The sequence below is a fragment of the Miscanthus floridulus genome, unplaced genomic scaffold, assembly GCF_019320115.1.
Source record: "Miscanthus floridulus cultivar M001 unplaced genomic scaffold, ASM1932011v1 os_1718_1_2, whole genome shotgun sequence".
Lineage (NCBI taxonomy): Eukaryota > Viridiplantae > Streptophyta > Magnoliopsida > Poales > Poaceae > Miscanthus > Miscanthus floridulus.
In genome coordinates this window covers 263-72,351 of record NW_027097880.1, presented here as the reverse complement: position 1 = coordinate 72,351, position 72,089 = coordinate 263, and the positions used below count along the sequence as shown (strand labels likewise).

The following is a 72,089-nucleotide window of genomic DNA, read 5'->3' as shown; positions in this document are numbered from 1 at the left end:
ATGAAATTTTATTTTTATCATAAGTGATGGTTCTCTATAAAAATCTTAATCCAAAAGCCAGTCATGGTGTTCTTTTCAGAAAGATGAAAACATAAATTATCTTTCTATTTCAGAAGAAAAGTAAAGGAAATGAAATCCTTTTGTTTTTATGACATCTGGTTGTGTTGCGCATGATGGTAGAGGACTTTATCACAGTACTTATAAAGAGTTTATCTAAGAAAAGTTCACTCATGCGGCGCTGCTTTTAAACTGCAGACTACTTTCCGCTTCAATTTTTTAGTCAATCTGCAGAAAGGGTTAGCAAAAGGGGAAGCATGTTCGAATGGCTCTACTTTCTTAATCATTTCATGAAATAATCTTTTATCGTAAAATCCGCAGAGTACTGATGAGTCCCCACACTAGCACATTTTGAAATAACAGCGCCACAAAGATAAATATTTCCCCATGCATTATTCTGACTGTGACAGTAATGCAACAATGAATACAGGAAAAGTTGTGGTGTATTACTGGAAAATAATGAAAAGATATTAGTCCCCATATACTTGATGCTTGGTTAATCTGCCTGCAATTTAATGTCTCCCGAGATTAAGACAAAAAGTTACCTTGAATATTTGAATACTAATATTTTTCACTTTCTTCCAAACGGAATGTTATGCTTGGACTTATTGTCCTTCTGATTCAGGTTGCAGCTTCTATGCAAAAGGACATTGATGCACATGTGCCAAGCTACCCAAATCTTCCCTCAAAGTTGATATGTCTTCTTCACAGTGTTACTTTGCATGTAATGTACACTTCCTATCCTGTACTTTTGACACGGAGCTTGCAATCACCAATTCTAAAACCATCTCTCTTTTGTCCTCAGGCGGACCCAGACACTGATGAGGTGTATGCACAGATGACTCTTCAGCCAGTGAACACAGTGAGCATCTAGAACTTGTGGTTCTCCAAAAGTCTCTTGCTTGTTCCAATGTCCTAAAACATTGGCTTTGACTTTGGTTTAGTATGGAAAAGAGGCTTTACAGCTATCCGAGCTTGCACTAAAACATGCAAGGCCACAGATGGAGTTCTTCTGTAAGACACTTACTGCAAGTGATACAAGTACACATGGAGGTTTCTCTGTGCCTCGCCGTGCTGCAGAGAAGATATTACCTCCACTGGTATCCAGGCATCAAATATCTAACATTGCCGCCGCAAAATGCTTGCTGTTTATCAACGTCATAGTGCCATTGTAATATTTTTACTCTCCTGGTCTGTTCTACAGGACTTCAGTATGCAGCCTCCGGCTCAAGAACTTCAAGCCAGAGACATACATGACAATGTGTGGACATTTCGCCATATATTTCGAGGTGGGGAAAATATAGCACTTTCATTGCTACAAAATGGCAGTAGCAGGACTCTTTTAGTTTTTATGCAAGTATTTCCCCATGAAGTTTCATGCATTTGAAGAACCTTGCACATGATTCTTTTATGTTCTGGGTGGTCTGCAAGGGAAAATTTACTGTTACTGTTGCCAACATTAGAGGTCCTTGACTGTAAATGCAAGTTTCAATACTATGAATAATTTTGTACTTTACTATGATCAGGTCAGCCGAAAAGACATTTACTTACCACTGGGTGGAGTCTTTTTGTGGGCGGCAAGAGACTATTTGTTGGTGATTCTGTCATTTTTGTTAGGTAAATTTCATGATCATTTTCCTCTTGCAAAAGCTTGTCTTGGTTCTTTCTAGAGTAAAGATTCTTACCAACTTACCTGTGAAATAATGAACAAAATTGGAGTATGAATATCATCTATGTTTTGGCTCATCATGATTTTAGGGATGAAAGGCAGCAACTTCTACTGGGAATCAGGCGGGCTAGCCGGCAGCCAACTAATATATCCTCTTCAGTACTTTCAAGTGACAGTATGCACATAGGGGTGCTTGCTGCAGCGGCCCATGCTGCTGCTAACAATAGCCCATTTACCATATTTTACAACCCTAGGCGAGTAATGTTCCTACACTATAATTTTCCCACCCTGATGGCTCTAAACAGCCTTTTTATGTAACTCAGTAACTATCAATGATTGATTTATCTGAAATGTGGACTTTCAGGGCTAGCCCTACTGAATTTGTTATCCCATTTGCCAAATACCAGAAGGCACTGTATAGTAACCAAATATCTTTAGGAATGCGATTCCGGATGATGTTTGAGACCGAGGAATTAGGGATGAGAAGGTACAGTGGCTCTTTTTACCTATTTTGATTTTGATTTGGCACATTATTGACAATCAATTTATATTTCTTTGTTTTAAATTCTAAATTATAGCCGTGGTTTTGTTGCCTATTCTATACTAATTAAATTATTTAATGTTCTTCAGGTACATGGGTACGATAACTGGGATATGTGACCTAGATCCTGTAAGATGGAAAAACTCCCAGTGGCGCAACTTACAGGTTAGATTGCTGAGCCACACCATTGATGGCAGATTTGGTTTGTACCTGATTCACAGATGTAGCGTAATTTTGTAGGTTGGTTGGGATGAGTCTGCTGCAGGTGAAAGGCGAAACAGAGTTTCAATGTGGGAGATTGAACCAATTGCTGCTCCTTTCTTCATATGCCCCCAGCCTTTCTTTGGTGTAAAGCGCCCTAGGCAAATAGGTAAATCAGCCTTAGGTTCATCTTTCTGTTTTAGATTGCAATGCAAATTGCATATCACGACAACTACTTCTGATGGTTTACATGGTTCGCTTTTATATTTGAATTAACAGATGACGAGTCATCAGAGATGGAAAACCTTTTCAAGAGGGCAATGCCTTGGCTTGGTGAGGAGATATGCATAAAGGATGCTCAGACCCAGAACACCACAATGCCTGGTCTGAGCTTGGTTCAATGGATGAACATGAACAGGCAGCAGAGCTCCACATTAGCTAATACAGGCATACAGTCGGAGTATCTGCGATCTCTAAGTAACCCTGCCATGCAAAACCTTGGTGCCGCTGAGCTTGCAAGGCAGTTATATGTTCAGAACCATCTCCTGCAACAAAACAGTGTACAGCTTAATGCTTCCAAGCTCCCTCAGCAAATGCAACCTATAAATGAGCTTGCCAAGGGATCGTTGTCTTGTAATCAACTTGATGCTATCACCAACCATCAAGAACTGAAGCAAGAAGTTGGCAACCAGCAGAGGCAACAACAGCCCGTTAACCAAGCAATTCCTCTAAGCCAGGCTCAAGCCAATCTTGTCCAGGCCCAGGTAATTATCCAGACTCAGATGCAGCAGCAGCAGTCGCAGCAACAACAACATCCGTTTCCAACTAGGTGCCAGCAGGGAACCAGTGAGCAACAGCTGCTTCTTTCACAGCAACATCAGGACCAGAATTTTCAACTGCAGCAACAACAGCAGCTTTTACTTCAGCAACTGCAGCGGCAGCAGCAGCAGAATCAGCAGCAGCTAAACAAGTCGCCAGGTCAACTTGTGAATCTGGCTGGTCAACAGGCTCAATTGTCTGACCAGGAACTTCAGTTGCAGCTATTACAGAAACTACAGCAGCAGTCACTTATATCACAGCCAGCAGTTCCACTCTCACGATTACCGCTAATACAGGAACAACAGAAGTTACTTTTGGATATGCAGCAGCTATCGAGTTCTCATTCACTTGCTCAGCAGCGGATCGTGCCTCAGCAAGATAGCAAAGTTTCACTGCAAGCATCACAGGCGCCACCACCAATGAAGCAAGAACAGCAGAAGCTTTCACAGAAACAAGTTGCACTTGCAGATGTGTCAGATGTTGCCTTCCCACCGATTTCATCAACCAACGTTCTGTCCAAAGCTGGAAGCCAACTGATGATTCCAGGTGCTACACAATCTGTACTAACTGAGGAAATCCCTTCTTGCTCAACATCACCTTCTACAGCCAACAACGGAAATCATTTGGCACACCCAACCATTGGCAGGAATGAGCATTGCAAGGTCAACATGGAGAAGGTGCCTCAATCGTCTGCTCTGATGTCAATTCCAACATCTGGTGAAGCTGTAACAACTCCAATAATGATGAAGGAATCGTCGAAGTTGAACCATGATCTGAAGGAGAATGTAATCACCTCAAAGTCACCCACTGTTGGGACTGGACATGACAATCTTTTGAACATTGTACCATCAACAGACAACCTGGAAACAACTTCATCAGCAACTTCATTATGGCCTACCCAAACAGATGGACTTTTGCATCAAGGATTCCTCACTTCTAACTTCAATCAGCAACAAATGTTCAAAGATGCACTTCCAGATGTGGAAATTCAAGAAGTGGATCCAACTAACAATGCCTTCTTTGGGATCAACAATGATGGTCCATTGGGCTTTCCTATGGAAACAGAAGGCTTGTTGGTAAGTGCACTTAATCCTGTGAAGTGTCAGCCTAATTTGTCAACTGATGTTGAGAACAATTACCAAATACAAAAGGATGCCCAACAAGAGATCTCAACCTCCATGGTTTCACAGTCATTCGGTCAGTCTGATATAGCTTTTAACTCAATTGATTCTGCAATCAACGATGGTGCCATGTTGAACAGAAATTCTTGGCCCCCTCCACCTCCACCACAGAGAATGCGGACATTCACAAAGGTTTGTGCTTCTTTAAATAACCCAACTTACTGATATTATAACATTCAATGGTATACTTTTGTTGTTGTATTTACTAATTCCTGAATATTGAATTGCGGGACTTTAATGGAAGAATGGAATACACTTCTGTACACCAAATATAAGATGAAATATTGGAGCAGATATGACAATATATGTGAAGTACATGTAAAAAGTTCACATGTAAAAAAGTTTAAGGAAAGGGTAGTCAAAATTCTGTCATATTCAGACTAGTAGAAAAGCAAATGTATAACTGTCTTTTCAAGAGCGCATTTATGGTTTTAGCTGTGCTAGTATATGGTGCCATGCTATTATGTCAATTGAGTAGTCAGCTACTGTCAAGCAGTTTAGAAATCACGATTCAAACGAGATAGGTGTATTAATGCTTGCTTGGATGTATGGTTTATGAGGTGGTCACATATTGCTTTAAAAGCTTGTCAAGGACTGGACACTTGGCAATTGGGACCTTCTATGACCATGCTCACTCTGGAGCCATAAACTCTTGAGCATGTGCTTTGTTTGCTATGGCCATTCATTCTTTTGAATGTAAACCTAACATTTTCATAAAAGTGACTGTAACATAAATCCTGTAGGTCTACAAGCGTGGAGCTGTAGGCCGGTCTATTGACATAGGTAGGTTCTCTGGATATGAAGAATTGAAGCATGCTTTGGCCCGCATGTTTGGTATAGAGGGCCAACTTGAGGACCGACAGAGAGTAGGCTGGAAGTTAGTCTACAAGGACCATGAGGATGACATCCTACTTCTCGGTGATGACCCATGGGAGTAAGTTTATGTTCCTACTTTTGCTTTATATTAAATTTTGTATTCACTATGAAAATTTGTCAAGAAAATAATATTGTAGAAGTGCCCAATGTAGATGTGTATACTGTCTAGGAATGTAATATAGTAAAAAAAAATGTACAAAAGTGAACAGCAATGTGCCTGTGTCTTCCTTTTTATTGATAAGCATATGCTGAAGCTTATAGGGTGTGTAAATTTTGTAAATGCACTGAATATAAATGATAGAAGAAGAATTTCGTTGGTTATTATCATAATAAAATGTGATGTGAATTATACAGGGAATTTGTGAATTGTGTGAAGTGCATTAGGATCCTATCCCCCCAAGAAGTGCAACAGATGAGCTTAGATGGTGATTTGGGGAACAATGTCCTCTCCAACCAGGCTTGCAGCAGTTCAGATGGTGGGAATGCCTGGAAGCCTCGCTGTGACCAGAACCCTGGTAACCCTTCGATCGGCTTCTACGACCAATTTGAATGACCGGATCACAGGTACGTACACACAGTTTGCTTACAGTATTTCCTTTTATCCCTGTGTTAGTTGTTGAACTGCATTTCACAATTATGAATTCAGAATGGGAGGTGAGAACTATGGTTGCAAAAAGCAACCAGTATCCAGCCATCTACAGAATTATCGCCAAGCAATGCAGGATGCTGTAGACGTCTAGGCTTTTATAGCTGGGAGAGCACTCCTCAGATTAGGGTATGTTTTAGATATATGTGTACTTTTCTTGGTTGAAACAATGTAGGCAAGAAGAATGAAACTTACCTAGAGCTGTGGCAAGTCGAAATGTCGGACAGAGGGTTAGGCAAAATCCAAACTTCAGGCAGAGTAGGCAGATCTGAAGATAAAGTATTTTGGTGGAGAGTATTTGTAATTCTGTATTTAACTGCTCCTGGGGTTGCTTGAAACCCATGTAGCACTATGAGTCTCAGTTCAGAAAATACTGAAGCAGATTAAAGAGGTTCTACTGATTAGTACTATTTGTCCAATGTGAATGGCCCATTTAAGTGAACTGGCATATGCTTGCTATTCTTACTTGTTTTTGCCCATTGCTATTCCTTATCTAGTTTCAGAAAATCTACAAATGGACAACCTGTCAGTGTCCATTTTGTAGGTGCACTTTGTTTGACTATAACCAGGTTTTATCAGTCACTACGAGGAAACTCTATACATCTCATTTTGGTAAAGTTTGACAGATTTCTGTATATACTTTTTACTGCCAACTAGTCAGATCCAGATCCTAATCGTTGGTGACCAATATATAGAGCAGTAAACTTCACTGCTAGTGGTAGGCATCTAGTAGGAAGCAGAAACCTTATCATTTCACAGGACAGCACAGCAAAAACAGGCAGAAGAGAAGAGTCGATTTGTTCACATCCAAATGGCTCAAGTAACATCTGTATGTTCCAAAAACACAGAAGAAATGCATCGTGGAGCAATCACTCGTCGACTCTATATGAGCACAAGAGGCTATACTATGACACAGATTATTCTATGGTAATTTGCAAGGATCCTGTTTAGTTACAAACCAGGGGAGAAGTGTTTAAAATTGCCCGAGTTCCTGCATGAATTCCTGAGTCATCTCGAGGTAGTCCTTCAAATGCACCTTCCTTCCACTCCTACAGACCAGAAACCGAGACATCAATACAAATCGAATCACCATACAATCACAGACACAAACACGAACATCATACGGTGACATTCAGTCAGACCTCAAAATCCCATTCCCCGTGGAGGTCAGGATCACGCTCGTTGCCCCATATGTACGCGTAGCCGAGTGATTTCTCCGGTGCATCCTGCAAAACCCCCAGACCATCTTTTTTTCATCGTTGAAAATGAAACCATTAACCATCTGAGCTACTAAGGATCAGAAGTTCAGAACAATGCGAAGGTAGTAAGCATGGGCAGTCGATCAGAATCAGATGGTGCAGATACGGTTGCAATGTACTCACAGCCAGTGAGACTTCGACGGTTGTCTTCACATACTCCTCGTCCTCGAACATGTCGAACACATGGAGTTCCCTGTCGGTGAGCTCCTTGAGAACCTGGACGGAGCAGAGGCAACGGATTCAGACGGGAGCTGTCTCGGTGGCCTTCGCCTCCATGTTTCTGCCGTATTTGCGACGGGTTACGGCTGGCGCGTAGAGAGTGAGAGGCGGACGCGGACCTTTCCGCTCACCGCGTGGCCACGGGCGGGGAGGATGGCCGGGTAGACGCGGCCCCTGATGCTGAACCTGCGGTGGTCGGGGAGGAGCGCGGGGGAGGAGGGTGGTGCTCGGCCCAGGAGGACCCGCACCACCTCCGCCGACATCAGAGTGCCGTACACGAAGACGCTGTGAGGCCCCGCGGCCGCCACGGGAGGAGGCGACGCCATGTGGGATCGCCCAGCCGGGGGGCAGGGCGGAGGACGACTGGACTATGGCGACAGGTGGAGGTGGAACGGAGAGCGCCGGACAGGCCGCCAGCGGCCAGGCCGATGGAATTGCGTTGGGCCGAGCCGCTGTTTGAATTGGGTTTCGTCCGCCAGAAAGATTGGGCTGTTTGTTTGTTTTTTTGCTAAAAAAAAGAAAATATTTTTCATAATTCTTTTTTTTTCAAAAATGTTTGTACCAAAAAAAAATTACAAAACTGTACTGCTTCCATTAATTAGGGACAAATTGGGTCGACCAGAATAGCCTCTTTCCTGTTTTCATTTTACATTTTGTTACCGCAACAAAATCAAAATTGGTAAGGCCAAGAATAGGAATGAAAACAAGGTTCATAGGAAATGAAAAAAAATGAACCAATTCGAACGAAAACACGTTGATAACAGTCAGGATATGGAAACGGTAACGTCAAGACGTAGAATCAAGAAACGTGACTTCACATGCTGACCTAGCTTAATAAAAATGTATGATATTACTACCAATACATAAGTAAATTTTAATTCATACCTATTGACACAAAAATATGACGATGTGATCAACACATAGCAAACCGGATGATCTTAACAGAATGAATTCGAAGATCTGCTTAGCTTCAACATAAGAACGGTCAGTTTTGAGATCAAAGGCGTGCCAATCAATTTGACCCTGTAATTGACAATGATATAATAATCAGTAGTTTAAGGTGGAACATATCGGTGTTGCACCAGACAGTTTCAATATGTGGCTAGATAGCCGATTCAATGGGGCTATCGACTAAATAGTCGATATCCAGCGTATTCATGGAATAAAGACCTTTGAATCAAGAATTATCGGCTAATATTAAACGATAATGATACGAATCGAAATAAACGATGCTCATGGAACATTAGAAAAAATCATCGGCTAAATATAACATGATCGATATAAAACGTTGAGCCAATAAATTTGATGAAAAAGGATACAACATGCGAACAAATTGACTATCTAGTACAAATGAATCTACAAATGCTCTAAATCTAATATGTTACCATCAATAGTGAGGTTCGATCGGATCGATACAGCTATGATAATGATAACAAACTAAAGCCAAAGAATCTATAAAACCATCTATATATTGACAGGTTCATGAAAAACATGCTATATGTGTGAAAGCGCAGGCGAATCGGCTAAAATAGCCAATGCATGCATAGCAAACAAACAGAGTACATATCTCGATCATGAATAAAGCCACTAATCGATAATCTCTAATCGAAAGTCTTACCAGTGAGGTTCCACCGGATCGATGCAGCTATGATAGTATCATTAGATTAGATCTCATTAACTAGTGAGTTTATTTGAGATTGAAACATGTATTTGAATGCATACTATGTTTGACTAGAATAGAGATAAAATAGCCGATCTAGCAGAATAAAGCCATCGATTATAAGATTTGAAGCATGACCAGATCAGAGAACGACCAATTAAGATGATATGATGCCGATCTATCTCTATCTTGATCGGGTGATTTGGGTATAATTAATAAAACATTAATTATAGCAAAATCAATAACTGGTGAATCAACCCAAAACAGCAAGGAAAGTCTTACTAATCTTAGCAGATTTGATAACTGGTGATATTATATTAAACAACAAGTTATTTAACACAAGATCGATAACTTTGATCTATATTATGATTCATAAGAGATCAATCAGCTAATGCAATCTTACAAACTACGATAGAGATCGATAACTAACTTATATTATGGCTCATAAAAGATCAATCAGCTGATGCAGCTTTATAAGCATAATACAAGTCGTGACGGTACTCACAAGCAAGCTGGAGGTCGATCAGTTGATGCAACCCTGTTTGCTGAAGAACTCGCCGAAAAGCTACATTACTCCTACTCCTAAGGGTTGGCATGAAGCCGAAAAAGTAAAGACTGAGTTTGATTGCTGTGTGTATGTCTGATTACAATAGCCGGGGTTTATATTTATACCCTGAGGCTTGAGACAATCCTAGTTGGTCACGTGGTGATCTAGTGCAAAACTTGCCTAACAAGATAAAACTAAAAGAAAAGGAAATTTTAAGATACATGGACTCCAGTTTCCCCTTTTGTAGAATCCACTAATAAAGCTTCCTTGACCGACGTGTCTTTTGTTCGTCTAGACAAGAAGGAGAGCCGATGGCTGATGCGCTTCACAGTTGACGTCTGTATGGCTTCCTTCTATAGACTCCATTGGCAATAAAATTACCAATTCTTCTAGCCTCTCTTGCTTCTTCCTTATCTTCACATGAGGAAACTTTGGACATCATGCTTCTCCCAAAATATAATATTTTCTAGCCGATGAAGAGCTCCTAGACGTCATACGTCTCCAAATATACTAAAGAATATTTCCTTTCCTTTCTGGTACATACGTGATGCACCTCGTGTCATTCCTTGCCAATGATATTTCCTGGCTGGCCAAATTTTGGTGTAAACACAGGCCCCCTAGTCCGAAGTATGAATTTTCATGCTTTGAACTATTTCAATCCGATGGTCTTCGTTCATGAGTCAGCGACATCTGATTGCAATACTTGGCTTTGATGACTTACTTGGGTTGACTGTTCATCTGCTTTAGCCAATTAAGAGCTAGCCCCCTGAGTTTATAACTATAATCGGCTTTCAAATCACTGGTAAGGAGCTTAAGAATTCACTGGTAGCAATATTACCTTATTCCAAACCTCACCTATACATGTGAACTTTGAAGTGTCTATCACACCATCTTGGGTGGTTGAAGAATGGAACGGATTAGAATCCAGTCATCCTCACTTCTCCTGCTCAGAAAACTTGGGTTTTTTTGAAAGATTTTTAAATTAAAACATAGCTTTGCTCCCCAAATGATTCTCTCAGATCGCTCAATGTGCATAGTTCCTCACCAAGACATTGTTTCACCTCTATTTACCCTACTTCTAAAATGCTTATGTGGAGTTCGGGTAGGAACAAAGTATGTAGCATACTTACCTTGCGTATCATAAAGTCAAACCCCGGATCCAAGAAGAGAAGTGTCATACTCTTAGATCAAGATGTGCATGTGTGTGGAATATTTAGTGGCTAACCTAATCCTACTATGCTCTCTGAAATATATTTTTCTCTTGTGGAATATTTTTGCGAGAACATGGGTTATCTTTATTCACATCTCTTTTTCTTTTTCCTTTTTTACTTTGGACCTCTTTTGTGTTCATCTTTTTATATTTTTGCATAACCCATGTCTCTTTTTACAACAACTTTTGAGAGAAATACTATTAGGAACTTAGAGCATTTATTCTGATAAAACCTAGCAAACATATTTTTTGTCTTCTCCTAGTGTAGGAGTAGAACATTTTGAGGTGGATGAAAAGCATGTTTTTGCGTACTTCTAGTGTAGAAGCAGCACACATATGTAGCGTGTATGTGATCTTGATCTTGGGAGCATGATAAATCTCTCAACAAGGGTCAACGAGTCTTGACAAAACTCAACACAAAACAAGCAGCTTATGTGGAAGGTTTTTAATAATAACATATGGCCTTGGTAGAAAATTCAACATCATCGAGGAGACAAGCTATTGATTTTGAATTTTTGTAATAAAATTTCCCAAGTACTTTGCAAAAGAAGCAAGGTTCCTTTCATCATACCATATCTCATTCATCAACTACTTAGATAGCATACTTTCCCTATGGTAGTTTGTTCACAAGTGATAGGAAAAGCAAGGAATAAAGAATATATACCTCACATCCGCATGTATATACCTCCATTCTGAGCCTGATCACCTCAGTGTACTTTGTGGCCTGCTCGGCGATCTCTGCCAGCTCCTGGCATCCCTGGTTGTCGCCGAAGAAGTCGGAAGTGGCGCTGGCCTGAACAAACAGAAAAATCTTAATGTATGGTGGCCTCGAGCAGTATCTAACCACTGTTGGTCAAACATGTTAGAATCATCCTTGAAATCATTGATCAAAATATTCAGCCGATGCGACTCTAGATTCCAATTTTCAATGATGTCTGGTCTTCATCAACTTTTAAGGAACAAATGTGTCGGGTTCATAAACCCGGGGTCCCTCGCGGATCGGCTTCCTAACAAAGGCTCGGCCCAAGAAGACAAAATGCGCAACTCGTGGGCCGGCCCAAGTATCTGAATGATAGGCTAGAAGGGCAATCCAATCACCGATCGGAAGGTCTGGCCGAGGAGGAACAGCACCCGCCTTCTGACTCCGGCCCACCTCTCCGACCGGAGCGCCCGTTTCGGTCTCTAGCCCGCTTCCAGACGGTCTCTCTGGCCGGAAGGCCTGGGAAAACACTACCTCCAACTTTGACCCGACATCTCCGATCGGGGTATGCAAAGACCCTGCTCACTGCTCTTCTCTGACTGGTGCAACCAGAGTCGACTAGAACAAACCGACCGAGGACGCCCGCTCGGAAAAGACCAGGGAACAGACGGAGAAAGAAAAACAAGGCGCACAAGTCAAACCACAATACCAGGGACTGTACCCTATACACCAGCAAAAATAGTATTCTGCAACCTCCCTGACACAAACAGTATTGTAGGCATCGACATTTTCCTCTACAGTATTGTGGGCGCCATTAACTCCCATACGGTAAGGCCCCTCACATGCCTCTGGGCATCAACAGTGTTATGGGCGCCGACATTTACCATACCGAGTGAACATGGTGAAACTCCTCACATGCCTCTGGGCATCAACAGTATAGTAGGTACCGACATCTGCCATACCCGGACAAAACGACGTAGCCTCCCACGTGCATCCGACATCCAACAGTGTTGTGGGCACCTGCCATCATCCTGCACCCGCCGGCATGGGCAACAAGACTTAGAAGCATTCGTACTCTCTCCCTCTCACTTGTAAGGCCATTCCCTTCGTCTATAAAATGGGATGCGCTCTCTCCCAAAAGACTCAGTTGATCTAGGTTGATCAAAGGCGAATCCAGATCGATCAAGTTCACTAGCTCACAACCACAGAACCGCCAGGTTCAGACCTCAAGCACTCGCTTGAACACTTAGCTCATAGCGGAGCCCCTGTCGCTCTCGGCCCTTCCGACCGGAGCCGACCGGACCTCTTGTACACCCCATCTTTCTCCTTCTCGTTTGTAACCCCACTGCAAACTTTGAGCACCTAGGCTTAGGAATAAAGTCACCGACCGACTCAAACTGGACATAGGGCATGTTGCCTGAGCCAGTATAAACCCTGTGTCATTGAGTGCTAGGCCACCTCCGATCACAACGTACGACAAAACTATAAATATTTACTTGTTGGTCACTTTCTGCACCGATAGTTGGCGCCGTCCGTGGGACAAACGCTATACGTTCAACACTTTTTGGGCATCAGATGGCCCACTTTTCCACCACCTTTACCATGGTGGGCTCTGGCGATACGATTCACTTTGGCTCGCTGGAGTTTCCCGCGCTCCCACCTATTGGGATGTGGGTTCCACCCGTCTTCGAGCCATCCCAGGCCTTCCTCCTTGGAAGCCTAGACTTCGTCGCCGACCGGCTCGGTGTACTACACCTCTATGAGGAGGCACTCGTTTTGGCACCCATCGGAGGGGCACCCTCCATCGACTCTGGGATGCACGACTTCGATGATGCGACATCTGCGCTTCATTCCGAGCAAACTCTTTGCTCAAACCCCACTATAAGTAATATGCGTACTGTTATTTACTCTTTATTTACTATCTCCCACCGATCATCTGGAGGGACCGTATTGCCCACACCACGAACACTGTACGATTGGTTCCCCTATGGCCTCACGTCCCCCGCAGATGTGTACGCTTGGGGGCTCCGAAGGATGCTGGCGCCATCCCCCATCACATCCAAATTCATGGGAATGGCGAGCTACGCTCCTGCCACTCTTCACGAACTCCCGAATGACGAGGGTGAGAGCGACGACTCTAGCATCGGCGATGTGGCACCTCGCCACCGTCCATCCCGGGAGTGCGCTATGGTGGACGCTCCGGAACAGCCACCGGTGGTTGTGGATTCTATGTAGACTCACACCCCTCTGGACCCGCATGTGGGGGCCCTTGCGTCTGCGCAAGCGCACGCCGAGGAATTACGACAACGGCGGTAGAACCAGCCGCTGCCTGCGCCAGCGCACTTGGTATAGCATGTTGCGCCCCATGTGCATAGCCCGACGGGTGGCGCCTGAGTCGCGCCCGCTAGGTCCAACATGACATCATGAATGAGGGAACGATCTCCCATAGTTCGCTCGGGCTAGTCAGAACATCACTGCTGCAGCAATGCTTCTACGCGGCGTTCCCGAGCCCATCGACCCCTAGGAGCGGGCAGTCTACCGGAACCTTCGGGTTCTAGTAGAAGCCGCCGCTGTTCAACTGGCGGAAAGCTCCGCATCATGACTATGACACACGCCCTCTCTCCCCACGGGGGGAATGGGGACATGCCAGACGGATCGCTCTATCCGCTTACTGCTACAACCGCTAGGTGTGGCTCAGGAGGTAGCAGTCGCTCCTCGGTCTGACCTGGCGCCTGCTCTACACCGACCGCTGGTACACGAGCAGCCTAGTCCACACCAGGATGCTTGCAGCATTGTCAGCAACCAGCATCGAGCCTGACACGATGATGACGTCCACCGGGCGGCGATGAGAGCAGGCGACACGGATCCTGGTCGAATCATCGAGGGGAGCGGTGAAACGCGCCCTAGGCACAGTCACCGGCCGAACGATCAGAGTCCTAGCCCTAAGGGCCCGGGGCCATGGGCCTTTGACCAGCGTATCCAGAGAGCACCGTTCCTATAGCGCTTCCGACCACCCACCAACATTACCAAGTACACCGGGGAGACAAACCTTGATATTTGGCTCAAAGATTTATGGCTTGCTTGCCGAGCCAGAGGGGTGGATGATGACTATTTCAACATTCAGTATCTCCCCATCTACGTGGGGAACATGTTTGGGCATGGCTTGAATTCCTCCCACATGATAGCATCCGCGACTGGGCGAACCTCAAGAGGGTCTTCGTCGGGAATTTCCAGGGGACGTATGTCCGCCCTAGGAACTCCTGGGACCTCAAGAGTTGCCAGCAGGAGCCCAGTGCGTCCCTGCGGGACCATCTACAGGTTCTCCCAACGATGCAACTCCCTCCCTGATGTCGTCGATGCGGACGTCATCAACACATTCCTCTCCGGGATGACCTACGAGTCCCTGATCCACAGGCTTGGATGCCGAAAGCCATGTACCACCTGTGACCTGCTCGACGTTGCCACTAACCACACCTTCGGTGAGGAAGCGGTCGGAGCGGTCTTCAACGGGGGCCAGGACAAGGGCAAGGCCAAGGGCACAGACCAAGATGAGGGCCCCTCCACATAGAGGGGCAAGAAGAACAAAAAGGACTGGCGCCGACCGAACAACACCACGTTGGTCGCCGCAACTGACCTCATGGGCAAGCAGCCCCAACAGGGCCTGCCTGACCACTTCAACAAACTCATGGATAGCCCATGCACCAACCACGCCTACCCCATCAAATACCTCTACAAGGACTGCGAGCTCCTCAAACATTTCCTACGATAGGCTGTTGGGCCAAAAGAAGGGGACGACAAAGAGGCGGTAGCCAAGAAAGGAGGCACGGCGGGCAAGGACGGAGATGGTTTCCCCGACGCTGATGAATGCATCATGATCTTCGGTAGATCCGATGTCATCTGGTCCAAGCGCCAGCACAAGGTATGCTATAGGGAGGCATGTGCCACCGAGACGGGTGTCCCCTCCTTCCTCAGTTGGTCAGAATCTTCGATCACCTTCGATCAGAGGGACCATCCCTCCCACATCGTGAGATCAGGATGCTACCCGCTCGTTGTCGATCCCATCATTTGCAAGTAGCGCCTCACCAAGGCGATGATGGACGGAGGTAGCGGGCTCAACATCCTCTATGTCGACACCCTCGATGCCATGCGCATCGCTCGATCGGAGCTTCGCCTGGCAGGCTCTTCCTTCCACGGAGTGATCCTAGGAGCGCAGGCATACCCGCTCGAGTAGATCGACCTGCCCATCATGTTCGGCAGCCGAGCCAAGTTCCGCTCAGAGGTCCTCACGTTCGAAGTGGTAGACTTTCTAGGGTCCTACCACACCATCTTGGGGCAGCCATGCTACGCCAAATTCATGGCAATCCCCAACTACACCTACCTCAAGTTGAAGATGTCGGGACCGAACGACATCATCACCATGAGCAGCGCCTTCTTGCACGCCTTCACGTGCGACCGCGAGCACTACGAGCTCGCCACTGCGGTCGTCAACTCATCTAAGCTCCCACGGCTCGAGGAATCACCGATCCTGGTAGTCCCAGAATGTAACAAACCAACCTCCTTAATATCCTTCTGACCGCTCGAGGAAACCAAGGCGGTGGGAATCGACCCCACCGACCCAACCAAGACGGTTCGGATTGGGACCCAGCTCCCGGCCAAATAAGAACGTGAGCTCGTCGACTTCCTAAGCGACAACCACGATGTCTTTGCATGGCAGCCTTTTGACATGCCAGGCATACCACGGGAGGTCACCGAGCATGCACTACGCCTCATCTCGGGCTTGAAGCCCACCAAGCAGTGCCTGTGTCGCTTCGACGATGAGAGGCGCAGGGCCATAGGCGAAGAGATCGCCAAACTCCTGACAGCCGGATTCATCAGAGAGGTATTCCACTCCAACTGGCTTGCCAATCCTATTCTTGTTAAAAAGAAGACCGGGAAGTAGAGAATGTGCGTTGATTATACTGGCCTTAATAAAGCATGTCCAAAGGATCACTTTCCTTTGCCGCGCATAGACCAGATAGTCGACTCCACCTCAGGTTGCGAGATCCTCTGCTTTCTGGATGCCTACTCAGGCTATCACTAGATTGTGTTGAAAGAGTCTGATCAGCTCGCAACCTCGTTCATCACCCTATATGGTTTGTACTGCTACGTAACCATGCCATTCGGCTTGAAGAATGCTGGTGCCACCTACTAAAGGTGCATGCAGCAATGCTTCGCCGACCAAATCGACCCGCTCGATCAGCCTGACCAAACCGAGCAGCCAAGACCAACAATTGTCATCTATGTTGATGACATAGTGGTCAAAACAACTCAAGCCTATGACCTGATCACAAACTTGGCCACAACATTCATGAACCTCTGAAGATTCAACATCAGGCTGAATCCTGAAAAATGTGTTTTCGGGGTTCCAAAGGGGAAGCTGCTAGGATACATTATGTTCGAGCGCGGCATCGAGGCTAACCCCTAAAAAATCATGACCATCTCCAACATGGGTCCCATACGCAATGTCAAGGGCGTGCAAAGGCTCACCAGCTGTCTGGCTGCCCTAAGTCGATTCATCTCCCGGCTCGGCGAATGGGGGATGCCACTCTACAAGCTCCTCAAAAAGACGGACACTTTCGTCTGGACTGAGGAAGCCCAACAGGCCCTAAAGAGCCTCAAAGCATCCCTGACGTCAGCCCCTATCCTCGTCGCTCCCAAACGGGGAGAACCCCTTCTCCTCTACATCATGGCCAGCAACCATGTGGTAAGCACCGCGCTGGTTGTCAAAAGGGAGGAGCCGGGACACCAACTTAAGGTCCAGTGGCCCGTATACGTCGTCGGGGAAGTACTCACTGACCCAAAGGTCCAGTACCCCCAGGTGTAGAAACTCCTATACGCCGTGCTGATGGCGACCCGAAAGCTCCTACACTACTTTACCAACCACGAAGTCACGGTCATCACTTCATACCCACTCGGGGACATCATCCGCAACCGCGACGTAGTGGGATGGATCTCTAAGTGGGCATTCAAACTCATGGGCCATGACATGAGGTACATCCCCTGTATCGTCATTAAATCTTATGCTCTCGTGGACTTTGTCGACGAATGGACAGAGGTACAGCCACCGACCCCAGATGTCACCCACGAGTACTGGACAATGTACTTCGACGGGTCCATAATGGTGCCCAGCTCAAGGGCTGGAGTGGTTCTGATCTCCCCGGATGCGAGTAAGCTCCGCTACGCCATCCGCCTCCACTTTTTAGCTTCAAACAATGCCGTGGAGTATAAGGCCCTCATCAATGGACTATGCATCACCATCGAGCTCGGTGCTACATGACTCTACATTCGTGGCGACTCGGAGCTAGTCATTGATCAAGTCATGGAGTCCTCCTATAAAAGCCCCCTCATGGTAGCATACTGCCAAGAGGTGCGTAAGCTCGAGGACAAATTCTAGGGGATCGAGCTACATCACGTCCCTTGAAGGGACAATGATGCCACCGATTTTCTTGCAAAATTGGCCACCAGGCGGGATCCATCCCCAAGCGGGGTCTTCATCAATGACGTCCATGAGCCGTCCACCTGCATCCTAGAAGGTCTGATCCAGACACACCCCGATGCCCAGTCGGCGCTCGAGGGCTCCGACCCTGATGCCAAGCCATCACCTGGGGGCTCCGACCCTAATGCCAAGCCGGTGCTCGGGGGCTCCGATCCCAGTACCTCCATGATGACATCACCCACAAACGTTGCCGTATTGGCACTCGATCAAACCGACTGGCGAGCACCGCTACTCGCCTACCTCCTCGAGGAGGTTCTCCTGCCCGAAAGGACTGAAGCCCGATGGATCGCTCGATGCGCCAAGATCTTCATCGCGTTCGGTGAGGAGCTCTACAAACGGAGTCCATCAGGGGTACTCATGAAGTGCATCCCAACCAACCAGGGGAAGCAGCTCCTCCTCGAGGTCCATGCTAGGATTTTTCGAACATCATGCGGCCCCAAGGTCGCTGGTCGGAAAAGCCTTTCACCAAGGTTTTTACTATCCCACCGTGCTACAAGATGCTGAGGAGGTTGTCCATAGGTGTAAAGGATACCAGTTCTACGCTCGGCAAACCCATTTGTCTACATAGGAGCTCCAAACCATCCCCATCACCTGGCCATTCGCAGTCTAGGGCCTCAACATGATGGGACCCCTCAAAAAGGGCCTAGGTGGCTTCACTCACCTACTCGTAGCAGTCGACAAGTTCACCAAGTGGATAGAGGCTAAGCACATCACCAACATCCATTCAGAAGAGGTAGTCAAATTCTTCCTCGATATCATTTACCGGTTCGGCGTTCCTAACTGTAACATCACCGACCATGGGACTAACTTCACCAAAAAGAAGTTCCTAGACTTCAGTGGTGGATACGGCATCAGGATTGACTAGGCCTCGATCGGACATCCATGAACTAACGGTCAGGTCGAGCGTGCCAATGGCATGGTCCTCCAAGGACTTAAATCACACATCTTCGATCGACTCAACAAATACACCGGGCGATGGATTGCAGAGGTCCCAACAATCCTCTGGAGCCTGAGAATGACCCCAAACCGATCCATAGGGTTCACACCCTTCTTTCTGACCTATGAAGCTGAGGCAGTGCTACCCTTCGACCTCGACCATGGCGCCCCAAGAGTGAAGGCTTTCGACCACGACCGAGCCATGGAGGCTCAGCAAGACGCAGTCGACTTGCTCGAAGAGGCCCACGAGATGACCGTCATCCATTTTGCTTGCTACCAACAAACCCTGTGTCGCAGAACCGACCAATTTATAAGAATACAAGTACAATGGCAATCCGCAAGCGGTCGCACTGTCATACTTGAACCCATATAAACCCGGTAGTCCGTCGAGTACCACGACGGGTCTCGATAAACAATTTACAACAACCAAGACCGTACAGGATTCAACATACATGCCACATATTACATAAAGTTCACAGATACTTTTCATCATCAGAGTACGAATAAAAGTTATTACAAACCGAGTTTGATAAATAAAGCGGAAGCAAATAAGTTCGAAGATAAGTTTCCAACGTAGTTTGATACAGTGCCAAACCAGATCACGGTCCACAAAAGCAAAGATAGGAATTACTAAGGAAGCCTGCCCAAGGCTTACTCCTCATCCACAGCGGGATAGAAGCAACTCTTGCAATAACCATGATACACAGTGCCATCTGCAACAATGGGAAAATAAACCCTGAGTACGAGAAGGTACTCAGCTAGACTTACCCGTCATGAACTAGAAATAAAATGACTCCAAGGATCATGCAAGGCTGTATAAGTGGACGTAACTTGACAACATTTTGCGTAAAAGGCAATTACCAGTTGTACAATTATGATTCCTTTATCAAGTTAATTATAACTATCCATTTCTAGGTTTGCAACTATCCTGTGTCAAACATGTGGTATATCATTTAGAAGCATACAGTAGTAACCATAGCAGGTATTGTAATTCCATATTCATCCGAACCATCATGTTTCATAATATAGCTGCTACGATGTTGGGACTAGCCAAGTTTCTCACTATCCAGGAGAGACGGCGATTCGAATCGATTTTCAACCAGCTGGGAATTTATTCCTAACACAAACCCAGATCTACCAGCCACGATAGTCTTAGGTCACCTTTGGTACAACTCCGGTACACATTTCGCGGGTTCGTACTATGCCGCACAATCTGGAACACCAGATGCCAGGATGCTCAGGCTAAACCTGCCCTTGGGCTTAGTCTGATCGTTCCCTGGAAGGAGCGCACAACAGAACGGTTCCCGGCCTGAGTTGAATTACTCGGCTTCGCGGTCGGAACGAGTTATCCGGCCAGCTAAGTGAGAGGCATGCGTTCAATCTTGTCAGAAGCGCCAACAACGGTACGGTCCTTAATCGACACGGACGGGGATAAGTCCACACCCAAGACCTCCATGCCTTGTTGCTTCCCTATCGACCTCCCGTCCGGTCTCAATTTACTTTTACCTCATGGTTCAGTTCCACGATAGCAGATATAGCCAACCGTGCTCCGGTATCCACCTATATCTCGCAGGTGACAGGACATCACCTGACTTCTACCGGTCTAAGCATGGCTAAGCATATATATTCGATCCTAGACCTATACCGGTTAAAGGGATAATATCTGGACAAGGAATGTACATGCATCAAGTGGTTTCATTCAACTCTTATAACCTAATGCATCAATCATAAATACGTAAGTAAACATTTATAAATTACTGGGAGACTTATAATGCTCCAGGGCTTGCCTCGCAGAAAGGAAGTAGGGCGATGGTCAGGGCACTCCGGAAGCTCTTCAGGGTTCTGCTCCACGCCTTCGGGAGCTGCGGCTTGCGGATCCTCCTGCGGGTTCCCTTTCTCCGCTTCTTCGAATTCCAGCAACGTGATCTCTTCCTCCGATCCTAGATGCATGAGTATGGTATAAGTATTACGAATGCATATATGTTAACAAGTGCATCATGTTGTTTGAGTAGGTGCATATCTCTTCTCGATTACTACTTAACTACTTCTACAATGCATCGACTAGGCCATACTAGTAGCTACTTGTTTCACTCATAACTGGAGTTCTACAAATCCAAAAAGCAGTGATCCTGGACTTTCTGGAAAGCTTATCAAATTTTCTACGAACTTTGTTATTAACCATTTTTACAGTACACATCAGTTTCAACATGTAAATCCTCACACTCTAGAATCAGTCCGGAAATGACTTAACATGCAATATAAAGTAATAACACCTCTACTTTATGTAATCATTCACAATTTGACAACCTAGAACCTACCAACAGTTTAAGCATACCAAATATAGTTAAGATAATATAATGGTGCAAGCCCAAACTATTTATTAAATTGCCTTTATTATTTTATTTAGATATCTAGGTTAAATAATAAATATATATCAGATGTGCTGAATAAATTCTCAAAAATTTACAGAGCCTTACTAATGCTATCAAAGGACTACTATAAAAATTTCATGTCATTTTACTAAGTAGAACATTCTATACAAAAATGATAAGGAAGCAAGGCTTGAAATAGCAAAAATGGAAAATCCTATTGAAAAGTGTCAAACAACAGATTTCTTATTTTTCCTAACATCCATATGGTACTAGTATCACCTCCAACAAATTTCATGAATTTTGGACTCATAATTAATTTATAAAAATTCATGCAAGGATTAACTATTTATAAAAGAAAAATCTATAACTATAGATCTACACATGCACTGGTCTTCAAATTTTTACCCAAGCTCATATATGACAAGAATAGCCTACCACAAAAATTTCATAATTTTTGGAGCACAGGAACTCTAGATATAAAATAAACAAATTTGAATGCATTCAAAAGAACATTTCAAATCCTAATTTAAATCTCCAGAAATTTCTACTGTTGAACCCAAGAACATATTTTTATTAAATACTACACTTCCTAAGCAACACAACCATATTTATTTCACCATTTTAGGAGCTACCCAACTAAAGATACAAAAATCACAAAACAAATCAAAAACTGGATTCAAATGAGTTAGGCCTTCACTACTGCTGTCGCTGACAGGTGGGACCCGCTGGTCAGGGGACCCCACTGCGTCAGTGACACGAAACAGGGCAGCGGTGCTGACGCGTGCTGGCGCGGTCAGAGCTCGCCGACGGCGAGGTTGCCGGCGGTGAGGTCTTCACGACACCATCTACTGAGTAGCGCGCATCAAACGACCTAGGTGGTGGCGGGTGAGGGTGGGTGGAGCATGCTCGTCGTCGGTGATGGCGGCACGGCGGCGCTGCTCGACGCTGTGCCGGCCATCTCCGGCCACGGGAAAGCCAGGCGAGGCGCGCAATGGTACCACGGTGACCTAGCGACTCTATTTCAACAACAAAAGCTCCACGTAAAGCTCCGACGACTCTTGACCACGGCGCGGCGGTGCGGGGGTTAGAATGCGGCGGCGTGGTCGTCGCGTTCCACACCGGCGGGATCACTAACGACGGTAACGTCTTGGCACCGGCTAATACACGTCCGACCCAACGCTAACGCTCAAAATCGAAGGAAAAGCGCCGACGAGCCAAGCTATGGCAAGCTTACCGTGGAGGCGGCAATGGCGACCGAGAAACTCTGTGAGAAAGGAAACGGTGAATATGCCCTCACCGAAGCGTGACAGCCGTTGCAATCAAGACGAGGGGTGGAAGGAGGTGTGGCGCAGCTATGGGCGAGATGGAGGCGGTGGTGGTGCGACGTAGCGCACACGAGGCGACGGCGGAGGCGGTGCTGTGCTCGGCGGCGTGGCCTGGTTTTGCGGCGAGAGCAAGGGAGGGCGCTGGAGAGGGAGAGAGCTGGCGTGGGCGAGTGGAAATGGAGCGGGCGCACGCTGGCGTGAAGAAGGCGCGCCCTAGGCGCGGCGTGGCCTGCGCGGTATAGGGCGGCTGGCGACGCGCGGCCGTCGCCTGAGGACCACGCGGCGGCTGCTAACTCTGAAACCGGTCGGCCACTATGCCGTCGATTAGTTCGGTTCAGTAGCGGAACGGGACGCCTTGACAGCGATGTTTTCGCTCGTAATTTAATCTGTCTAATCCAATGGCTCTCTTGCGTGCCAAACCTCCTAAAATAGGAACTTCGTAGGACCGATATACCATCTACAAATGTTTGTTCAAAGGATCAAGCGTGCTAATCGCAACAAGACTGTAAGAAAATCAGTCCCAAAGTGAGCCCTGTCAGTCGGTCAGGGTTCCACGACTTATCAATTTCGTTAAGTGTTGAAATCAGGATTTTGATGATTCTTGTGATCCAATTTCAAACATGTTAGGAGCTGATCATGCTGATGGACCCAAAATCAAAGTTGTTCCTAATGTCAAACACTACAACTTTGCTTTAGTGGAACTCCTCCATGCAAGGTCTCTAACACCTAGTTCAACTTTAGTCAAAACATTGTCACTTTGGAAATCATGATACCCATTCAAACCATGGCTAAATGACCAAACTAGCCCTAGCACTAAATACCAAAGTTGTTCATGATGATACTCTAAGCATGTTTAAACAATTTGCAAGGTCATTTAAGCATTTCATGTACTAGTCACTCATATAGCTATTGAAAGTAATCACATGAAATATCACTCAAGTGCTTGGTCATGAAATGTGGCCTTCATGAACAAGGTTCCTTTTGTTAACCTAAGTGTAGCTAAGGTGTTTTAGTGACCAACATTACCCACTTGCATTCATTTGCACATGATCATATGCATATATTCCAAGAAACACGAGATAACAAGCAATGTTTCATATGTTTCGATCAAATGTTTTAATTGTAAATGATGATTTATGAATGCTTGATGCTCATGCTCATGTTATGCAAGTCAAGTTATGCAAGGCTAACACCCGAGGTGTTACAGCCCCTCCCCCTTATAGAAATCTTGTCCCGAGATTTGCAAGACCTACCATTCTTGGAAAAAGGCGGGATAAACTTCTTGCAGATAATCTTCTCTTTCCCATGTAGCATCTTGTTCACTATGATTGTTCCACACCACCTTATAGAACTTAATAATCTTACTCCTTGTCACTCTCTCCATCTCTTCTAATACTCGAATTGGCTTTTCTTCATAGGTCAAATCCGATTGAAGTTGCACGTTGGTGGGTGCAATAGCTTCTTCCGGTACTCGAAGACATTTCTTTAGCTGAGAAACATGGAACACATCAAAGATTGCACTCATCTCTGGTGGTAGTTGTAGCTTATACGCAACATTTCCTTTTCGTTCCAAAATTTTGTATGGCCCTACATATCTTGGTGAAAGCTTCTTTTTCATCCCAAATCTCTTCACACCTTTCATGGGTGATACTCTCAAGTACACATAGTCACCTACTTCAAAAGTTAGTGGTCTTCTTCTTCTATCGGCATAACTCTTCTGTCTTGATTGAGCTGCCTTCATGTGTTGTTGGATGATACGTACTTGTTCTTCGGCTTCATTGACAAAATCAATACCAAAATATCTCCTTTCACCGGGCTCAATCCAATTCAATGGAGTTCTGCACTTTCTGCCATACAAGGCTTCAAATGGAGCCATTTTGATACTCGCTTGATAACTGTTGTTATAGGAGAATTCAGCTAAAGGTAACCATTTCTCCCATGAACCTTTTGAAGATATAACACAAGCCCTAAGTAAATCTTCTAGGATTTGGTTCACTCGCTCTGTCTGTCCTGAAGTTTGCGGATGATAAGCTGAACTTCTGATTAGCTTGGTTCCCAAAGCTTGGTGTAAGTGCTCCCAGAAACGAGCTATGAACTGTGGTCCTCTATCTGAGATTATGGTCCTGGGTACTCCATGCAATTTCACGATCTGGGCAACATATATTTCAGCGTATTTCCCAACTATATACCGCGTGTTCACGGGTATAAAGTGTGCTGACTTGGTGAGACGATCAACAATGACCCAGATTGAATCGTGACCTTGGGGTGTTGTTGGAAGGCCTGTGATAAAGTCCATACTGATTCTCCTCCCATTTCCATCCTGGAATAGGCAGTGGCTGAAGTAATCCAGCGGTTTTCATATGGACGGCTTTCACTCTACTGCAGTTATCACACCTAGCAACATAGGCTGCGATCTCTTTCTTCATCTTAGTCCACCAAAAACGGGTTTTCAAATCTTGATACATTTTACTACTACCCGGGTGGATAGACAATTTGGACGAGTGAGCTTCTTCTAAAATTTGATTCCTTAGCTCACGGTCTTTTGGCACCACTAGTCGGTCCTCAAACCATAATACACCTCTTTCGTCCAATCTAAAATGTTTGGTTTCTTGCTCTTGCATTTTTCTCTTGATGTGACTTATTCCTACATCTGTCTGCTGTAGCTCTATGATTTTGCCCTCAAGCGAACAACTGATTGTGATATTGTGTAGTACAGCAGGATGTAGCAAGTTGAATCCATCTTCCAATAGCGCTTCCATAGTGTTGCAATGGGACTTCCGACTAAGTGCATCGGCTACTACATTAGCTTTACCCGGATGGTAATGCACTTCCAAATTATAGTCCTTAATCAATTCCAACCATCTACGTTGTCTCATGTTCAGTTCTGGCTGGGTAAAGATATACTTGAGGCTTTTGTGGTCAGTATAGATATGACATACATTGCCCAACAAGTAATGTCTCCATATCTTCAATGCATGGACAACGGCTGCAAGTTCCAAATCATGTGTAGGGTAGTTGACTTCATGTTTTCTCAAGTTGCCGAGAGGCATATGCAATTACTCTCCCTTCTTGCATAAGTACACATCCCAAACCTATTCCTGATGCATCACAAAATACATCAAAAGGCTTCTCAATGTCTGGTTGTGCTAGCACTGGTGCTGTAGTCAACAAAGTTCTGAGGGTGTGAAAAGCTGTTTCACATTCTGGTGTCCACTTGTATTTCTCATCTTTCTAAAGTAGTCTGGTCATAGGCTTAGCTATCTTTGAGAAGTCTGGAATAAACCGACGATAGTATCCTGCTAACCCTAGAAAACTCCGAACTTCATGCACCGAAGTTGGGGCTTTCCAATCCATGACCTCTTGTACTTTTGATGGGTCTACTGAGATTCCATCTCTCGATAATATGTGACCTAAGAAATGGTACTTTGCTCATCCAAAATTCACATTTGCTAAACTTGGCATATAGCTTATGCTCCCTCAGTCTGGATAGGACAATCCTCAGATGCTCTTCATGATCCAACTCATTTTCTGAATAAATCAATATGTCATCGATAAACACGACCACGAACTTATCAAGTTCGGGCATGAATACCGAGTTCATTAGGTACATGAAAGTAGGCTGGAGCATTGTTAGTCCGAAAGACATAACCAAATACTCGTATAAGCCGTACCTAGTAGAGAAAGCAGTTTTGGGTATATCCTCCGGTCTGATCTTTATCTGATGGTAACCTGATCTTCAAGTCAATTTTGGAGAATACCTTTGCCTTCGCTAGCTGATCGAACAAGATGTCGATGCGGGGTAACGGATATTTGTTCTTGATGGTCACAGCATTGAGTGGTCTGTAATCTACACACATCCTCAGTGACTTATCCTTCTTTTTCACAAACAGTGCTGGACATCCCCACGGAGATGAGCTAGGTTGGATAAGACCTTTGTCCAATAGATCTTGCAATTGAACCTTAAGTTCTGCTAACTCATTGGGTGGCATTCTATATGGCCTTCTGGATATGGGTGCGGTACCTGGCACTAATTCGATCTTAAATTCCACAGTCCCTATCCGGTGGTAGACCTGGTAATTCCTCTGGAAATACATCCGGAAACTCACAAACCACTGGGAATATCACATATGGTGGTGGCTTGGATAGCACAGGCTAAATGTTGGGGTTCGAAATTCGCGGGAGAGTGGAACTAGAAAAGCATTCCCTCCCGTGGGTTCTCTCAACATGATAGTACGGGTGCTAGTGTCAATAAGAGCACCATGATACTTCATCCAATTCATGCCTAAGATTACACTTATCGACAATCCCGGCAATATTATCAAATCTGTGGTGTACTCCCTCCCTTGTATCAAGATGAGTACATTTTTGACTATCTTTTTGGTAGTAACAGTTCCCCCTGCTGAACTTATGTTAAAACCCCCTTTACTTACTTCTATTATTTCTTGATCATGTCTAGATGCAAATGCTTGACTCATAAATGAATGAGAAGCTCCCGAATCAAATAAAACAACAGCGGGATGCTTGTTGACGAGAAACATACCGGCCGTGACAACTTCTCCGGCGGGCACTTCCTCCACAGCGGTATAGTGCACTTGTCCCTGACGTGCCCTGGCATTCACCTGCCTCTGATTGTTCTGATTTGGGTTGCCATTCCTCTTGGGGTGGGGGCACTCCTTGGACCAATGACCCAGTTGGTTGCAGTTGAAACAAGGTTGATTACTTCTGAATCCGGCGGAGCTGTCCTGATTGCCATTTCCTTTTGGTAAGGCAATAGTGAACGCCTTACGAAAGGGTTTCTGTGGCCTATTACTCTGAGCTTTCGGTGGTGGAGGCCTGAACTTGGGTGCAGGTGGACGGAATTGTGGCCTAGCTGCTGATAGGCGCTTTGACTGGAAAGATCCGGATGCACCGGCCTCATAGGCCCTCTTGCGACCTTTAGCAACTGCATGCATGTTGTTGTGGTTTTCTTGGGTCAAGGCATCACTAATAAACTCATTGTACGTGGCACATCGAGAATTTGCCATCGTCTTCATTAATTTGGTACCCAACCCTCGCTTGAAACTCTCAATCTTTTTCTCTTCAGTATCCACGAAACTTGGAGCATATCTTGACAAGTTGTTGAATGCATGCATATATTCTGTGAGTGACTTGGTTCCCTGAGTGAGCCTCATAAATTCTGCTGCTTTCATGCGCATCAGGCCCGGGGGAATATGGTGTCCCCTAAAAGCCAGCTTGAATTGATCCCAGGTCACTCTCGCATTAGCAGGCAGAGACGACAGAAAGTGCGTCCACCAGATTCCTGCTGGTCCTTGCAATTGATGAGAAGCATATTCTGCTTTCAGGTGCTCTGTGACCCTTAGCAGACGAAATTTCTGCTCGATGGTATTCAGCCACTCATCGGCCTGCAGTGGTTCCTCAGCCACCTTGAAGATCGGCGGCTTCGTGTCCAGAAACTCCTTGAATGAACTGTGCTGATTAGGCTCGGCCCCTGGTTGCTGTGGGTGGCCACGAGCAGTGTTTTGCGCGATAAGGCGCAAAGCTTCTTCCATTGTCCTCTGGCTACCCTAGGAACTGGGCAAAGAACTCCTGAGCAGACGGTGGGGGTGGGGGTGGCAAGTCATCGTGGTTGCCATCCTGGCTGCTACTAGCTCCTGCACGGGTGCGCGTCATCTGCGAAGTTGCAACAATAAGCTGATTATTGGTTGATGCCAAGAGATTGCAGATGAATTAGGTACTCATGCCAAACTGAAATTACTGGAGAAAATTCTCAAAATCACAATAAAAACAGAGGCATAATAATTCATTCTCGCAACATGACATCACCAATTTGACCACTTATCGTGCTCATAACGCATGCAATTTAAAGCGTGATTACCGACAAGGAACTGGAATTGCATTGACGTTCGTCCAAACATGCGATTAACATTACATGATAGTCTGGTTACTAATGCCAACTTCAAACTACATGTCCATTACATAAATAGAGGTGATACATTAGTCTTTCCACTAAATGCGAAGTGATCTAATCCTCATCATGATCACTATCGAGGTCAGACGTAGAATCATCTCCGTCCTCAGGTTCTACTTCTTCTTCAGGTGCCACTTCTTCTTCTTCCTCGTACCCTTCTAGATCCATTTCTGCGGCTCCCGGTGGGACATAAGGGTGGAGCTGATTGTGCAGTAGATGAACCTCTTCATGCAGATTATCGTTGTATTCTTCCGCATTGGCCAGCTGCTGTCCAGCTCAAACTGTCGAGCTCTCAGGACATCTTCTCGGGACCAAGCTGCATTTCGCTGGTGAGTTAACCGAGTCATCTCTTCAGTGAGCCTCTCAATCTCGCGTCGTGCTCCCTCTGAAGCTGACGTCGATCCTCATGGGCATGACCAAGTGCACCAGACACACGTCTGAGGCTACCCTCAACTCCATCTAACACTCTCATCATTGCGAACATGGCGCTCATTGCAGGGTTATCACTGTTCTGCCCTTCTGCTGCACCAATCTCCAAAGATCTTCCTCTTGCCTGCTGCCATGAGTCAGTGGAGGGGTTACCTCTTGGAAAGACTCCAACCAAAGCGGCTGCCAGCTCCTGAGGAAAACGATCCATGATATCCCTCAAGATCCCAAAGGCTGCCCTGCCAGCTGCTTCCTCAGTAGTCCTACCAGTTGACTCATAACACCAGCCTGTCCACTCAGAATCGTCACCTCGGGGACTGAACAACGGCCTCCACAGTAACTAAGAGACCTTCTCCCAACCGCTCATTCGCCCAGAAGTAGCGGGGTTCCATTCCATCAGGATAACCTACATAGCTGAGCACTCTCCACAAAAGTGTAGGCATCCCAAACTCTCCAAGGAACGTGTGACGTTGACGGGTACGTGGAGCAAGCTGACGGCTAGGAGCTCTTCCTCCGGTGGACTTGCGAGCAGTCTGCTTGGTGCGTGCCATCTGCACCATTAACATGTACCCCTTGGTGAGACAATGCCATAATGGATAAGAGTTACATAACCGAGTAAGAATTTTATAAGGGGAGTAACAATGTAGTTATATGAATGGTAATTTAACATGATGCATGCTCGTGCCGTACGTCCTTACAAACTTAGGAAAAATTTGTTTCTAACGGTAGACACGGTGGCATACATACGTTCTCTCATAAATAGCGTAACTAGTCGAGCTACACGTTTCGTTGTTAGTGTACCTGCATAAAATTTCATTTCAGCCCTAAACCCATAATGAAATATGCAGAATGTAATTGTAAATACTTTCATATATGTATACCCATACATATACTTCCGTATCAATCTACCCGACAAGAATTTAAACCCACAATTAAATACGTACCATATACACATGCAAGCATGTATACATAGCCGTACCAAAGCTAACTCTTCCCGACCGCACGCTCACATCTTGCGGTCATACACTCATCTTACCTTGGCGTAGAGGCATTTGATCCATACATTACCACTCAAGTGAATGGCATCCATACTATAGCACGCCGTATGGACGACGAAGTAAAAACCCCCATGTTAGTACTTAAATAGCCACCTAATAGTCCTTAATTTGGGCATAAGGAAAGTGATCATTGGCACACTTTAGATTTCAAATACCTATTATATAACTAATAGTTGCTAGAGAAGGGTTTTTGGAAAACAAAAACTTTTGTTTTTAAATACACTTGTGACAATTAACGTTGAATCTTGCTCTGATACCAGCTGTCGCAGAACCGACCAATTTATAAGAATACAAGTATAATGGCAATCCGCAAGCGGTCGCACTGTCATACTTGAACCCATATAAACCCGGTAGTCCGTCGAGTACCACGACGGGTCTCGATAAACGATTTACAACAACCAAGATCGTACAGGATTCAACATACATGCCACATATTACATAAAGTTCACAGATACTTTTCATCATCAGAGTACGAATAAAAGTCATTACAAACCGAGTTTAATAATTAAAGCGGAAGCAAATAAGTTTGAAGATAAAGTTTCCAACATAGTTTGATATAGTGCCAGACCAGATCACGATCCACAAAAGCAAAGATAGGAATTACTAAGGAAGCCTGCCCAAGGCTTACTCCTCATCCACAGCGGGATAGAAGCAACTCTTGCAATAACCATGATACACAGTGCCATCTGCAACAATGGGAAAATAAACCCTGAGTACGAGAAGGTACTCAGCTAGACTTACCCGTCATGAACCAGAAATAAAATGACTCCAAGGATTATGCAAGGCTGTATAAGTGGACGTAACTTGACAACATTTTGCGTAAAAGGCAATTACCCGTTGTACAATTATGATTCCTTTATCAAGTTAATTATAACTATCCATTTCTAGATTAGCAACTATCCTGTGCCAAACATGTGGTATATCATTTAGAAGCATACAATAGTAACCATAGCAGGTATTGTAATTCCATATTCATCCGAACCATCATGTTTCATAATATAGCTGCTACGATGTTGGGACTAGCCAAGTTTCTCACTATCCGGGAGAGACGGCGATTCGAATCGATTTCAACCAGCTGGGAATTTATTCCTAACACAAACCCAGATCTACCAGCCACGATAGTCTTAGGTCACCTTTGGTACAACTCCAGGTACACATTTCGCGGGTTCGTACTGCGCCGCACAATCTGGAACACCAGATGCCAGGATGCTCAGGCCAAACCTGCCCTTGGGCTCAGTCTGATCGTTCCCCGGAAGGAGCGCACAACAGAACGATTCCCGGCCTGAGTTGAATTACTCGGCTTCGCGGTCGGAACGAGTTATCCGGCCAGCTAAGTGAGAGGCATGCGTTCAATCTTGTCAGAAGCGCCAACAACGGTACGGTCCTTAATCGACACAGACGGGGATAAGTCCACACCCAAGACCTCCATGCCTTGTTGCTTCCCTATCGACTTCCCGTCCGGTCTCAATTTACTTTTACCTCATGGTTCTGTTCCACGATAGCAGATATAGCCAACCGTGCTCCGGTATCCACCTATATCTCGCAGGTGACAGGACATCACCCGACTTCTACCGGTCTAAGCATGGCTAAGCATATATATTCGATCCTGGACCTATACCGGTTAAAGGTGTAATATCTGGACAAGGAATGTACATGCATCAAGTGGTTTCATTCAACTCTTATAACCTAATGCATCAATCATAAATACGTAAGTAAACATTTGTAAATTACTGGGAGACTTATAATGCTCCGGGGCTTGCCTCGCAGAAAGGAAGTAGGGCGATGGTCAGGGCACTCCGGAAGCTCTTCAGGGTTCTGCTCCACGCCTTCGGGAGCTGCGGCTTGCGGATCCTCCTGCGGGTTCCCTTCCTCTGCTTCTTCGAATTCCAGCAACGTGATCTCTTCCTCCGATCCTAGATGCATGAGTATGGTATGAGTATCACGAATGCATATATGTTAACAAATGCATCATGTTGTTTCAGTAGGTGCATATCTCTTCTCGCTTACTACTTAACTACTTCTACAATGCATCGACTATGCCATACAATAGCTACTTGTTTCACTCATAACTGGAGTTCTACAAATCCAAAAACAGTGATCCTGGACTTTCTGGAAAGCTTATCAAATTATCTACAACTTTGTTATTAACCATTTTTACAGTACACATCAGTTTCAACATGCAACTCCTCACACTCTAGAATCAGTCCGGAAATGACTTAACATGCAATATAAAGTAATAACACCTCTACTTCATGTAATCATTCACAATTTGACAACCTAGAACCTACCAACAGTTTAAGCATACCAAATATAGTTAAGATAATATAATGGCAAAGCCCAAACTATTTATTAAATTGCCTTTATTATTTTATTTAGCTATCTAGGTTAAATAATAAATATATATCAAATGTGCTGAATAAATTCTCAAAAATTTACAGAGCCTTACTAATGCTATCAAAGGACTACTATAAAATTTCATGTCATTTTACTAAGTAGAACATTCTATACAAAAATGATAAGGAAGCAAGGCTTGAAATAGCATAAATGGAAAATCCTATTGAAAAGTGTCAAGCAACAGATTTCTTATTTTTCCTAACATCCATATGGTACTAGTATCACCTCCAACAAATTTCATGAATTTTGGACTCATAATTAATTTATAAAAATTCATGCAAGGATTAACTATTTATAAAAGAAAAATCTATAACTATAGATCTACACATGCACTGGTCTTCAAATTTTTATCTAAGCTCATATATGACAAGAATAGCCTACCACAAAAATTTCATAATTTTTGGAGCACAGGAACTCTAGATATAAAATAAACCAATTTGAATGCATTCAAAAGCACATTTGAAATCCCTATTTAAATCTCCAGAAATTTCTACTGTTGAAACCAAGAACATATTTTTCCTAAATACTACACTTCCTAAGCAACACAATCATATTTATTTCACCATTTTAGGAGCTACCAAACTAAAGATACAAAATAACAAAACAAATCAAAAACTGGATTCAAAATGAGTTAGCCTACACTACTGCTGTCGCTGACAGGTGGGACCCGCTGGTCAGGGGACCCCACGCGTCAGTGACACGGAACAGGGCAGCGGCGCTGCGCGGTGCTGGCGCGGCCAGAGCTCGCCGACGGCGAGGTTGCCGGCGGTGAGGTCTTCACGACACCATCTACTGAGTAGCGCGCATCAAACGACCTAGGTGGTGGCGGGTGAGGGTGGGTGGAGCATGCTCGTCGTCGGTGATGGCGGCACGGCGGCGCTGCTCGATGCTGTGCCGGCCATCTCCGCCATGGGAAAGCCAGGCGAGGCACGCAATGGTACCACGGTGACCTAGCGACTCTATTTCAACAACAAAAGCTCCACGTAAAGCTCCGACGACTCTTGAACCACGGCGCGGCGGTGCGGGGGTTAGAATGCGCGGCGCGGGTCGTCGCGTTCCACGCCGGCGGGATCACTAACGACGGTAACGTCTTGGCACCGGCTAATACACGTCCTGACCCAACGCTAACGCTCAAAATCGAAGGAAAAGCGCCGACGAGCCAAGCTATGGCGAGCTTTCCGTGGAGGCGGCAATGGCGACCGAGAACTCTGGTGAGAAAGGAAACGGTGAATACGCCCTCACCGAAGCGTGACAGCCACTGCAATCAAGACGAGGGTGGAGGGAGGTGTGGCGTAGCTATGGGCGAGATGGAGGCGGTGGTGGTGCGACGTAGCGCACACGAGGCAACGGCGGAGGCGGTGCTGTGCTCGGCGGCGTGGCCTGGTTCTGCGGCGAGAGAAAGAGGGCGCTGGAGAGGGAGGAGAGGAGGCGGGAGTGAGTGAGAAATGGAGCGGGTGCACGCGGGGTGATAATGGCCTTCGCAAGCTGTCGCTCCCGGCGGATCATAGCGTCGCGACGCGTGGCCAACGCCGCGGACACGCGGCGGCCTTTCCTGACGCCGGTCGGCCACCGAGCTGGGCGATTCAGTTCGTCTTAACCCAAATGAGCCTGACAACGTGTTTTCTCGTTCGATTTATCTGCAAATCCAAGCTCCTTCGTGCAAACCTCCTAAATAAATTTCGTAGACCTATAGTACCAGCTACAACTGTTGTTCAATGATCATCGTGCTAATTCGCAACAGAACTGAGAAAAATCAGTCCCAAAGTGAGCCCTGTCAGTCGGTCAGTGTTCACGACTTAGTCAATTTCGTTAAGTGTTGAAATCAGGATTTTGATGATTCTTGTGATCCAATTTCAAACGTGTTAGGAGCTGAATCATGCGATGACCCAAAAATAAAAGTTGTTCCTAATGTCAAACACTACAACTTTGCTTTAGTGAACTCCTCCATGCAAGGTCTCTAACACCTAGTTCAACTTTAGTCAAACATGTCACTTTGAAATCATGATACATACATCAAACCATGGCTAAATGACCAAACTAGCCCTAGCACTAAATACCAAAGTTGTTCATGATGATATCCTAAGCATGTTTAAACAATTTGCAAGGTCATTTAAGCATTTCATGTAGTAGTCACTCATATAGCTATTCAAGGTCAACACATGAAATATCACTTAAGTGCTTGATCATGAAATGTGGCCTTCATGAACAAGGTTCCTTTTGTTAACCTAAGTGTAGCTAAGGTGTTTTAGTGACCAACATTACCCACTTGCATTCATTTGCACATGATCATATGCATATGTTCTAAGAAACACGAGATAACAAGCAATGTTTCATATGTTTCGATCAGAATGTTTCAATTGTAAATGATGATTTATGAATGCTTGATGCTCATGCTCATGTTATGCAAGTCAAGTTATGCAAGGCTAACACCCGAGGTGTTACAGCCCCTCCCCCTTATAAAAATCTCGTCCCGAGATTTGCAAGACCTACCATTCTTGGAAAAAGGCGGGATAAACTTCTTGCAGATAATCTTCTCTTTCCCATGTAGCATCTTGTTCACTATGATTGTTCCACACCACCTTATAGAACTTAATAATCTTACTCCTTGTCACTCTCTCCATCTCTTCTAATACTCGAATTGGCTTTTCTTCATAGGTCAAATCCGATTGAAGCTGCACGTTGGTGGGTGCAATAGCTTCTTCCGGTACTCGAAGACATTTCTTTAGCTGCGAAACATGGAACACATCAAAGATTGCACTCATCTCTGGTGGTAGTTGTAGCTTGTACGCAACATTTCCTTTTCGTTCCAAAATTTTGTATGGCCCTACATATCTTGGTGAAAGCTTCTTTTTCATCCCAAATCTCTTCACACCTTTCATGGGTGATACTCTCAAGTACACATAGTCACCTACTTCAAAAGTTAGTGGTCTTCTTCTTCTATCGGCATAACTCTTCTGTCTTGATTGAGCTGCCTTCATGTGTTGTTGGATGATACGTACTTGTTCTTCGGCTTCATTGACAAAATCAATACCAAAATATCTCCTTTCACCGGGCTCAATCCAATTCAATGGAGTTCTGCACTTTCTGCCATACAAGGCTTCAAATGGAGCCATTTTGATACTCGCTTGATAACTGTTGTTATAGGAGAATTCAGCTAAAGGTAACCATTTCTCCCATGAACCTTTTGAAGATATAACACAAGCCCTAAGTAAATCTTCTAGGATTTGGTTCACTCGCTCTGTCTGTCCTGAAGTTTGCGGATGATAAGCTGAACTTCTGATTAGCTTGGTTCCCAAAGCTTGGTGTAAGTGCTCCCAGAAACGAGCTATGAACTGTGGTCCTCTATCTGAGATTATGGTCCTGGGTACTCCATGCAATTTCACGATCTGGGCAACATATATTTCAGCGTATTTCCCAACTATATACCGCGTGTTCACGGGTATAAAGTGTGCTGACTTGGTGAGACGATCAACAATGACCCAGATTGAATCGTGACCTTGTGGTGTTGTTGGAAGGCCTGTGATAAAGTCCATACTGATCTCCTCCCATTTCCATCCTGGAATAGGCAGTGGCTGAAGTAATCCAGCGGTTTTCATATGGACGGCTTTCACTCTACTGCAGTTATCACACCTAGCAACATAGGCTGCGATCTCTTTCTTCATCTTAGTCCACCAAAAACGGGTTTTCAAATCTTGATACATTTTACTACTACCCGGGTGGATAGACAATTTGGACGAGTGAGCTTCTTCTAAAATTTGATTCCTTAGCTCACGGTCTTTTGGCACCACTAGTCGGTCCTCAAACCATAATACACCTCTTTCGTCCAATCTAAAATGTTTGGTTTCTTGCTCTTGCATTTTTCTCTTGATGTGACTTATTCCTACATCAGTCTGCTGTAGCTCTATGATTTTGCCCTCAAGCGAACAACTGATTGTGATATTGTGTAGTACAGCAGGATGTAGCAAGTTGAATCCATCTTCCAATAGCGCTTCCATAGTGTTGCAATGGGACTTCCGACTAAGCGCATCGGCTACTACATTAGCTTTACCCGGATGGTAATGCACTTCCAAATTATAGTCCTTAATCAATTCCAACCATCTACGTTGTCTCATGTTCAGTTCTGGCTGGGTAAAGATATACTTGAGGCTTTTGTGGTCAGTATAGATATGACATACATTGCCCAACAAGTAATGTCTCCATATCTTCAATGCATGGACAACGGCTGCAAGTTCCAAATCATGTGTAGGGTAGTTGACTTCATGTTTTCTCAGTTGCCGAGAGGCATATGCAATTACTCTCCCTTCTTGCATAAGTACACATCCCAAACCTATTCCTGATGCATCACAAAATACATCAAAAGGCTTTCTCAATGTCTGGTTGTGCTAGCACTGGTGCTGTAGTCAACAAAGTTCTGAGGGTGTGAAAAGCTGTTTCACATTCTGGTGTCCACTTGTATTTCTCATCTTTCTGAAGTAGTCTGGTCATAGGCTTAGCTATCTTTGAGAAGTCTGGAATAAACCGACGATAGTATCCTGCTAACCCTAGAAAACTCCGAACTTCATGCACCGAAGTTGGGGCTTTCCAATCCATGACCTCTTGTACTTTTGATGGGTCTACTGAGATTCCATCTCTTGATAATATGTGACCTAAGAAAGGTACTTTGCTCATCCAAAATTCACATTTGCTAAACTTGGCATATAGCTTATGCTCCCTCAGTCTGGATAGGACAATCCTCAGATGCTCTTCATGATCTGACTCATTTTCTGAATAAATCAATATGTCATCGATAAACACGACCACGAACTTATCAAGTTCGGGCATGAATACCGAGTTCATTAGGTACATGAAATAGGCTGGAGCATTTGTTAGTCCGAAAGACATAACCAAATACTCGTATAAGCCGTACCTAGTAGAGAAAGCAGTTTTGGGTATATCCTCCGGTCTGATCTTTATCTGATGGTAACCTGATCTCAAGTCAATTTTGGAGAATACCTTTGCCTTCGCTAGCTGATCGAACAAGATGTCGATGCGGGGTAACGGATATTTGTTCTTGATGGTCACAGCATTGAGTGGTCTGTAATCTACACACATCCTCAGTGACTTATCCTTCTTTTTCACAAACAGTGCTGGACATCCCCACGGAGATGAGCTAGGTTGGATAAGACCTTTGTCCAATAGATCTTGCAATTGAACCTTAAGTTCTGCTAACTCATTGGGTGGCATTCTATATGGCCTTCTGGATATGGGTGCGGTACCTGGCACTAATTCGATCTTAAATTCCACGTCCCTATCCGGTGGTAGACCTGGTAATTCCTCTGGAAATACATCCGGAAACTCACAAACCACTGGAATATCACATATGGTGGTGGCTTGGATAGCACAGGCTAAATGTTGGGGTTCGAAATTCGCGGGAGAGTGGAACTAGAAAAGCATTCCCTCCCGTGGGTTCTCTCAACATGATAGTACGGGTGCTAGTGTCAATAAGAGCACCATGATACTTCATCCAATTCATGCCTAAGATTACACTTATCGACAACCCGGCAATATTATCAAATCTGTGGTGTACTCCCTCCCTTGTATCAAGATGAGTACATTTTTGACTATCTTTTTGGTAGTAACAGTTCCCCCTGCTGAACTTATGTTAAAACCCCCTTTACTTACTTCTATTATTTCTTGATCATGTCTAGATGCAAATGCTTGACTCATAAATGAATGAGAAGCTCCCGAATCAAATAAAACAACAGCGGGATGCTTGTTGACGAGAAACATACCAGCCGTGACAACTTCTCCGGCGGGCACTTCCTCCACAGCGGTATAGTGCACTTGTCCCTGACGTGCCCTGGCATTCACCTGCCTCTGATTGTTCTGATTTGGGTTGCCATTCCTCTTGGGGTGGGGGCACTCCTTGGACCAATGACCCAGTTGGTTGCAGTTGAAACAAGGTTGATTACTTCTGAATCCGGCGGAGCTGTCCTGATTGCCATTTCCTTTTGGTAAGGCAATAGTGAACGCCTTACGAAATGGTTTCTGTGGCCTATTATTCTGAGCTTTCGGTGGTGGAGGCCTGAACTTGGGTGCAGGTGGACGGAATTGTGGCCTAGCTGTGATAGGCGCTTTGACTGGAAAGATCCGGATGCACCGGCCTCATAGGCCCTCTTGCGACCTTTAGCAACTGCATGCATGTTGTTGTGGTTTTCTTGGGTCAAGGCATCACTAATAAACTCATTGTACGTGGCACATCGAGAATTTGCCATAGTCTTCATTAATTTGGTACCCAACCCTCGCTTGAAACTCTCAATCTTTTTCTCTTCAGTATCCACGAAACTTGGAGCATATCTTGACAAGTTGTTGAATGCATGCATATATTCTGTGAGTGACTTGGTTCCCTGAGTGAGCCTCATAAATTCTGCTGCTTTCATGCGCATCAGGCCCGGGGGAATATGGTGTCCCCTAAAAGCCAGCTTGAATTGATCCCAGGTCACTCTCGCATTAGCAGGCAGAGACGACAGAAAGTGCGTCCACCAGATTCCTGCTGGTCCTTGCAATTGATGAGAAGCATATTCTGCTTTCAGGTGCTCTGTGACCCTTAGCAGACGAAATTTCTGCTCGATGGTATTCAGCCACTCATCGGCCTGCAGTGGTTCCTCAGCCACCTTGAAGATCGGCGGCTTCGTGTCCAGAAACTCCTTGAATGAACTGTGCTGATTTGGCTCGGCCCCTGGTTGCTGTGGGTGGCCACGAGCAGTGTTTTGCGCGATAAGGCGCAAAGCTTCTTCCATTGTCCTCTGGCTCCCTAGGAACTGGGCAAAGAACTCCTGAGCAGACGGTGGGGGTGGGGGTGGCAAGTCATCGTGGTTGCCATCCTGGCTGCTACTAGCTCCTGCACGGGTGCGCGTCATCTGCGAAGTTGCAACAATAAGCGATTATTGGTTGCTGCCAAGAGATTGCAGATGAATTAGGTACTCATGCCAAACTGAAATTACTGGAGAAAATTCTCAAAATCACAATAAAAACAGAGGCATAATAATTCATTCTCGCAACATGACATCACCAATTTGACCACTTATCGTGCTCATAACGCATGCAATTTAAAGCGTGATTACCGACAAAGAACTGGAATTGCATTGACGTTCATCCAAACATGCGATTAACATTACATGATAGTCTGGTTACTAATGCCAACTTCAAACTACAGGTCCATTACATAAATAGAGGTGATACATTAGTCCTTTCCACTAAATGCGAAGCGATCTAATCCTCATCATGATCACTATCGAGGTCAGACGCAGAATCATCTCCTTCCTCAGGTTCTACTTCTTCTTCAGGTGCCACTTCTTCTTCTTCCTCGTACCCTTCTAGATCCATTTCTGCGGCTCCAGGTGGGACATAAGGGTGGAGCTGATTGTGCAGTAGATGAACCTCTTCATGCAGATTATCGTTGTATTCTTCCGCATTGGCCAGCTGCTGTCCTAGCTCAAACTGTCGAGCCCTCAGGACATCTTCTCGGGACCAAGCTGCATTTCGCTGGTGAGTTAACCGAGTCATCTCTTCAGTGAGCCTCTCAATCTCGGCGTCGTGCTCCCTCTGAAGCTGACGTCGATCCTCACGGGCATGACCAAGTGCACCAGACACACGTCTGAGGCTACCCTCAACTCCATCTAACACTCTCATCATTGCGAACATGGCGCTCATTGCAGGGTTATCACTGTTCTGCCCTTCTGCTGCACCAATCTCCAAAGATCTTCCTCTTGCCTGCTGCCATGAGTTAGTGGAGGGATTACCTCTTGGAAAGACTCCAACCAAAGCGGCTGCCAGCTCCTGAGGAAAACGATCCATGATATTCCTCAAGATCCCAAAAGCTGCCCTGCCAGCTGCTTCTTCAGCAGTCCTGCCAGTTGACTCATAACACCAGCCTGTCCACTCAGAATCGTCACCTCGGGGACGAACAACGGCCTCCACAGTAACTAAGAGACCTTCTCCCAACCGCTCATTCGCCCAGAAGTAGCGGGGTTCCATTCCATCAGGATAACCTACATAGCTGAGCACTCTCCACAAGAGTGTAGGCATCCCAAACTCTCCAAGGAACGTGTGACGTTGACGGGTACGTGGAGCAAGCTGACGGCTAGGAGCTCTGCCTCCGGTGGACTTGCGAGCAGTCTGCTTGGTGCGTGCCATCTGCACCATTAACATGTACCCCTTGGTGAGACAATGCCATAATGGATAAGAGTTACATAACCGAGTAAGAATTTTATAAGGGGAGTAACAATGTAGTTATATGAATGGTAATTTAACATGATGCATGCTCGTGCCGTACGTCCTTACAAACTTAGGAAAAATTTGTTTCTAACGGTAGACACGGTGGCATACATACGTTCTCTCATAAATAGCGTAACTAGTCGAGCTACACGTTTCGTTGTTAGTGTACCTGCATAAAATTTCATTTCAGCCCTAAACCCATAATGAAATATGCAGAATGTAATTGTAAATACTTTCATATATGTATACCCATACATATACTTCCGTATCAATCTACCCGATAAGAATTTAAACCCACAATTAAATACGTACCATATACACATGCAAGCATGCATACATAGCCGTACCAAAGCTAACTCTTCCCGACCGCACGCTCACATCTTGCGGTCATACACTCATCTTACCTTGGCGTAGAGGCATTTGATCCATACATTACCACTCAAGTGAATGGCATCCATACTATAGCACGCCGTATGGACGACGAAGTAAAAACCCCCATGTTAGTACTTAATAGCCACCTAATAGTCCTTAATTTGGGCATAAGGAAAGTGATCATTGGCACACTTTAGATTTCAAATACCTATTATATAACTAATAGTTGCTAGAGAAGGGTTTTTGGAAAACAAAAACTTTTGTTTTAAATACACTTGTGACAATTAACGTTGAATCTTGCTCTGATGCCAGCTGTCGCAGAACCGACCAATTTATAAGAATACAAGTATAATGGCAATCCGCAAGCGGTCGCACTGTCATACTTGAACCCATATAAACCCGGTAGTCCGTCGAGTACCACGACGGGTCTCGATAAACGATTTACAACAACCAAGATCGTACAGGATTCAACATACATGCCACATATTACATAAAGTTCACAGATACTTTTCATCATCAGAGTACGAATAAAAGTTATTACAAACCGAGTTTGATAAATAAAGCGGAAGCAAATAAGTTCGAAGATAAGTTTCCAACGTAGTTTGATACAGTGCCAAACCAGATCACGGTCCACAAAAGCAAAGATAGGAATTACTAAGGAAGCCTGCCCAAGGCTTACTCCTCATCCACAGCGGGATAGAAGCAACTCTTGCAATAACCATGATACACAGTGCCATCTGCAACAATGGGAAAATAAACCCTGAGTACGAGAAGGTACTCAGCTAGACTTACCCGTCATGAACCAGAAATAAAATGACTCCAAGGATCATGCAAGGCTGTATAAGTGGACGTAACTTGACAACATTTTGCGTAAAAGGCAATTACCAGTTGTACAATTATGATTCCTTTATCAAGTTAATTATAACTATCCATTTCTAGGATTTGCAACTATCCTGTGCCAAACATGTGGTATATCATTTAGAAGCATACAGTAGTAACCATAGCAGGTATTGTAATTCCATATTCATCCGAACCATCATGTTTCATAATATAGCTGCTACGATGTTGGGACTAGCCAAGTTTCTCACTATCCGGGAGAGATGGCGATTCGAATCGATTTTCAACCAGCTGGGAATTTATTCCTAACACAAACCCAGATCTACCAGCCACGATAGTCTTAGGTCACCTTTGGTACAACTCCGGTACACATTTCGCGGGTTCGTACTACGCCGCACAATCTGGAACACCAGATGCCAGGATGCTCAGGCTAAACCTGCCCTTGGGCTCAGTCTGATCATTCCCCGGAAGGAGCGCACAACAGAACGGTTCCCGGCCTGAGTTGAATTACTCGGCTTCGCGGTCGGAACGAGTTATCCGGCCAGCTAAGTGAGAGGCATGCGTTCAATCTTGTCAGAAGCGCCAACAACGATACGGTCCTTAATCGACACGGACGGGGATAAGTCCACACCCAAGACCTCCATGCCTTGTTGCTTCCCTATCGACCTCCCATCCGGTCTCAATTTACTTTTACCTCATGGTTCAGTTCCACGATAGCAGATATAGCCAACCGTGCTCCGGTATCCACCTATATCTCGCAGGTGACAGGACATCACCTGACTTCTACCGGTCTAAGCATGGCTAAGCATATATATTCGATCCTAGACCTATACCGGTTAAAGGGATAATATCTGGACAAGGAATGTACATGCATCAAGTGGTTTCATTCAACTCTTATAACCTAATGCATCAATCATAAATACGTAAGTAAACATTTATAAATTACTGGGAGACTTATAATGCTCCGGGGCTTGCCTCGCAGAAAGGAAGTAGGGCGATGGTCAGGGCACTCCGGAAGCTCTTCAGGGTTCTGCTCCACGCCTTCGGGAGCTACGGCTTGCGGATCCTCCTGCGGGTTCCCTTTCTCCGCTTCTTCGAATTCCAGCAACGTGATCTCTTCCTCCGATCCTGGATGCATGAGTATGGTATAAGTATTACGAATGCATATATGTTAACAAGTGCATCATGTTGTTTGAGTAGGTGCATATCTCTTCTCGATTACTACTTAACTACTTCTACAATGCATCGACTAGGCCACAATTAGTAGCTACTTGTTTTACTCATAACTGGAGTTCTACAAATCCAAAAGCAGTGATCCTAGACTTTCTGGAAAGCTTATCAAATTTTCTACGACTTTGTTTTTAACCATTTTTACAGTACACATCAGTTTCAACATGTAACTCCTCACACTCTAGAATCAGTCCGGAAATGACTTAACATGCAATATAACGTAATAACACTTCTACTTTATGTAATCATTCAACATTTGACAACTAGAACCTACCAACAGTGTAAGCATACCAAATACAGTTAAGATGATATAATGGTGAAGCCCAAACTATTTATTAAATTGCCTTTATTATTTTATTTAGATATCTAGGTTAAATAATAAATATATATCAGATGTGCTTAATAAATTCTCAAAAATTTACAGAGCCTTACTAATGCTATCAAAGGACTACTATAAAAATTTCATGTCATTTTACTAAGTAGAACATTCTATACAAAAATGATAAGGAAGCAAGGCTTGAAATAGCAAAAATGGAAAATCCTATTGAAAAGTGTCAAACAACAGATTTCTTATTTTTCCTAACATCCATATGGTACTAGTATCACCTCCAACAAATTTCATGAATTTTGGACTCATAATTAATTTATAAAAATTCATGCAAGGATTAACTATTTATAAAAGAAAAATCTATAACTATAGATCTACACATGCACTGGTCTTCAAATTTTTACCCAAGCTCATATATGACAAGAATAGCCTACCACAAAAATTTCATAATTTTTGGAGCACAGGAACTCTAGATATAAAATAAACAAATTTGAATGCATTCAAAAGCACATTTCAAATCCTAATTTAAATCTCTAGAAATTTCTACTGTTGAACCCAAGAACATATTTTTATTAAATACTACACTTCCTAAGCAACACAACCATATTTATTTCACAATTTTAGGAGCTACCCAACTAAAGATACAAAATTCACAAAACAAATCAAAACTGGATTCAAAATGAGTTGGCCTTCAATACTGCTGTCGCTGACAGGTGGGACCCGCTGGTCAGGGGACCCCACGCGTCAGTGACACGAAAACAGGGCAGCGGTGATGAACGCTGCTGGCGCAGTCAGAGCTCGCCGACGGCGAGGTTGCCGGCGGTGAGGTCTTCACGACAGCATCTATGGAGTAGCGCGCATCAAACGACCTAGGTGGTGGCGGGTGAGGGTGGGTGGAGCATGCTCGTCGTCGGTGATGGCGGCACGGTGGCGCTGCTCAACGCTGTGCCGGCCATCTCCAGCCACGGGAAAGCCAGGCAAGGCGCGCAATGGTACCACGGTGACCTAGCGACTCTATTTCAACAACAAAAGCTCCACGTAAAGCCCCGACGACTCTTGACCATGGCGCGGCGGTGCGGGGGTTAGAATGCGGTGGCGCGGGTCGTCGCGTTCCACGCCGGCGGGATCACTAACGACGGTAACGTCTTGGCACCGACTAATACACGTACTGACCCAACGCTAACACTCAAAATCGAAGGAAAAGCGCCGACGAGCCGAGCTATGGCGAGCTTTCCGTGGAGGCGGTAATGGCGGCCGAGGTTCCGGCGAGAGGGGAAAAACGGAAATACGCCCTCACCAAGGTGCAACTGGAGCAGTCAACACGTCGAGGTGATGGTGGTGGATGAGGCACAACGAATGGCGAGATGGAGATGGCAGTGATGCGGTGCAGCGCGCACAAGGTGATGGCGGAGGCGGTGCTGTGCTCGGCGGCGTGGCCTGGTGCCGCGGCGAGAGCAAGGCTTCTCATAATCCTTCGATGATCCAAACGGGCCCTACTACAAAACGTCAGAGACGACGGACGCGGCTGGGCTGGGCTGAGCTGAGCTGAGAGAGCTGCAGAGGACATCCTCTTGCTGTCTTTCACCTCCTCTTTCTCTCTCTCCAGTCTCGCAAGAAGACGAGGAAAAAGAGAGAAGCAAGGAGCGTTTCGTTTTTAACTCCCGAGGCAACGCACCAACTAGCCAAGAGCTCAGCACCTCCTCTCTCTGTCTCTCTCTCTAGGGGACGGCCTTGGTCTTCGTGAGGTGCTGCTCGCGTTGTCGGGGAGGCGCCGCCACGCCGCTCGCCTAGCGCCGCGTCCGGAGCAACTACTCCTAGGCAGGTAGTAGTAGTACTGTAGGTTGTTTCCGCCAAGAACGACCCGGCCATCCGGCGGCGCGCGCTGTCTGTCTGGCAGCGACGCCGCGCCGCCCCTGCTCCATGCTCGTGGGCCACGAGTGAAGCTCCCGCGTGGCCACGCGACGCGACCATGAAGCAGTCCCCGGCGAGCTCTGGTGTCGCGCCCTCGCCCGTCCCTTCCCCCGCGGCCGCGGCCGCCTCCACCGGCGCGGCGCCATGCGAAGGTACCTCTTTCGCCACCTTCCTCCTCTTTGCGCGTGCGTCTGTCGCCGGCCTCGACGGAACGCCGCGCCCGCCTTTTTTTTTTCTCGTGTCGTGTCGCTGACGCCGGCGTCGGCATGCGCCCGCAGGGGAGCGGAAGGCGCCGGCGATCAACGCCGACCTGTGGTACGCCTGCTCGGGCCCGCTCGTGTCGCTGCCGCCGGTGGGCAGCCTCGTCGTCTACTTCCCGCAGGGCCACAGCGAGCAGGTGAGTGACACCGTGCCCTCCTCGTCCTCCTCCCCGTGCTGCTCCTGCTTCTCGACGTCACGCCGTAACGGTCGTTGACGGCTTGACGCCATTGCTACAGCCTTTGGGATGCTCTGTTCTTGTAACATCCGCTGATGCTTCTTCGGCATCTTCTATGGGATCATGCCACCAAATCTTCAATTGGGCATCTATATGTCGGTGTTCTGTGATACTTGTGCAGAGTTTGTAGTTTGATTCTGTGTGTTTCAGGTGAAAAGTTGTGTTTTTTCATTCTGTGATTTTTTTTTTGGCTTAATGTTGAGTTTATTACTACAATGTTTTTGGTTTCTATACAAGGGATATAACAGAAAGGGTATTACTATCAGTGCAGTAATAAAAATGAAAAACAGTTGTTGATTTGTGGGTAGAGCCTACTGATTGTTGCTGAGCTAACTGGAATAGTTTCCCATAATCTGCTTTACTACCAGATTTCTGGTGATTTTTTTTTTCATTCAGATCTTTTTGGTGCAAGAAGATTCCCATTCTTCACTAGAAATGTGAAGATTTCACTCGGTTGCTGATATCTTCCAGTGCAAGAACCTGCTAATGTTAGCTCATTGACAAAGTGGTTGGAACTATTGGGGTCCTACATCCTTCTTTCCTCTGTTGGTTTCTGGTGTGCTGTGCACTATTTCCTTGCAAGGAGTTTGGTGTACATGAAGCATCTTCTGTGCATGTGGGTTGCTTGCATTTATGGTCCTGGGATGGGTAATTTTTGTTCCAGCTTCCTGATTTGGCACTGGAATAACATGATTATGAAATTTTATTTTTATCATAAGTGATGGTTCTCTATAAAAATCTTAATCCAAAAGCCAGTCATGGTGTTCTTTTCAGAAAGATGAAAACATAAATTATCTTTCTATTTCAGAAGAAAAGTAAAGGAAATGAAATCCTTTTGTTTTTATGACATCTGGTTGTGTTGCGCATGATGGTAGAGGACTTTATCACAGTACTTATAAAGAGTTTATCTAAGAAAAGTTCACTCATGCGGCGCTGCTTTTAAACTGCAGACTACTTTCCGCTTCAATTTTTTAGTCAATCTGCAGAAAGGGTTAGCAAAAGGGGAAGCATGTTCGAATGGCTCTACTTTCTTAATCATTTCATGAAATAATCTTTTATCGTAAAATCCGCAGAGTACTGATGAGTCCCCACACTAGCACATTTTGAAATAACAGCGCCACAAAGATAAATATTTCCCCATGCATTATTCTGACTGTGACAGTAATGCAACAATGAATACAGGAAAAGTTGTGGTGTATTACTGGAAAATAATGAAAAGATATTAGTCCCCATATACTTGATGCTTGGTTAATCTGCCTGCAATTTAATGTCTCCCGAGATTAAGACAAAAAGTTACCTTGAATATTTGAATACTAATATTTTTCACTTTCTTCCAAACGGAATGTTATGCTTGGACTTATTGTCCTTCTGATTCAGGTTGCAGCTTCTATGCAAAAGGACATTGATGCACATGTGCCAAGCTACCCAAATCTTCCCTCAAAGTTGATATGTCTTCTTCACAGTGTTACTTTGCATGTAATGTACACTTCCTATCCTGTACTTTTGACACGGAGCTTGCAATCACCAATTCTAAAACCATCTCTCTTTTGTCCTCAGGCGGACCCAGACACTGATGAGGTGTATGCACAGATGACTCTTCAGCCAGTGAACACAGTGAGCATCTAGAACTTGTGGTTCTCCAAAAGTCTCTTGCTTGTTCCAATGTCCTAAAACATTGGCTTTGACTTTGGTTTAGTATGGAAAAGAGGCTTTACAGCTATCCGAGCTTGCACTAAAACATGCAAGGCCACAGATGGAGTTCTTCTGTAAGACACTTACTGCAAGTGATACAAGTACACATGGAGGTTTCTCTGTGCCTCGCCGTGCTGCAGAGAAGATATTACCTCCACTGGTATCCAGGCATCAAATATCTAACATTGCCGCCGCAAAATGCTTGCTGTTTATCAACGTCATAGTGCCATTGTAATATTTTTACTCTCCTGGTCTGTTCTACAGGACTTCAGTATGCAGCCTCCGGCTCAAGAACTTCAAGCCAGAGACATACATGACAATGTGTGGACATTTCGCCATATATTTCGAGGTGGGGAAAATATAGCACTTTCATTGCTACAAAATGGCAGTAGCAGGACTCTTTTAGTTTTTATGCAAGTATTTCCCCATGAAGTTTCATGCATTTGAAGAACCTTGCACATGATTCTTTTATGTTCTGGGTGGTCTGCAAGGGAAAATTTACTGTTACTGTTGCCAACATTAGAGGTCCTTGACTGTAAATGCAAGTTTCAATACTATGAATAATTTTGTACTTTACTATGATCAGGTCAGCCGAAAAGACATTTACTTACCACTGGGTGGAGTCTTTTTGTGGGCGGCAAGAGACTATTTGTTGGTGATTCTGTCATTTTTGTTAGGTAAATTTCATGATCATTTTCCTCTTGCAAAAGCTTGTCTTGGTTCTTTCTAGAGTAAAGATTCTTACCAACTTACCTGTGAAATAATGAACAAAATTGGAGTATGAATATCATCTATGTTTTGGCTCATCATGATTTTAGGGATGAAAGGCAGCAACTTCTACTGGGAATCAGGCGGGCTAGCCGGCAGCCAACTAATATATCCTCTTCAGTACTTTCAAGTGACAGTATGCACATAGGGGTGCTTGCTGCAGCGGCCCATGCTGCTGCTAACAATAGCCCATTTACCATATTTTACAACCCTAGGCGAGTAATGTTCCTACACTATAATTTTCCCACCCTGATGGCTCTAAACAGCCTTTTTATGTAACTCAGTAACTATCAATGATTGATTTATCTGAAATGTGGACTTTCAGGGCTAGCCCTACTGAATTTGTTATCCCATTTGCCAAATACCAGAAGGCACTGTATAGTAACCAAATATCTTTAGGAATGCGATTCCGGATGATGTTTGAGACCGAGGAATTAGGGATGAGAAGGTACAGTGGCTCTTTTTACCTATTTTGATTTTGATTTGGCACATTATTGACAATCAATTTATATTTCTTTGTTTTAAATTCTAAATTATAGCCGTGGTTTTGTTGCCTATTCTATACTAATTAAATTATTTAATGTTCTTCAGGTACATGGGTACGATAACTGGGATATGTGACCTAGATCCTGTAAGATGGAAAAACTCCCAGTGGCGCAACTTACAGGTTAGATTGCTGAGCCACACCATTGATGGCAGATTTGGTTTGTACCTGATTCACAGATGTAGCGTAATTTTGTAGGTTGGTTGGGATGAGTCTGCTGCAGGTGAAAGGCGAAACAGAGTTTCAATGTGGGAGATTGAACCAATTGCTGCTCCTTTCTTCATATGCCCCCAGCCTTTCTTTGGTGTAAAGCGCCCTAGGCAAATAGGTAAATCAGCCTTAGGTTCATCTTTCTGTTTTAGATTGCAATGCAAATTGCATATCACGACAACTACTTCTGATGGTTTACATGGTTCGCTTTTATATTTGAATTAACAGATGACGAGTCATCAGAGATGGAAAACCTTTTCAAGAGGGCAATGCCTTGGCTTGGTGAGGAGATATGCATAAAGGATGCTCAGACCCAGAACACCACAATGCCTGGTCTGAGCTTGGTTCAATGGATGAACATGAACAGGCAGCAGAGCTCCACATTAGCTAATACAGGCATACAGTCGGAGTATCTGCGATCTCTAAGTAACCCTGCCATGCAAAACCTTGGTGCCGCTGAGCTTGCAAGGCAGTTATATGTTCAGAACCATCTCCTGCAACAAAACAGTGTACAGCTTAATGCTTCCAAGCTCCCTCAGCAAATGCAACCTATAAATGAGCTTGCCAAGGGATCGTTGTCTTGTAATCAACTTGATGCTATCACCAACCATCAAGAACTGAAGCAAGAAGTTGGCAACCAGCAGAGGCAACAACAGCCCGTTAACCAAGCAATTCCTCTAAGCCAGGCTCAAGCCAATCTTGTCCAGGCCCAGGTAATTATCCAGACTCAGATGCAGCAGCAGCAGTCGCAGCAACAACAACATCCGTTTCCAACTAGGTGCCAGCAGGGAACCAGTGAGCAACAGCTGCTTCTTTCACAGCAACATCAGGACCAGAATTTTCAACTGCAGCAACAACAGCAGCTTTTACTTCAGCAACTGCAGCGGCAGCAGCAGCAGAATCAGCAGCAGCTAAACAAGTCGCCAGGTCAACTTGTGAATCTGGCTGGTCAACAGGCTCAATTGTCTGACCAGGAACTTCAGTTGCAGCTATTACAGAAACTACAGCAGCAGTCACTTATATCACAGCCAGCAGTTCCACTCTCACGATTACCGCTAATACAGGAACAACAGAAGTTACTTTTGGATATGCAGCAGCTATCGAGTTCTCATTCACTTGCTCAGCAGCGGATCGTGCCTCAGCAAGATAGCAAAGTTTCACTGCAAGCATCACAGGCGCCACCACCAATGAAGCAAGAACAGCAGAAGCTTTCACAGAAACAAGTTGCACTTGCAGATGTGTCAGATGTTGCCTTCCCACCGATTTCATCAACCAACGTTCTGTCCAAAGCTGGAAGCCAACTGATGATTCCAGGTGCTACACAATCTGTACTAACTGAGGAAATCCCTTCTTGCTCAACATCACCTTCTACAGCCAACAACGGAAATCATTTGGCACACCCAACCATTGGCAGGAATGAGCATTGCAAGGTCAACATGGAGAAGGTGCCTCAATCGTCTGCTCTGATGTCAATTCCAACATCTGGTGAAGCTGTAACAACTCCAATAATGATGAAGGAATCGTCGAAGTTGAACCATGATCTGAAGGAGAATGTAATCACCTCAAAGTCACCCACTGTTGGGACTGGACATGACAATCTTTTGAACATTGTACCATCAACAGACAACCTGGAAACAACTTCATCAGCAACTTCATTATGGCCTACCCAAACAGATGGACTTTTGCATCAAGGATTCCTCACTTCTAACTTCAATCAGCAACAAATGTTCAAAGATGCACTTCCAGATGTGGAAATTCAAGAAGTGGATCCAACTAACAATGCCTTCTTTGGGATCAACAATGATGGTCCATTGGGCTTTCCTATGGAAACAGAAGGCTTGTTGGTAAGTGCACTTAATCCTGTGAAGTGTCAGCCTAATTTGTCAACTGATGTTGAGAACAATTACCAAATACAAAAGGATGCCCAACAAGAGATCTCAACCTCCATGGTTTCACAGTCATTCGGTCAGTCTGATATAGCTTTTAACTCAATTGATTCTGCAATCAACGATGGTGCCATGTTGAACAGAAATTCTTGGCCCCCTCCACCTCCACCACAGAGAATGCGGACATTCACAAAGGTTTGTGCTTCTTTAAATAACCCAACTTACTGATATTATAACATTCAATGGTATACTTTTGTTGTTGTATTTACTAATTCCTGAATATTGAATTGCGGGACTTTAATGGAAGAATGGAATACACTTCTGTACACCAAATATAAGATGAAATATTGGAGCAGATATGACAATATATGTGAAGTACATGTAAAAAGTTCACATGTAAAAAAGTTTAAGGAAAGGGTAGTCAAAATTCTGTCATATTCAGACTAGTAGAAAAGCAAATGTATAACTGTCTTTTCAAGAGCGCATTTATGGTTTTAGCTGTGCTAGTATATGGTGCCATGCTATTATGTCAATTGAGTAGTCAGCTACTGTCAAGCAGTTTAGAAATCACGATTCAAACGAGATAGGTGTATTAATGCTTGCTTGGATGTATGGTTTATGAGGTGGTCACATATTGCTTTAAAAGCTTGTCAAGGACTGGACACTTGGCAATTGGGACCTTCTATGACCATGCTCACTCTGGAGCCATAAACTCTTGAGCATGTGCTTTGTTTGCTATGGCCATTCATTCTTTTGAATGTAAACCTAACATTTTCATAAAAGTGACTGTAACATAAATCCTGTAGGTCTACAAGCGTGGAGCTGTAGGCCGGTCTATTGACATAGGTAGGTTCTCTGGATATGAAGAATTGAAGCATGCTTTGGCCCGCATGTTTGGTATAGAGGGCCAACTTGAGGACCGACAGAGAGTAGGCTGGAAGTTAGTCTACAAGGACCATGAGGATGACATCCTACTTCTCGGTGATGACCCATGGGAGTAAGTTTATGTTCCTACTTTTGCTTTATATTAAATTTTGTATTCACTATGAAAATTTGTCAAGAAAATAATATTGTAGAAGTGCCCAATGTAGATGTGTATACTGTCTAGGAATGTAATATAGTAAAAAAAAATGTACAAAAGTGAACAGCAATGTGCCTGTGTCTTCCTTTTTATTGATAAGCATATGCTGAAGCTTATAGGGTGTGTAAATTTTGTAAATGCACTGAATATAAATGATAGAAGAAGAATTTCGTTGGTTATTATCATAATAAAATGTGATGTGAATTATACAGGGAATTTGTGAATTGTGTGAAGTGCATTAGGATCCTATCCCCCCAAGAAGTGCAACAGATGAGCTTAGATGGTGATTTGGGGAACAATGTCCTCTCCAACCAGGCTTGCAGCAGTTCAGATGGTGGGAATGCCTGGAAGCCTCGCTGTGACCAGAACCCTGGTAACCCTTCGATCGGCTTCTACGACCAATTTGAATGACCGGATCACAGGTACGTACACACAGTTTGCTTACAGTATTTCCTTTTATCCCTGTGTTAGTTGTTGAACTGCATTTCACAATTATGAATTCAGAATGGGAGGTGAGAACTATGGTTGCAAAAAGCAACCAGTATCCAGCCATCTACAGAATTATCGCCAAGCAATGCAGGATGCTGTAGACGTCTAGGCTTTTATAGCTGGGAGAGCACTCCTCAGATTAGGGTATGTTTTAGATATATGTGTACTTTTCTTGGTTGAAACAATGTAGGCAAGAAGAATGAAACTTACCTAGAGCTGTGGCAAGTCGAAATGTCGGACAGAGGGTTAGGCAAAATCCAAACTTCAGGCAGAGTAGGCAGATCTGAAGATAAAGTATTTTGGTGGAGAGTATTTGTAATTCTGTATTTAACTGCTCCTGGGGTTGCTTGAAACCCATGTAGCACTATGAGTCTCAGTTCAGAAAATACTGAAGCAGATTAAAGAGGTTCTACTGATTAGTACTATTTGTCCAATGTGAATGGCCCATTTAAGTGAACTGGCATATGCTTGCTATTCTTACTTGTTTTTGCCCATTGCTATTCCTTATCTAGTTTCAGAAAATCTACAAATGGACAACCTGTCAGTGTCCATTTTGTAGGTGCACTTTGTTTGACTATAACCAGGTTTTATCAGTCACTACGAGGAAACTCTATACATCTCATTTTGGTAAAGTTTGACAGATTTCTGTATATACTTTTTACTGCCAACTAGTCAGATCCAGATCCTAATCGTTGGTGACCAATATATAGAGCAGTAAACTTCACTGCTAGTGGTAGGCATCTAGTAGGAAGCAGAAACCTTATCATTTCACAGGACAGCACAGCAAAAACAGGCAGAAGAGAAGAGTCGATTTGTTCACATCCAAATGGCTCAAGTAACATCTGTATGTTCCAAAAACACAGAAGAAATGCATCGTGGAGCAATCACTCGTCGACTCTATATGAGCACAAGAGGCTATACTATGACACAGATTATTCTATGGTAATTTGCAAGGATCCTGTTTAGTTACAAACCAGGGGAGAAGTGTTTAAAATTGCCCGAGTTCCTGCATGAATTCCTGAGTCATCTCGAGGTAGTCCTTCAAATGCACCTTCCTTCCACTCCTACAGACCAGAAACCGAGACATCAATACAAATCGAATCACCATACAATCACAGACACAAACACGAACATCATACGGTGACATTCAGTCAGACCTCAAAATCCCATTCCCCGTGGAGGTCAGGATCACGCTCGTTGCCCCATATGTACGCGTAGCCGAGTGATTTCTCCGGTGCATCCTGCAAAACCCCCAGACCATCTTTTTTTCATCGTTGAAAATGAAACCATTAACCATCTGAGCTACTAAGGATCAGAAGTTCAGAACAATGCGAAGGTAGTAAGCATGGGCAGTCGATCAGAATCAGATGGTGCAGATACGGTTGCAATGTACTCACAGCCAGTGAGACTTCGACGGTTGTCTTCACATACTCCTCGTCCTCGAACATGTCGAACACATGGAGTTCCCTGTCGGTGAGCTCCTTGAGAACCTGGACGGAGCAGAGGCAACGGATTCAGACGGGAGCTGTCTCGGTGGCCTTCGCCTCCATGTTTCTGCCGTATTTGCGACGGGTTACGGCTGGCGCGTAGAGAGTGAGAGGCGGACGCGGACCTTTCCGCTCACCGCGTGGCCACGGGCGGGGAGGATGGCCGGGTAGACGCGGCCCCTGATGCTGAACCTGCGGTGGTCGGGGAGGAGCGCGGGGGAGGAGGGTGGTGCTCGGCCCAGGAGGACCCGCACCACCTCCGCCGACATCAGAGTGCCGTACACGAAGACGCTGTGAGGCCCCGCGGCCGCCACGGGAGGAGGCGACGCCATGTGGGATCGCCCAGCCGGGGGGCAGGGCGGAGGACGACTGGACTATGGCGACAGGTGGAGGTGGAACGGAGAGCGCCGGACAGGCCGCCAGCGGCCAGGCCGATGGAATTGCGTTGGGCCGAGCCGCTGTTTGAATTGGGTTTCGTCCGCCAGAAAGATTGGGCTGTTTGTTTGTTTTTTTGCTAAAAAAAAGAAAATATTTTTCATAATTCTTTTTTTTTCAAAAATGTTTGTACCAAAAAAAAATTACAAAACTGTACTGCTTCCATTAATTAGGGACAAATTGGGTCGACCAGAATAGCCTCTTTCCTGTTTTCATTTTACATTTTGTTACCGCAACAAAATCAAAATTGGTAAGGCCAAGAATAGGAATGAAAACAAGGTTCATAGGAAATGAAAAAAAATGAACCAATTCGAACGAAAACACGTTGATAACAGTCAGGATATGGAAACGGTAACGTCAAGACGTAGAATCAAGAAACGTGACTTCACATGCTGACCTAGCTTAATAAAAATGTATGATATTACTACCAATACATAAGTAAATTTTAATTCATACCTATTGACACAAAAATATGACGATGTGATCAACACATAGCAAACCGGATGATCTTAACAGAATGAATTCGAAGATCTGCTTAGCTTCAACATAAGAACGGTCAGTTTTGAGATCAAAGGCGTGCCAATCAATTTGACCCTGTAATTGACAATGATATAATAATCAGTAGTTTAAGGTGGAACATATCGGTGTTGCACCAGACAGTTTCAATATGTGGCTAGATAGCCGATTCAATGGGGCTATCGACTAAATAGTCGATATCCAGCGTATTCATGGAATAAAGACCTTTGAATCAAGAATTATCGGCTAATATTAAACGATAATGATACGAATCGAAATAAACGATGCTCATGGAACATTAGAAAAAATCATCGGCTAAATATAACATGATCGATATAAAACGTTGAGCCAATAAATTTGATGAAAAAGGATACAACATGCGAACAAATTGACTATCTAGTACAAATGAATCTACAAATGCTCTAAATCTAATATGTTACCATCAATAGTGAGGTTCGATCGGATCGATACAGCTATGATAATGATAACAAACTAAAGCCAAAGAATCTATAAAACCATCTATATATTGACAGGTTCATGAAAAACATGCTATATGTGTGAAAGCGCAGGCGAATCGGCTAAAATAGCCAATGCATGCATAGCAAACAAACAGAGTACATATCTCGATCATGAATAAAGCCACTAATCGATAATCTCTAATCGAAAGTCTTACCAGTGAGGTTCCACCGGATCGATGCAGCTATGATAGTATCATTAGATTAGATCTCATTAACTAGTGAGTTTATTTGAGATTGAAACATGTATTTGAATGCATACTATGTTTGACTAGAATAGAGATAAAATAGCCGATCTAGCAGAATAAAGCCATCGATTATAAGATTTGAAGCATGACCAGATCAGAGAACGACCAATTAAGATGATATGATGCCGATCTATCTCTATCTTGATCGGGTGATTTGGGTATAATTAATAAAACATTAATTATAGCAAAATCAATAACTGGTGAATCAACCCAAAACAGCAAGGAAAGTCTTACTAATCTTAGCAGATTTGATAACTGGTGATATTATATTAAACAACAAGTTATTTAACACAAGATCGATAACTTTGATCTATATTATGATTCATAAGAGATCAATCAGCTAATGCAATCTTACAAACTACGATAGAGATCGATAACTAACTTATATTATGGCTCATAAAAGATCAATCAGCTGATGCAGCTTTATAAGCATAATACAAGTCGTGACGGTACTCACAAGCAAGCTGGAGGTCGATCAGTTGATGCAACCCTGTTTGCTGAAGAACTCGCCGAAAAGCTACATTACTCCTACTCCTAAGGGTTGGCATGAAGCCGAAAAAGTAAAGACTGAGTTTGATTGCTGTGTGTATGTCTGATTACAATAGCCGGGGTTTATATTTATACCCTGAGGCTTGAGACAATCCTAGTTGGTCACGTGGTGATCTAGTGCAAAACTTGCCTAACAAGATAAAACTAAAAGAAAAGGAAATTTTAAGATACATGGACTCCAGTTTCCCCTTTTGTAGAATCCACTAATAAAGCTTCCTTGACCGACGTGTCTTTTGTTCGTCTAGACAAGAAGGAGAGCCGATGGCTGATGCGCTTCACAGTTGACGTCTGTATGGCTTCCTTCTATAGACTCCATTGGCAATAAAATTACCAATTCTTCTAGCCTCTCTTGCTTCTTCCTTATCTTCACATGAGGAAACTTTGGACATCATGCTTCTCCCAAAATATAATATTTTCTAGCCGATGAAGAGCTCCTAGACGTCATACGTCTCCAAATATACTAAAGAATATTTCCTTTCCTTTCTGGTACATACGTGATGCACCTCGTGTCATTCCTTGCCAATGATATTTCCTGGCTGGCCAAATTTTGGTGTAAACACAGGCCCCCTAGTCCGAAGTATGAATTTTCATGCTTTGAACTATTTCAATCCGATGGTCTTCGTTCATGAGTCAGCGACATCTGATTGCAATACTTGGCTTTGATGACTTACTTGGGTTGACTGTTCATCTGCTTTAGCCAATTAAGAGCTAGCCCCCTGAGTTTATAACTATAATCGGCTTTCAAATCACTGGTAAGGAGCTTAAGAATTCACTGGTAGCAATATTACCTTATTCCAAACCTCACCTATACATGTGAACTTTGAAGTGTCTATCACACCATCTTGGGTGGTTGAAGAATGGAACGGATTAGAATCCAGTCATCCTCACTTCTCCTGCTCAGAAAACTTGGGTTTTTTTGAAAGATTTTTAAATTAAAACATAGCTTTGCTCCCCAAATGATTCTCTCAGATCGCTCAATGTGCATAGTTCCTCACCAAGACATTGTTTCACCTCTATTTACCCTACTTCTAAAATGCTTATGTGGAGTTCGGGTAGGAACAAAGTATGTAGCATACTTACCTTGCGTATCATAAAGTCAAACCCCGGATCCAAGAAGAGAAGTGTCATACTCTTAGATCAAGATGTGCATGTGTGTGGAATATTTAGTGGCTAACCTAATCCTACTATGCTCTCTGAAATATATTTTTCTCTTGTGGAATATTTTTGCGAGAACATGGGTTATCTTTATTCACATCTCTTTTTCTTTTTCCTTTTTTACTTTGGACCTCTTTTGTGTTCATCTTTTTATATTTTTGCATAACCCATGTCTCTTTTTACAACAACTTTTGAGAGAAATACTATTAGGAACTTAGAGCATTTATTCTGATAAAACCTAGCAAACATATTTTTTGTCTTCTCCTAGTGTAGGAGTAGAACATTTTGAGGTGGATGAAAAGCATGTTTTTGCGTACTTCTAGTGTAGAAGCAGCACACATATGTAGCGTGTATGTGATCTTGATCTTGGGAGCATGATAAATCTCTCAACAAGGGTCAACGAGTCTTGACAAAACTCAACACAAAACAAGCAGCTTATGTGGAAGGTTTTTAATAATAACATATGGCCTTGGTAGAAAATTCAACATCATCGAGGAGACAAGCTATTGATTTTGAATTTTTGTAATAAAATTTCCCAAGTACTTTGCAAAAGAAGCAAGGTTCCTTTCATCATACCATATCTCATTCATCAACTACTTAGATAGCATACTTTCCCTATGGTAGTTTGTTCACAAGTGATAGGAAAAGCAAGGAATAAAGAATATATACCTCACATCCGCATGTATATACCTCCATTCTGAGCCTGATCACCTCAGTGTACTTTGTGGCCTGCTCGGCGATCTCTGCCAGCTCCTGGCATCCCTGGTTGTCGCCGAAGAAGTCGGAAGTGGCGCTGGCCTGAACAAACAGAAAAATCTTAATGTATGGTGGCCTCGAGCAGTATCTAACCACTGTTGGTCAAACATGTTAGAATCATCCTTGAAATCATTGATCAAAATATTCAGCCGATGCGACTCTAGATTCCAATTTTCAATGATGTCTGGTCTTCATCAACTTTTAAGGAACAAATGTGTCGGGTTCATAAACCCGGGGTCCCTCGCGGATCGGCTTCCTAACAAAGGCTCGGCCCAAGAAGACAAAATGCGCAACTCGTGGGCCGGCCCAAGTATCTGAATGATAGGCTAGAAGGGCAATCCAATCACCGATCGGAAGGTCTGGCCGAGGAGGAACAGCACCCGCCTTCTGACTCCGGCCCACCTCTCCGACCGGAGCGCCCGTTTCGGTCTCTAGCCCGCTTCCAGACGGTCTCTCTGGCCGGAAGGCCTGGGAAAACACTACCTCCAACTTTGACCCGACATCTCCGATCGGGGTATGCAAAGACCCTGCTCACTGCTCTTCTCTGACTGGTGCAACCAGAGTCGACTAGAACAAACCGACCGAGGACGCCCGCTCGGAAAAGACCAGGGAACAGACGGAGAAAGAAAAACAAGGCGCACAAGTCAAACCACAATACCAGGGACTGTACCCTATACACCAGCAAAAATAGTATTCTGCAACCTCCCTGACACAAACAGTATTGTAGGCATCGACATTTTCCTCTACAGTATTGTGGGCGCCATTAACTCCCATACGGTAAGGCCCCTCACATGCCTCTGGGCATCAACAGTGTTATGGGCGCCGACATTTACCATACCGAGTGAACATGGTGAAACTCCTCACATGCCTCTGGGCATCAACAGTATAGTAGGTACCGACATCTGCCATACCCGGACAAAACGACGTAGCCTCCCACGTGCATCCGACATCCAACAGTGTTGTGGGCACCTGCCATCATCCTGCACCCGCCGGCATGGGCAACAAGACTTAGAAGCATTCGTACTCTCTCCCTCTCACTTGTAAGGCCATTCCCTTCGTCTATAAAATGGGATGCGCTCTCTCCCAAAAGACTCAGTTGATCTAGGTTGATCAAAGGCGAATCCAGATCGATCAAGTTCACTAGCTCACAACCACAGAACCGCCAGGTTCAGACCTCAAGCACTCGCTTGAACACTTAGCTCATAGCGGAGCCCCTGTCGCTCTCGGCCCTTCCGACCGGAGCCGACCGGACCTCTTGTACACCCCATCTTTCTCCTTCTCGTTTGTAACCCCACTGCAAACTTTGAGCACCTAGGCTTAGGAATAAAGTCACCGACCGACTCAAACTGGACATAGGGCATGTTGCCTGAGCCAGTATAAACCCTGTGTCATTGAGTGCTAGGCCACCTCCGATCACAACGTACGACAAAACTATAAATATTTACTTGTTGGTCACTTTCTGCACCGATAGTTGGCGCCGTCCGTGGGACAAACGCTATACGTTCAACACTTTTTGGGCATCAGATGGCCCACTTTTCCACCACCTTTACCATGGTGGGCTCTGGCGATACGATTCACTTTGGCTCGCTGGAGTTTCCCGCGCTCCCACCTATTGGGATGTGGGTTCCACCCGTCTTCGAGCCATCCCAGGCCTTCCTCCTTGGAAGCCTAGACTTCGTCGCCGACCGGCTCGGTGTACTACACCTCTATGAGGAGGCACTCGTTTTGGCACCCATCGGAGGGGCACCCTCCATCGACTCTGGGATGCACGACTTCGATGATGCGACATCTGCGCTTCATTCCGAGCAAACTCTTTGCTCAAACCCCACTATAAGTAATATGCGTACTGTTATTTACTCTTTATTTACTATCTCCCACCGATCATCTGGAGGGACCGTATTGCCCACACCACGAACACTGTACGATTGGTTCCCCTATGGCCTCACGTCCCCCGCAGATGTGTACGCTTGGGGGCTCCGAAGGATGCTGGCGCCATCCCCCATCACATCCAAATTCATGGGAATGGCGAGCTACGCTCCTGCCACTCTTCACGAACTCCCGAATGACGAGGGTGAGAGCGACGACTCTAGCATCGGCGATGTGGCACCTCGCCACCGTCCATCCCGGGAGTGCGCTATGGTGGACGCTCCGGAACAGCCACCGGTGGTTGTGGATTCTATGTAGACTCACACCCCTCTGGACCCGCATGTGGGGGCCCTTGCGTCTGCGCAAGCGCACGCCGAGGAATTACGACAACGGCGGTAGAACCAGCCGCTGCCTGCGCCAGCGCACTTGGTATAGCATGTTGCGCCCCATGTGCATAGCCCGACGGGTGGCGCCTGAGTCGCGCCCGCTAGGTCCAACATGACATCATGAATGAGGGAACGATCTCCCATAGTTCGCTCGGGCTAGTCAGAACATCACTGCTGCAGCAATGCTTCTACGCGGCGTTCCCGAGCCCATCGACCCCTAGGAGCGGGCAGTCTACCGGAACCTTCGGGTTCTAGTAGAAGCCGCCGCTGTTCAACTGGCGGAAAGCTCCGCATCATGACTATGACACACGCCCTCTCTCCCCACGGGGGGAATGGGGACATGCCAGACGGATCGCTCTATCCGCTTACTGCTACAACCGCTAGGTGTGGCTCAGGAGGTAGCAGTCGCTCCTCGGTCTGACCTGGCGCCTGCTCTACACCGACCGCTGGTACACGAGCAGCCTAGTCCACACCAGGATGCTTGCAGCATTGTCAGCAACCAGCATCGAGCCTGACACGATGATGACGTCCACCGGGCGGCGATGAGAGCAGGCGACACGGATCCTGGTCGAATCATCGAGGGGAGCGGTGAAACGCGCCCTAGGCACAGTCACCGGCCGAACGATCAGAGTCCTAGCCCTAAGGGCCCGGGGCCATGGGCCTTTGACCAGCGTATCCAGAGAGCACCGTTCCTATAGCGCTTCCGACCACCCACCAACATTACCAAGTACACCGGGGAGACAAACCTTGATATTTGGCTCAAAGATTTATGGCTTGCTTGCCGAGCCAGAGGGGTGGATGATGACTATTTCAACATTCAGTATCTCCCCATCTACGTGGGGAACATGTTTGGGCATGGCTTGAATTCCTCCCACATGATAGCATCCGCGACTGGGCGAACCTCAAGAGGGTCTTCGTCGGGAATTTCCAGGGGACGTATGTCCGCCCTAGGAACTCCTGGGACCTCAAGAGTTGCCAGCAGGAGCCCAGTGCGTCCCTGCGGGACCATCTACAGGTTCTCCCAACGATGCAACTCCCTCCCTGATGTCGTCGATGCGGACGTCATCAACACATTCCTCTCCGGGATGACCTACGAGTCCCTGATCCACAGGCTTGGATGCCGAAAGCCATGTACCACCTGTGACCTGCTCGACGTTGCCACTAACCACACCTTCGGTGAGGAAGCGGTCGGAGCGGTCTTCAACGGGGGCCAGGACAAGGGCAAGGCCAAGGGCACAGACCAAGATGAGGGCCCCTCCACATAGAGGGGCAAGAAGAACAAAAAGGACTGGCGCCGACCGAACAACACCACGTTGGTCGCCGCAACTGACCTCATGGGCAAGCAGCCCCAACAGGGCCTGCCTGACCACTTCAACAAACTCATGGATAGCCCATGCACCAACCACGCCTACCCCATCAAATACCTCTACAAGGACTGCGAGCTCCTCAAACATTTCCTACGATAGGCTGTTGGGCCAAAAGAAGGGGACGACAAAGAGGCGGTAGCCAAGAAAGGAGGCACGGCGGGCAAGGACGGAGATGGTTTCCCCGACGCTGATGAATGCATCATGATCTTCGGTAGATCCGATGTCATCTGGTCCAAGCGCCAGCACAAGGTATGCTATAGGGAGGCATGTGCCACCGAGACGGGTGTCCCCTCCTTCCTCAGTTGGTCAGAATCTTCGATCACCTTCGATCAGAGGGACCATCCCTCCCACATCGTGAGATCAGGATGCTACCCGCTCGTTGTCGATCCCATCATTTGCAAGTAGCGCCTCACCAAGGCGATGATGGACGGAGGTAGCGGGCTCAACATCCTCTATGTCGACACCCTCGATGCCATGCGCATCGCTCGATCGGAGCTTCGCCTGGCAGGCTCTTCCTTCCACGGAGTGATCCTAGGAGCGCAGGCATACCCGCTCGAGTAGATCGACCTGCCCATCATGTTCGGCAGCCGAGCCAAGTTCCGCTCAGAGGTCCTCACGTTCGAAGTGGTAGACTTTCTAGGGTCCTACCACACCATCTTGGGGCAGCCATGCTACGCCAAATTCATGGCAATCCCCAACTACACCTACCTCAAGTTGAAGATGTCGGGACCGAACGACATCATCACCATGAGCAGCGCCTTCTTGCACGCCTTCACGTGCGACCGCGAGCACTACGAGCTCGCCACTGCGGTCGTCAACTCATCTAAGCTCCCACGGCTCGAGGAATCACCGATCCTGGTAGTCCCAGAATGTAACAAACCAACCTCCTTAATATCCTTCTGACCGCTCGAGGAAACCAAGGCGGTGGGAATCGACCCCACCGACCCAACCAAGACGGTTCGGATTGGGACCCAGCTCCCGGCCAAATAAGAACGTGAGCTCGTCGACTTCCTAAGCGACAACCACGATGTCTTTGCATGGCAGCCTTTTGACATGCCAGGCATACCACGGGAGGTCACCGAGCATGCACTACGCCTCATCTCGGGCTTGAAGCCCACCAAGCAGTGCCTGTGTCGCTTCGACGATGAGAGGCGCAGGGCCATAGGCGAAGAGATCGCCAAACTCCTGACAGCCGGATTCATCAGAGAGGTATTCCACTCCAACTGGCTTGCCAATCCTATTCTTGTTAAAAAGAAGACCGGGAAGTAGAGAATGTGCGTTGATTATACTGGCCTTAATAAAGCATGTCCAAAGGATCACTTTCCTTTGCCGCGCATAGACCAGATAGTCGACTCCACCTCAGGTTGCGAGATCCTCTGCTTTCTGGATGCCTACTCAGGCTATCACTAGATTGTGTTGAAAGAGTCTGATCAGCTCGCAACCTCGTTCATCACCCTATATGGTTTGTACTGCTACGTAACCATGCCATTCGGCTTGAAGAATGCTGGTGCCACCTACTAAAGGTGCATGCAGCAATGCTTCGCCGACCAAATCGACCCGCTCGATCAGCCTGACCAAACCGAGCAGCCAAGACCAACAATTGTCATCTATGTTGATGACATAGTGGTCAAAACAACTCAAGCCTATGACCTGATCACAAACTTGGCCACAACATTCATGAACCTCTGAAGATTCAACATCAGGCTGAATCCTGAAAAATGTGTTTTCGGGGTTCCAAAGGGGAAGCTGCTAGGATACATTATGTTCGAGCGCGGCATCGAGGCTAACCCCTAAAAAATCATGACCATCTCCAACATGGGTCCCATACGCAATGTCAAGGGCGTGCAAAGGCTCACCAGCTGTCTGGCTGCCCTAAGTCGATTCATCTCCCGGCTCGGCGAATGGGGGATGCCACTCTACAAGCTCCTCAAAAAGACGGACACTTTCGTCTGGACTGAGGAAGCCCAACAGGCCCTAAAGAGCCTCAAAGCATCCCTGACGTCAGCCCCTATCCTCGTCGCTCCCAAACGGGGAGAACCCCTTCTCCTCTACATCATGGCCAGCAACCATGTGGTAAGCACCGCGCTGGTTGTCAAAAGGGAGGAGCCGGGACACCAACTTAAGGTCCAGTGGCCCGTATACGTCGTCGGGGAAGTACTCACTGACCCAAAGGTCCAGTACCCCCAGGTGTAGAAACTCCTATACGCCGTGCTGATGGCGACCCGAAAGCTCCTACACTACTTTACCAACCACGAAGTCACGGTCATCACTTCATACCCACTCGGGGACATCATCCGCAACCGCGACGTAGTGGGATGGATCTCTAAGTGGGCATTCAAACTCATGGGCCATGACATGAGGTACATCCCCTGTATCGTCATTAAATCTTATGCTCTCGTGGACTTTGTCGACGAATGGACAGAGGTACAGCCACCGACCCCAGATGTCACCCACGAGTACTGGACAATGTACTTCGACGGGTCCATAATGGTGCCCAGCTCAAGGGCTGGAGTGGTTCTGATCTCCCCGGATGCGAGTAAGCTCCGCTACGCCATCCGCCTCCACTTTTTAGCTTCAAACAATGCCGTGGAGTATAAGGCCCTCATCAATGGACTATGCATCACCATCGAGCTCGGTGCTACATGACTCTACATTCGTGGCGACTCGGAGCTAGTCATTGATCAAGTCATGGAGTCCTCCTATAAAAGCCCCCTCATGGTAGCATACTGCCAAGAGGTGCGTAAGCTCGAGGACAAATTCTAGGGGATCGAGCTACATCACGTCCCTTGAAGGGACAATGATGCCACCGATTTTCTTGCAAAATTGGCCACCAGGCGGGATCCATCCCCAAGCGGGGTCTTCATCAATGACGTCCATGAGCCGTCCACCTGCATCCTAGAAGGTCTGATCCAGACACACCCCGATGCCCAGTCGGCGCTCGAGGGCTCCGACCCTGATGCCAAGCCATCACCTGGGGGCTCCGACCCTAATGCCAAGCCGGTGCTCGGGGGCTCCGATCCCAGTACCTCCATGATGACATCACCCACAAACGTTGCCGTATTGGCACTCGATCAAACCGACTGGCGAGCACCGCTACTCGCCTACCTCCTCGAGGAGGTTCTCCTGCCCGAAAGGACTGAAGCCCGATGGATCGCTCGATGCGCCAAGATCTTCATCGCGTTCGGTGAGGAGCTCTACAAACGGAGTCCATCAGGGGTACTCATGAAGTGCATCCCAACCAACCAGGGGAAGCAGCTCCTCCTCGAGGTCCATGCTAGGATTTTTCGAACATCATGCGGCCCCAAGGTCGCTGGTCGGAAAAGCCTTTCACCAAGGTTTTTACTATCCCACCGTGCTACAAGATGCTGAGGAGGTTGTCCATAGGTGTAAAGGATACCAGTTCTACGCTCGGCAAACCCATTTGTCTACATAGGAGCTCCAAACCATCCCCATCACCTGGCCATTCGCAGTCTAGGGCCTCAACATGATGGGACCCCTCAAAAAGGGCCTAGGTGGCTTCACTCACCTACTCGTAGCAGTCGACAAGTTCACCAAGTGGATAGAGGCTAAGCACATCACCAACATCCATTCAGAAGAGGTAGTCAAATTCTTCCTCGATATCATTTACCGGTTCGGCGTTCCTAACTGTAACATCACCGACCATGGGACTAACTTCACCAAAAAGAAGTTCCTAGACTTCAGTGGTGGATACGGCATCAGGATTGACTAGGCCTCGATCGGACATCCATGAACTAACGGTCAGGTCGAGCGTGCCAATGGCATGGTCCTCCAAGGACTTAAATCACACATCTTCGATCGACTCAACAAATACACCGGGCGATGGATTGCAGAGGTCCCAACAATCCTCTGGAGCCTGAGAATGACCCCAAACCGATCCATAGGGTTCACACCCTTCTTTCTGACCTATGAAGCTGAGGCAGTGCTACCCTTCGACCTCGACCATGGCGCCCCAAGAGTGAAGGCTTTCGACCACGACCGAGCCATGGAGGCTCAGCAAGACGCAGTCGACTTGCTCGAAGAGGCCCACGAGATGACCGTCATCCATTTTGCTTGCTACCAACAAACCCTGTGTCGCAGAACCGACCAATTTATAAGAATACAAGTACAATGGCAATCCGCAAGCGGTCGCACTGTCATACTTGAACCCATATAAACCCGGTAGTCCGTCGAGTACCACGACGGGTCTCGATAAACAATTTACAACAACCAAGACCGTACAGGATTCAACATACATGCCACATATTACATAAAGTTCACAGATACTTTTCATCATCAGAGTACGAATAAAAGTTATTACAAACCGAGTTTGATAAATAAAGCGGAAGCAAATAAGTTCGAAGATAAGTTTCCAACGTAGTTTGATACAGTGCCAAACCAGATCACGGTCCACAAAAGCAAAGATAGGAATTACTAAGGAAGCCTGCCCAAGGCTTACTCCTCATCCACAGCGGGATAGAAGCAACTCTTGCAATAACCATGATACACAGTGCCATCTGCAACAATGGGAAAATAAACCCTGAGTACGAGAAGGTACTCAGCTAGACTTACCCGTCATGAACTAGAAATAAAATGACTCCAAGGATCATGCAAGGCTGTATAAGTGGACGTAACTTGACAACATTTTGCGTAAAAGGCAATTACCAGTTGTACAATTATGATTCCTTTATCAAGTTAATTATAACTATCCATTTCTAGGTTTGCAACTATCCTGTGTCAAACATGTGGTATATCATTTAGAAGCATACAGTAGTAACCATAGCAGGTATTGTAATTCCATATTCATCCGAACCATCATGTTTCATAATATAGCTGCTACGATGTTGGGACTAGCCAAGTTTCTCACTATCCAGGAGAGACGGCGATTCGAATCGATTTTCAACCAGCTGGGAATTTATTCCTAACACAAACCCAGATCTACCAGCCACGATAGTCTTAGGTCACCTTTGGTACAACTCCGGTACACATTTCGCGGGTTCGTACTATGCCGCACAATCTGGAACACCAGATGCCAGGATGCTCAGGCTAAACCTGCCCTTGGGCTTAGTCTGATCGTTCCCTGGAAGGAGCGCACAACAGAACGGTTCCCGGCCTGAGTTGAATTACTCGGCTTCGCGGTCGGAACGAGTTATCCGGCCAGCTAAGTGAGAGGCATGCGTTCAATCTTGTCAGAAGCGCCAACAACGGTACGGTCCTTAATCGACACGGACGGGGATAAGTCCACACCCAAGACCTCCATGCCTTGTTGCTTCCCTATCGACCTCCCGTCCGGTCTCAATTTACTTTTACCTCATGGTTCAGTTCCACGATAGCAGATATAGCCAACCGTGCTCCGGTATCCACCTATATCTCGCAGGTGACAGGACATCACCTGACTTCTACCGGTCTAAGCATGGCTAAGCATATATATTCGATCCTAGACCTATACCGGTTAAAGGGATAATATCTGGACAAGGAATGTACATGCATCAAGTGGTTTCATTCAACTCTTATAACCTAATGCATCAATCATAAATACGTAAGTAAACATTTATAAATTACTGGGAGACTTATAATGCTCCAGGGCTTGCCTCGCAGAAAGGAAGTAGGGCGATGGTCAGGGCACTCCGGAAGCTCTTCAGGGTTCTGCTCCACGCCTTCGGGAGCTGCGGCTTGCGGATCCTCCTGCGGGTTCCCTTTCTCCGCTTCTTCGAATTCCAGCAACGTGATCTCTTCCTCCGATCCTAGATGCATGAGTATGGTATAAGTATTACGAATGCATATATGTTAACAAGTGCATCATGTTGTTTGAGTAGGTGCATATCTCTTCTCGATTACTACTTAACTACTTCTACAATGCATCGACTAGGCCATACTAGTAGCTACTTGTTTCACTCATAACTGGAGTTCTACAAATCCAAAAAGCAGTGATCCTGGACTTTCTGGAAAGCTTATCAAATTTTCTACGAACTTTGTTATTAACCATTTTTACAGTACACATCAGTTTCAACATGTAAATCCTCACACTCTAGAATCAGTCCGGAAATGACTTAACATGCAATATAAAGTAATAACACCTCTACTTTATGTAATCATTCACAATTTGACAACCTAGAACCTACCAACAGTTTAAGCATACCAAATATAGTTAAGATAATATAATGGTGCAAGCCCAAACTATTTATTAAATTGCCTTTATTATTTTATTTAGATATCTAGGTTAAATAATAAATATATATCAGATGTGCTGAATAAATTCTCAAAAATTTACAGAGCCTTACTAATGCTATCAAAGGACTACTATAAAAATTTCATGTCATTTTACTAAGTAGAACATTCTATACAAAAATGATAAGGAAGCAAGGCTTGAAATAGCAAAAATGGAAAATCCTATTGAAAAGTGTCAAACAACAGATTTCTTATTTTTCCTAACATCCATATGGTACTAGTATCACCTCCAACAAATTTCATGAATTTTGGACTCATAATTAATTTATAAAAATTCATGCAAGGATTAACTATTTATAAAAGAAAAATCTATAACTATAGATCTACACATGCACTGGTCTTCAAATTTTTACCCAAGCTCATATATGACAAGAATAGCCTACCACAAAAATTTCATAATTTTTGGAGCACAGGAACTCTAGATATAAAATAAACAAATTTGAATGCATTCAAAAGAACATTTCAAATCCTAATTTAAATCTCCAGAAATTTCTACTGTTGAACCCAAGAACATATTTTTATTAAATACTACACTTCCTAAGCAACACAACCATATTTATTTCACCATTTTAGGAGCTACCCAACTAAAGATACAAAAATCACAAAACAAATCAAAAACTGGATTCAAATGAGTTAGGCCTTCACTACTGCTGTCGCTGACAGGTGGGACCCGCTGGTCAGGGGACCCCACTGCGTCAGTGACACGAAACAGGGCAGCGGTGCTGACGCGTGCTGGCGCGGTCAGAGCTCGCCGACGGCGAGGTTGCCGGCGGTGAGGTCTTCACGACACCATCTACTGAGTAGCGCGCATCAAACGACCTAGGTGGTGGCGGGTGAGGGTGGGTGGAGCATGCTCGTCGTCGGTGATGGCGGCACGGCGGCGCTGCTCGACGCTGTGCCGGCCATCTCCGGCCACGGGAAAGCCAGGCGAGGCGCGCAATGGTACCACGGTGACCTAGCGACTCTATTTCAACAACAAAAGCTCCACGTAAAGCTCCGACGACTCTTGACCACGGCGCGGCGGTGCGGGGGTTAGAATGCGGCGGCGTGGTCGTCGCGTTCCACACCGGCGGGATCACTAACGACGGTAACGTCTTGGCACCGGCTAATACACGTCCGACCCAACGCTAACGCTCAAAATCGAAGGAAAAGCGCCGACGAGCCAAGCTATGGCAAGCTTACCGTGGAGGCGGCAATGGCGACCGAGAAACTCTGTGAGAAAGGAAACGGTGAATATGCCCTCACCGAAGCGTGACAGCCGTTGCAATCAAGACGAGGGGTGGAAGGAGGTGTGGCGCAGCTATGGGCGAGATGGAGGCGGTGGTGGTGCGACGTAGCGCACACGAGGCGACGGCGGAGGCGGTGCTGTGCTCGGCGGCGTGGCCTGGTTTTGCGGCGAGAGCAAGGGAGGGCGCTGGAGAGGGAGAGAGCTGGCGTGGGCGAGTGGAAATGGAGCGGGCGCACGCTGGCGTGAAGAAGGCGCGCCCTAGGCGCGGCGTGGCCTGCGCGGTATAGGGCGGCTGGCGACGCGCGGCCGTCGCCTGAGGACCACGCGGCGGCTGCTAACTCTGAAACCGGTCGGCCACTATGCCGTCGATTAGTTCGGTTCAGTAGCGGAACGGGACGCCTTGACAGCGATGTTTTCGCTCGTAATTTAATCTGTCTAATCCAATGGCTCTCTTGCGTGCCAAACCTCCTAAAATAGGAACTTCGTAGGACCGATATACCATCTACAAATGTTTGTTCAAAGGATCAAGCGTGCTAATCGCAACAAGACTGTAAGAAAATCAGTCCCAAAGTGAGCCCTGTCAGTCGGTCAGGGTTCCACGACTTATCAATTTCGTTAAGTGTTGAAATCAGGATTTTGATGATTCTTGTGATCCAATTTCAAACATGTTAGGAGCTGATCATGCTGATGGACCCAAAATCAAAGTTGTTCCTAATGTCAAACACTACAACTTTGCTTTAGTGGAACTCCTCCATGCAAGGTCTCTAACACCTAGTTCAACTTTAGTCAAAACATTGTCACTTTGGAAATCATGATACCCATTCAAACCATGGCTAAATGACCAAACTAGCCCTAGCACTAAATACCAAAGTTGTTCATGATGATACTCTAAGCATGTTTAAACAATTTGCAAGGTCATTTAAGCATTTCATGTACTAGTCACTCATATAGCTATTGAAAGTAATCACATGAAATATCACTCAAGTGCTTGGTCATGAAATGTGGCCTTCATGAACAAGGTTCCTTTTGTTAACCTAAGTGTAGCTAAGGTGTTTTAGTGACCAACATTACCCACTTGCATTCATTTGCACATGATCATATGCATATATTCCAAGAAACACGAGATAACAAGCAATGTTTCATATGTTTCGATCAAATGTTTTAATTGTAAATGATGATTTATGAATGCTTGATGCTCATGCTCATGTTATGCAAGTCAAGTTATGCAAGGCTAACACCCGAGGTGTTACAGCCCCTCCCCCTTATAGAAATCTTGTCCCGAGATTTGCAAGACCTACCATTCTTGGAAAAAGGCGGGATAAACTTCTTGCAGATAATCTTCTCTTTCCCATGTAGCATCTTGTTCACTATGATTGTTCCACACCACCTTATAGAACTTAATAATCTTACTCCTTGTCACTCTCTCCATCTCTTCTAATACTCGAATTGGCTTTTCTTCATAGGTCAAATCCGATTGAAGTTGCACGTTGGTGGGTGCAATAGCTTCTTCCGGTACTCGAAGACATTTCTTTAGCTGAGAAACATGGAACACATCAAAGATTGCACTCATCTCTGGTGGTAGTTGTAGCTTATACGCAACATTTCCTTTTCGTTCCAAAATTTTGTATGGCCCTACATATCTTGGTGAAAGCTTCTTTTTCATCCCAAATCTCTTCACACCTTTCATGGGTGATACTCTCAAGTACACATAGTCACCTACTTCAAAAGTTAGTGGTCTTCTTCTTCTATCGGCATAACTCTTCTGTCTTGATTGAGCTGCCTTCATGTGTTGTTGGATGATACGTACTTGTTCTTCGGCTTCATTGACAAAATCAATACCAAAATATCTCCTTTCACCGGGCTCAATCCAATTCAATGGAGTTCTGCACTTTCTGCCATACAAGGCTTCAAATGGAGCCATTTTGATACTCGCTTGATAACTGTTGTTATAGGAGAATTCAGCTAAAGGTAACCATTTCTCCCATGAACCTTTTGAAGATATAACACAAGCCCTAAGTAAATCTTCTAGGATTTGGTTCACTCGCTCTGTCTGTCCTGAAGTTTGCGGATGATAAGCTGAACTTCTGATTAGCTTGGTTCCCAAAGCTTGGTGTAAGTGCTCCCAGAAACGAGCTATGAACTGTGGTCCTCTATCTGAGATTATGGTCCTGGGTACTCCATGCAATTTCACGATCTGGGCAACATATATTTCAGCGTATTTCCCAACTATATACCGCGTGTTCACGGGTATAAAGTGTGCTGACTTGGTGAGACGATCAACAATGACCCAGATTGAATCGTGACCTTGGGGTGTTGTTGGAAGGCCTGTGATAAAGTCCATACTGATTCTCCTCCCATTTCCATCCTGGAATAGGCAGTGGCTGAAGTAATCCAGCGGTTTTCATATGGACGGCTTTCACTCTACTGCAGTTATCACACCTAGCAACATAGGCTGCGATCTCTTTCTTCATCTTAGTCCACCAAAAACGGGTTTTCAAATCTTGATACATTTTACTACTACCCGGGTGGATAGACAATTTGGACGAGTGAGCTTCTTCTAAAATTTGATTCCTTAGCTCACGGTCTTTTGGCACCACTAGTCGGTCCTCAAACCATAATACACCTCTTTCGTCCAATCTAAAATGTTTGGTTTCTTG

General features: G+C 45.5%; 2 protein-coding genes and 2 pseudogenes across 8 annotated transcripts in view; 2 read left to right on the top strand and 2 right to left on the bottom strand.

Moving 5' to 3' along the window:
* LOC136534258 (auxin response factor 5-like) overlaps positions 1 to 6,455 on the top strand; it is an 8,026-nt gene extending 1,571 nt beyond the window's left edge. For 2 of the 4 annotated variants that reach the window (XM_066526709.1, XM_066526710.1), the window contains 13 exons: positions 683 to 781; positions 863 to 919; positions 1,002 to 1,157; positions 1,262 to 1,346; positions 1,584 to 1,674; positions 1,816 to 1,980; positions 2,091 to 2,213; positions 2,357 to 2,432; positions 2,508 to 2,637; positions 2,748 to 4,600; positions 5,212 to 5,402; positions 5,699 to 5,908; positions 5,991 to 6,455. In XM_066526709.1, the coding sequence (XP_066382806.1) occupies positions 683 to 781; positions 863 to 919; positions 1,002 to 1,157; positions 1,262 to 1,346; positions 1,584 to 1,674; positions 1,816 to 1,980; positions 2,091 to 2,213; positions 2,357 to 2,432; positions 2,508 to 2,637; positions 2,748 to 4,600; positions 5,212 to 5,402; positions 5,699 to 5,897 (3,225 nt within the window). In that variant the 3' untranslated portion in view covers positions 5,898 to 5,908; positions 5,991 to 6,455. Of the gene's footprint in view, positions 1 to 682; positions 782 to 862; positions 920 to 1,001; positions 1,166 to 1,261; positions 1,347 to 1,583; positions 1,675 to 1,815; positions 1,981 to 2,090; positions 2,214 to 2,356; positions 2,433 to 2,507; positions 2,638 to 2,747; positions 4,601 to 5,188; positions 5,403 to 5,698; positions 5,909 to 5,990 lie in introns of those variants that run through there. The other 2 variants (XM_066526711.1, XM_066526713.1) reach the window with 2 other exon arrangements.
* A 284-nt stretch (positions 6,456 to 6,739) lies between these two features.
* On the bottom strand, positions 6,740 to 7,877 carry LOC136534259 (AIG2-like protein D; annotated as a pseudogene).
* A 37,275-nt stretch (positions 7,878 to 45,152) lies between these two features.
* On the top strand, positions 45,153 to 53,179 carry LOC136534255 (auxin response factor 5-like). Of its 4 annotated transcripts, XM_066526705.1 has the most exons (15): positions 45,154 to 45,685; positions 45,812 to 45,930; positions 47,407 to 47,505; positions 47,587 to 47,643; positions 47,726 to 47,881; positions 47,986 to 48,070; positions 48,308 to 48,398; positions 48,540 to 48,704; positions 48,815 to 48,937; positions 49,081 to 49,156; positions 49,232 to 49,361; positions 49,472 to 51,324; positions 51,936 to 52,126; positions 52,423 to 52,632; positions 52,715 to 53,179. In XM_066526705.1, exons 1-14 carry the CDS (start codon positions 45,592 to 45,594, stop codon positions 52,619 to 52,621), a joined length of 3,438 nt encoding a protein of 1,145 aa, XP_066382802.1. In that variant the 5' UTR covers positions 45,154 to 45,591; the 3' UTR covers positions 52,622 to 52,632; positions 52,715 to 53,179. The 4 variants fall into 4 exon arrangements, with proteins under 4 accessions (XP_066382804.1, XP_066382802.1, XP_066382803.1 ...); XM_066526706.1 differs by lacking the exons at positions 45,154 to 45,685; positions 45,812 to 45,930 and adding an exon at positions 46,611 to 46,645; XM_066526707.1 differs by lacking the exons at positions 52,423 to 52,632; positions 52,715 to 53,179 and having other exon boundaries at positions 45,153 to 45,685; positions 51,913 to 52,048.
* Positions 53,180 to 53,464: 285 nt separating this feature from the next.
* LOC136534257 (AIG2-like protein D) lies at positions 53,465 to 54,601 on the bottom strand (annotated as a pseudogene).
* Between the last annotated feature and the right edge of the window lie 17,488 nt (positions 54,602 to 72,089).

Bases quoted from the DNA above. Each gene is read 5' to 3' on its own strand.
- LOC136534255 (XM_066526705.1), top strand. From the start codon at position 45,592: ATGAAGCAGTCCCCGGCGAGCTCTGGTGTCGCGCCCTCGCCCGTCCCT. The intron at 47,644-47,725 runs GTGAGCATCTAG...ACTTTGGTTTAG, and splicing joins CTCTTCAGCCAGTGAACACA to TATGGAAAAGAGGCTTTACA. The intron at 51,325-51,935 runs GTTTGTGCTTCT...TAAATCCTGTAG, and splicing joins GAATGCGGACATTCACAAAG to GTCTACAAGCGTGGAGCTGT.